The sequence below is a fragment of the Sceloporus occidentalis genome, unplaced genomic scaffold, assembly GCF_023333645.1.
Source record: "Sceloporus occidentalis isolate IW3139 unplaced genomic scaffold, rSceOcc1.0.p SCAF_4, whole genome shotgun sequence".
NCBI lineage: Eukaryota > Metazoa > Chordata > Lepidosauria > Squamata > Phrynosomatidae > Sceloporus > Sceloporus occidentalis.
This window is the reverse complement of record NW_028316984.1, coordinates 190,305,316-190,377,002: the sequence shown is the minus strand read 5'-3', so window position 1 is coordinate 190,377,002 and position 71,687 is coordinate 190,305,316. Positions and strand designations below refer to the sequence as shown.

Genomic DNA, 71,687 nt, shown 5'->3' with positions numbered 1-71,687 from the left:
AGAATGTGTCCAGTAAGGCAGTTCCCCTCCATTCTTAAGGCAAAGGTGGGCTTGGAGCACAGTTGAGAGCCCAGTATTTACTGGTTCAATTTCATAACACAAAAGAGAGTAATGCTTTCAGCCTGAGGTGGTTGTTTGCCTTCAAGTCGTTTCTGACTTACAGCAACCCTAAGGCGAACCTGGGATGGGAGCCAGCATGGCAAAGTGGTTTGAGCGTTGGACTGGGCATAAGCCACTGCAAGTGATGGAGGTCTGTTTCAATTCCCAGCTCAGCCACAAAACCTGCTGGGTGACCTTGAGCAAGTCACATGCTCTCAGCCTCAAGGAAAGGCAATGGCAAACCTCCTCAAGTAGACCACAAATTGAACAGTGCAATGCGGCAGCTAAAAAGGTCAATGCAATTTTAGGCTGCATCAATAAAAGTATAGTGTCTAGGTCAAGGGAAGCAATAGTGCCACTGTATTCTGCTTTGGTCAGGCCTCACCTGGAATATTGTGTCCATTTCTGGGCACCACAATTCAAAAAAGATGTTGAGAAACTGGAGCGTGTCCAAAAGAGGGTGACTAAAATGGTGAAGGGTCTGGAAACCATGCCATATGAGGAGAGACTTAGGGAGCTGGGGATGTTTAGCCTGGAGAACAGAAGGTTAAGAGATGATATGATAGCCCTGTTTAAATATTTGAAGGGATGTCATATTGAGGAGGAGGCAAGCTTGTTTCCTGCTGCTCCAGAGAACAGGACCCAGAACAATGGAAAAGAGATTCCATTTGAACATTAGGAGGAACTTCCTGACAATAAGGGCTGTTCCATGGTGGAAAACACTCCCTCAGAGTGTGCTGGAGTCTCCTTCCTGGAGGTCATTAAATAGAGGCTGGATGGCCATCTGTCGGGGATGCTTTGATTGAGAGTTCCTGCATGGCAGGGGGTTGGGCTGGGTGGCCCTTATGGTCTCTTCCAACTCTATGATTCTGTGATTTTATGATTCTAATCTTACCAAGAACCCCCCATGATTGGTTCACCTTTGTTTCGCCATAAGTAAAAAATGACTTGAAAGACACACAACAGCACCAAAAGGCAAACCTATCCTGGGTTTTTCTTGACAAGATTTGTTCAGAGGAGGTTTGCCATGGCCTTCCCCTGAGGCTGAGGAAATGTGACTTGTGGGTTTCATGGTCGAGCTGGGAATCAAACCCTGGTCTCCAGAGCCATAGTCCAACACTGAAGGCACTACACTATACACCACCCTGAGGGCTAAACCCATTTTAGAGAAGTTTTTGAGGGACACAGTCCAGTGGTCAGGGGGCAGAATATGAGATCAAAAAACCCAGGATGTTTTTAAACTTAAACCAGTGGTGGGTGCCTCTCCAGATAGTGTTAAATCTCAGGAGCCTTAGGCAGCATAGCCAATAGTGAGAAATGCTGTGAATTGTAGTTCAACAAGAATCACAGGATGGAAAATAATGTTTACCTCTCATTAAAACTTTTACTAAGTTGAAGGCTTAGGAGAAGCAATTTCAACATTTGGAATGGGAAAATGCCAGTACAATAGCTGAGAAAACACTAACAGAGCAAGATAGGACTATCCCCCATATCTCACAACCATAATCCTTTGATAGCACTTTAACTGCTCTAACTTCTGGGAATATCAGAACTTGTACTTTCACAAAGCACTAGAACTCTCTGGCAGAAAATTCTAAATACTTTGTGAAACTATATGTTCCAGGATTCCATAAAATGGAGCCACAGGTGTTAAAGTGTTATCAAAATGCTATAATTGTGTTGTGTGAAAAGACCATATATATATGGTGGACCCTTTTCTTTCCTGGTTTGTAAATTGCGGGGTAGGGAGAGGTGGGATTTGTTTGTTTGTTTGTGGTATTTCTGTATCTTCTCCCAGCCCACAAATAAGCCCACAATGAACAAGTAAAAACAAGTAAAACATTATAAAGATAAAAAGCATTTTAAAAACATTAACATACTCTTTAAAATGTTAAAAAGCAGTCTAAGAGTTGTCATCAAATATTATTTTAAAACAGTTAAATGAGAACAGTTTCAGTTGCTGAATGCTACCCCAGGGGAATCTGTAGGGGATGGAGCCAGCTTATCTTCCTTGGGCAGGGAGTTCCACAGTTGACATGCTGCCACAGAGAAAACCTTGTTATATATACATTCCAACCTAACTTCTTGAGGTGTTTGCAACTGGGCCTCCTCTGAAGATCTCAAATTTCAGGCAGGCTCATACAGGAGGAGGTGGTGTTTCAGATATCCTGGCCCCAAGCCATTAAGGGATCTGTCTGTCAAAACCAGCATCTTGAATTGGTCCCAGATTAAATGGTCAGTGTAGGTGCACCATTGATGATAGTATTGAAAGAGGACTGTCTGACCTTTATGTCCTTCAGAGTCCGATTTTGTTCCCCATACTATTTAACATTTACATTAATCTGCTGGGGTAGATCTGGAGTTTTGGGAGTCGGTACCACCTCATACTCTTGACAACTTTATTTCTCTTTTCTGTCTAAATCAATTTAAACCTGAAGAAGTTATTTAGGCTCCATTCTCACTAGCCCATTTGCTCTGGATAGAACTGGGAAGATCTGGTTGCCCCCGTACCAAATCTCCCCAGGTAGAAGTTCTGACTACCCTTTACCTTGATCAATGCAATTTGCCCCTCTGAAGTTCACATTTGCAGTACCACTTTAAAATGGAGCCTTCTTTGTTGTCAATCAAATTCACTTCTGCTTTCGTCAAAGATCCTACAGCCATTGGCCAACTGAATGAGTACTTTCCCGCCTCCTTTTAAAAAAAAACTGATGGCAGTATGCGCATATTCTGTCAACTTGTCAAATTTAAAAACCTCCAGGTGTGTGTGTGTGTGTTGTGTGTATTTGGGTCATTACAGATTATGGCAACCCTAAAACGACCCCATCCTGGGGTTTTCCTGGCAAGATTGGATCTGAGGAGATTTGCCATTACCATCCCCTGAGGCTGAGAGAGTGTGACTCCCCCAGAGTCATGGTTTTCCACAGCCTTTCCTCTGAATGCCAGCTTCTAGCTTCCCCTTTGCTTCCAGCCCAGCATTTCCTCCTCTTTGGAACCTCTTCCCTACCCTTCCCTTTAAGCCCAGTGCCACCTCCGAAGCCCTTATCTCCCCCTCATGCCATCCTCTTCCCTTCCAGCCAAAAGCATGCGCATAATCTGTCACAATAATAATAATAATAATAATAATACCTCACCTCAGAATGCCATCTCTACATCCTCTTTCTTTGCTTTCCCTCCGATTGCCACCCCAGAATGCCTTACATACACATATACACATGTAGCAAAAGCATTCACACATTGTATCAGTTTGCCAAATTTAAAAGGAAACACAAGCATTCGCATATTCTGTCACACACACAAATTTTTTTTTTTTAAATGCCACTAGCAAAGTGACATGCCGTGCCGGCAGCAAGCAAATGAAAGGGAAATGTAGCACAAGCAGACATATTCTACCAATATGTATCAACCTGTAGAACACGCATTCGCATAATCTGTCAAAAATAAAATTACAGAGAGAGAGAGAGAGCGCTGCCTGTGAGAGGGAGGCATGTTCTGCCCTCTGCCCTCCCTCTGACCTAAAACCCTCCCGGGGCCAAGTTCACATTTGCCGGCAGCAGGGAAGAAACAGGTTTTCCTAAAAGTCATGAAAAATAATCCACTTTCAGAAAAAATGCTCCAAGGGGGATTTGCCCTGGATCAAGTGTTTAAACTGGTGCCAGTGGGAACTTCCGACTTTTAATCCAGGTTACAATTCAGTACAAAAGGTAATCTGAATGGCCTCTTAGTTCTAAATCTGATGTCAATAATGAAGAACAGTTATGAGGGCAAACACATCCAGACAAGTCACAAGCATTCCTGATGAGGCAGAGGCAGGGAATATGGGCTCTGCCTATGCTGGATGGGATTACTCTTCCCCTGAAAACTCAGGTTGGCATACTGAGTGTACCTAGAGCCTCCATGCCAGGTTTAATCAGGACCCGGAGTACATTTGTGCAGTGAAAGCTAATGCACTAAACTGATTTGGACACATGGCTTTGTTACATCCCATTTCGTGCTAAAATTTGTGCTTCATAGGGTTGCCCTTGAGGGGTGTTCAGAACGTCAAGCAGGTAATTAGATGCTGTGATCAGATGATTTAAAATGCTAATTATAAAGCTCTATTGAACTTGACTCCAGTATTCACACTATGTCTATATGAAGGATTATATCACCCCATGTGCCTTGAGTCCCTGTATCAGGAGAAAATCAAGACATAAATAAATAGAATAAATTAAAATAAATATGAGCCTGCCCTGGTTTTAAGATCTTCAGCCCCTTCTATCAGCCTTGTCTTCTTCATTGGCAAATTGGATGAGGACATGCGACAGAGCCTTCTTAGTGTCTGTTCCTAAGAGGCTATGCTAACTCCATGCCTCTTAAATTCTTCCTCTCACAGGGAAAGATCTTTTTGTTATGGCAGGTTTTTAGCAACTATCTAGCTGAAAAGGAAAGGAGTTTTCATGGAGAGTTATTTTCTTTCTTTGATAGGCTTTTAAATAATTTTCGTTTTAAATTTGGTTGCTGTTTTAATATGATAAGCAGTTTAATTGTAATTTAATATTATAATGTGTTTGTTTTTCAGTCATTATACTGTGAACCACCTTGGGTCCCAGAATTGGGAGAAAGATAGCATACTAATAGTAATGGGAGTAGTTGTAAGAGTAATAGAGGAGGAAGAGTGGCAACTGTTCTAGTAATAATAATAGTAATAGTTGTAGATTATCATCATCATGATTATTAGATTACGAAACTACAAGGGACCCTTCGCATTCACTGAAGTTAGGGGCACAGGACCCTGTGAAAGTGGGGAAAACACGAATAAAAAAATAATGTTTCTATCAGAGAAAACATCTATCTAGGAATCTCTATGTCTTCTAGTGCAACTCTATGGTCAACATCTGCCAGAAGTTGACTCTAGAATCACATTGGAGGACCTACAACTGCCTGGATATGTGTTTTTTGCCCTAGTAATCTCTAGGTCCTCCAGCACAACTCGATGGTCAAATTTGGTAGAGTTGCATTGGAGGACCTAGGGATTCATAGCGAGAACATATTAATCATATCTACAAGTAATCAAATCCACAAAAATCAAAGCCCCAAATGTGGAGGGTTGACTGTAGTAGTAGTAATAGTTGTGATAATAAAATGTAGTAGTAGTTGTTGTAGTTGTAGTAGTAGCAGTACTAGTAGTAATGGAGCATGGCCATTTGAGAATTACCCTTTCTTAATATATGTAATGGTGTCCTTTTTTTCTTTTCTTAGACCCATAGAGAGCTCAAATGAAGGAAATGTTCACTGGATGATCCTGCACATGGTGGCAACATGTGCAATTCCACCGATATGCCATATGAAGAGAGCCGGCAACTCCTGGTTGTTGTGTACAGCATCATCTTTGCTGTGGGACTCCCAACCAACTTCTTAACAGCAATCCTCACCTTCATGCAGATAGGCAGGAAAAACGTCACTGCCATCTACCTCTTTGGCCTGTCACTGTGTGAGCTGATGTACTTGAGCACCCTCCCGCTCTGGATCACTTACGTGCAAAACAACCACCATTGGACAATGGGGATGCTATCATGCCAGGTAACTGGCTACATATTCTTCTGCAACATCTACATCAGCATCCTTCTCTTGTGCTGCATTTCCATTGATCGTTATGTGGCGGTCGTATATGCCTTGGAAAGCAGAGGGAAATGGTGTCGGTGCCAAACAACTGCCACCGTGATCACAGTTGTTCTCTTCAGCGTGGTTGCAGCAATCTATTGCCCTGTGTTTTTTGTGGAGAACATTCAAGAGAGGAACAGCACCACTTGCTTTGAAACATCCCTTAATACCCATTTGGCGTATTACAACACCACCCGGTTCTTTGTGGGCTTTGTTGTCCCTTTTCTGCTCCTGATTTTCATGAACTACAAAATCTTTCAAAGCATTAAAACCAGCTGTAGCCTCAGCCCAGTCCAGAAAGCTAAAGTGAAGCACCTGGCCATTGCTGTCATCTCCATTTTCGTCATCTGCTTTGCTCCCTACCATTGTGTTCTACTTGTACGAGCTGTCATCTTTTTTCTCTACCCAAATGAGAATTGTCATTTTGAAAAAGGCATCTACACCACATCAGTGGTGTTCCTGTGCTTTTCCACTGCCAATGCTGTGGCTGACCCCTTCATCTACGTGCTGGTCAGTGAAAATGCCAGAAGAGAAATATGCCGAACTTTCCAGTTTTGTGGAATTCAGTTCTCAAATAGTTCCAAGACAGAGAGTAGCAGGATCCATGATTCTCCTTCCCAAAGATCTCCGCTAGAGGAGACACGTTCAGTCGGAATGCAAGAGGAGAGGTAGCACCTCTCTCTTCTATGGAAACTCCATTGCAGTAAAAAAGAATTAGATGGTGGATTCAAGTTTTTCCTTGTGGCCTTAAGGCTGAGCAAAAGCCTGCCTGCATTGGGAATCAGTGTTGCACTGCATGTGCTGAATAACTTTCAGTAAATCCCGGTTGTTATTTATAATGGGATGATGTCATGATATTGTGATTTGCAGCTGGTTCTGTGCATTGTGGAGAACATAATGATATACTAGGAAGGGGACACACAGGATCAAAAGGTCCAAACTGTTGGGTCAGCCAACACAGTTCATGGGTGATAGATGATGTGATATGATTTGATTTGATTTGATTTAGGGAGCAAGACTAATATATAACAGTTCAAGAGAATTCTAAAAGCAAAAAGAAAATAAACACTGTTACTTTTCTGGTATTATTTCTTGTATCATGGTAACTCTTGTCCAAATGTTCATTCCGTCTTAAATAAATGATCCACTACTTCATGGTACCCCCTCCGGTATTCACAACACATGGCACTGAAAGCATGTCACATAGCTATATCTCTGTGAATGAGATTACTCACAAAGCCAGTTACGCTGCAATAGCTTTATCCTCAGTCTGCTTCATTTTGCTTCTTTTCATATTGCAGTTTCGTTTCTGTTGGTGCAAGGAAAGAATTCACTAATTCATTCATCCCTCCCTGTTGGCTATGCTGTCTAGGAATGGTGGGATTTGCAGTTTACTATCTGGAGGGCCACAGTGTGCCCATCCCTCCTTTAGGAGCTGGATTATTATCAGATGGGCATCCATCCTATTGTTGGCCTTCCCACACCTGGTGACCTCAAGACATCACATCAACCCTATATAACATGGTCACTGGTAGCAGGAGTTAGAGGTCTCAACCCATATGGAGGGCATCATGTTTGGAAAGGCTACTTAAGTATACCAGATAATGTACACTATTTAGAATCATAGGCCCAGTACACATGGGCCAACAGTGGCATGGCGCCACCGATACTAGGGTTTGGGAGCACGCAGCAACCGCACACTCCTGAACCCTAGTATGTACGGACGCCAGCATCATGGCAGCCTCCCATCCATATGATCACGATCCCACCGCCACTATACAGCAACCAGATGTTGCAAGTAGGAAGTGGTATCATAGTGGTGCCACTTCCTGCTTCCGTTGTCTCAAAAAAGAAGCCGCTATAGGCGGCTCTTTTTTTTTGTGGTGCATCTGTGCTGCAACATGGGGAAGCTGCAGCACAGACATGGGGCAAAGATGGGCAGCACAGAGCTGTCCATCTGTACTGTCCCATAGAATCATAGAGCTGAAAGAGACTTCAAGGGCCATCCAGTCCAACCCTCCGCTATGCAGGAATACACAATCAAAGCACCCCCAACAGATGGCCATCCAGCATCTGTTTAAACACCTCCAAAAAAGAAAACTCCACCATACTCTAAGACAGCAACATATTCCACTGTTGAACCACTGTGTCTGAGGGGCTATCCGGACCAGCCTAAAAGGCTGGCCTGGGGGCAGAGTCAGGGCGCAGCATCTTGATGACACACTCCTGACTCCACCCTCCAAGGCACCCTGACGCGGCTCCAGACAGCACACGGCATTATGATGCACCTCTGGCGCAGTGCCAAAGTGGTGCCATACAGCCACGTTGCAGCAGCTATGGCACCCCTTGGAGGATGCAAAAAGGAGCTGCTTTTTGTGGCTCTTTTCTGCGCCCTCCAGAGGCCAGATCGGGGTCGTGGTGTTAGGTTGCCGCAGCCCTGATCCGGCTTAAGAAGAGGTGGTGGCATGCTGCCCCTTCAGGGCTGTATGTGAGCCCCTTAGTCTCTGAAGATACAGAAAATAAGCTTTCTCTATCTGCAGTATGATATTTAAATAGAGCTATAATATCACCTCTTAACAGCCTTCTCTTCTCCACGATAAACATACCCAAGTCCCTAAGTTGCCTCTCACTAGTATAGCATTTGAACACGGTTCCATCATAAAGTTTTCTCCCAATTTTGCTCCAAAGAGTTCAGATATGGCATACACACACCCTTGTTTTGATTTGTTTTAAACCTCACAACAATCCTGTGTTAGGCCAAGAAAAGTTTAGCGAAGAACATTGAAAGGCAGCAGTGACAGTCTCATCTTGAGTATGATCCCCGGAGTATTGCATTTTTCCATTGCTGGGTTGTTCCAGTTCCAGATGTCTCCATTACTGTCAGAGGTGTTGTTGGCAGCCTTTTGGAAAACGAGTCTTCAATTGCCTTGCTACTATTTCTGGACTGAGCAGTAAACTTGTTTCCAGATACCATGCCAAGATCAAATTTGCTAATCCAAGCAGCTGTTTCTATTGCAGTGCCTAGTTCTGACCACCAGAGAGTAGCAAAAGCTTGTTTATTTCAACAACAATACATTGGGAGGAAAGAAAACCAATTAACTGTCTTATTCACCTTATTAATGAAGAAAAAAACAAGCATGGCAGTATGTAATCTCATTGTTATATGTAATTTAATTATTGGATGCAACACATGAAAACTGGTGGCTCTTTTATTATCCTGCAAAGCAATTTGATTTTTAACCCCAGAATGGGAATAGCATTCACATCACATCATATATATATATATATATATATATGCCTATTGCTTAGATGCTCTGAATGATGACAATGATCAGCCTTCATACAAACACAAAAATGGACAAACTGTCCATATTACATTTTTAAAACAGATTGTAAATAGAACTTCCAGAACAGTAGGAGTCCATGAAAATTAGATAGGGTAGGCTCAGGTGCATCCAGGTATTAGGAAGAGTTAGGCTGTATGTCTACAATGTTTATGTGTAAGACAGAAAGAATGATACACTGTTAAGCTTGGAGGGCAGGTTATTGGCCATTTTTTATCTCACAGCTTTAAATAGCCTGGTGCATGGGCATTATAATATCACCCCATTTTATATGCGGCCGTGATGGTTGGCAGGATGCAGCCAAGACAGTTAAAAAGTAAAACCATAATGCTATAAATGTGTAGGTTAAAAGAGTCCCATGTCTTGTCCTATTTTCACTGTAATAGCCTTCTTGCAATGACAGTCTACAGTGGGCTTTCCATATCAGCGGTGGTTTGGTTTTGTCCCCCACACACAGATGCCCAAAAATGTGAACACTTGCATCCCATATTATTCAATGGTAGCAACATGAACATGCACATTTCAGCACATTCACATTCATGTCACTGTCATTGAATAATATGGGGAGTGGCTATCCATGGGTGGTCATATTAGAAGATCCAAAGCCCAATGATACTGAGGGCCCACTATATTTGGGGATGGCCTGGTCTTAAATGTGCAATTAAGAGCTATTCACTGTTCAGGAAATCCACTCCTGTAAATAGGTTTTTCCCTACTTGGTTTGAAAGGGAACTCATCATCCAGTGATGTATTCAAGTCCAAGTTTCAAGTCAAGTCTCAAGTCTCTACCTTCAAGTCTCAAGTCGAGTCTCAAGATAGTTTCAGGTCAAGTCTCAAGTTAAGTCTCGAGTCTGGGAGCCAACTTTTAACAGGAGAAAAAGGAGATGGAGCGCATTTCTCAGAGGAGAACTGCAAAAGTGTTTGGCAAGGGGCTTATTTATTTATCTATTTATTTATTATGGTATTTATACCCTGCCCAGCTTGAAGTGTGGCTTGAGGTATACTGTCCCTGCTGCACATCAGAGGAGCTTTCTAGGATCAGAGAAGCCTTCTAGAAGGATCTTTCTGTCTCAAGCCTATTGCCTAATGCATTTACTGTTCTCCTCTGAAAAGCATGCCCCGAGCTTTGGGGGCAGATCCTGCCTGTTGCTCAAAGTGAATTATGACAGCCAGACAGTCACTAAAAATATACAAGTCACAAGTCGAGTCATAGCGTCATTCACTGCCGAGTTAAGTCCAAGTCAAGTCACTGAAGTCCAAGTCAATCGACTCAAATCTTCATCACTGTCATCCTCCCAGCTGATCAGAAAATCATGGAATTACAGCTCTGCAGGCCCTAGCACAATGGCACTAGTGGTCTTTGGACTATGGTCCTCCAGATGTTTTGGACTTTACCTCCGAGCACCCATTTACTCTGACAATGTGGGCTAGGGCTTCTGGGAGATCTTTAAGCAGAGACTGGATGGCCATCTGTTGGGGATGCTTTGATTGCGATTTCCTGCATGGCAGGGGGTTGGACTGGATGGCCCTTGCGGTCTCTTCCAACTCTATGATTCTATGATTCTATGAGATGAAGTCCCAGACATCTGGAGGACCAAAGACTAAGGCCCACCGCACTATACTGCTATTTAGAAAGCTTCCTAAACTGAACCTTGGATATTAGCATGTGTTTTCAACATAAAAGGACATTTCTACCAATGTGCCAGGTTGCCATGTTTCATGAAACATGTTTAGCTAAAAAGGAAGCAAGGGGATATCAGACCAGATTCTTGCCACTTGGGGATAGGAAGAGAGTGATATCACTTCACTGCACATGTACACATCTAACTATAGTAACTCAGATTCTGGAGTTCCCCTCACTTCACTTCAGTCAGAGATGGTGTCACTTGGTGCCTTAGATAAATCAAGGAGATCCATTCCAGCCTGGCCTGCTTATGTAACCAGGTAACAAGCAATATCTGCTGGAATTCCTTCTTCTATACAGCTAAAGATCCAGGAGGCCTCTCCAGTTTATACTCAGCAACCCAACCACAGGGCAGCAGCTAACAATATGTTTTCAACTAACTAAAAGCATCTATTTTACTTGCAGGTTGAGTCTCCCTTATCCGAAATGCTTGGGACCAGAAGTGTTTCAAATTTCATGATTTTTGTTTTGTTTTGTTTTTTGATTATGTAATATTTGCATACATGAGATATCTTGGTGATGGGACATAAACCTAAATATGAAATTAAAAATATGAAATTAATTAATATTTTGTATACACCTTATATAATAATAATAATAATAATAATAATAATAATAATAGGATTTATTTATATGCTGCCCGATCACTGGGAATCCAGGCAGCTTACAACAGAGGAGATAATAGACAGTTCCCTGCCCTCAGGGTTACATTCTAAAAAGACACGACACAAAAGGAGAAGGGAATGGTGAGGAGGGGAGGGGATCAGGTCCAGCATTCTTCTCTCCCTCTGAGGCCCGGACCAAGGCAGATGGACCGGAGGGAGGGCTCTTTTTCTTAATCTCAAGCTCAACTCAGGTTTGCATCCTTCCAAGGTCGCTAAAATGAGTACCCAGATTGTTGGGGGCAATAAGCTTACACTTTGTAAACCAGTTAGGTGCACTGATAAGCAGTATAGAAATGTACTTGCTATTGCTATTGCTATATATAAAAAAAAACCCATAAATTAATTTCATGTTTAGACTTGGGTCCCATCACCAAGGTATCTCAAATATGCAAATATTACAAAATCCAAAAAATAAAAAATAAAATCTGAAACTGAAGCATTTCTGGTCCCAAGCATTTCGGATAAGGGAGACTCAATCTGCAAGTAAAATAGATGCTTTTAGTCAGTTGAAAACAAACTTCTGCATACTGTAAGCTGTTGCCTTGTGGGACCCTTGTTCGTATACACCTTACAGAGAACCAGTATGGTGTAGTGATTTGAGCTATGACTCTGAACACCAGGATTCAAATCCCAGCTTCACCATGGAACCCTATTGGGTGACCTTAGGCAAGTCACACACAGAGAGTGTCTCAGAGGATGGCAGTGACAACCCCGCTCTGAAGAAACATGCCAAGAAAATCTCGAGAAAGGTTCTCCTTAGGGTCATCATAAGTTGGAAACAACTTGAAGGCACACAACAATAATACACCTTATACATACAGTGCACCCATGCCATACGAGAGCATGACATACGTGGCTTTCAGCTTACGCTGAAGCCACGCTGTGGAAAAAACAATGGCGCACGCACCTCTGGTGCACACACACCGCACTGCATACACATACCCCATTGTTTTCAATGGGAAGGGCCCACTGTATAGCCTGAAGGTAATTTTATACATAATATTTTTAATAATTTTGAGCATGAAACAAAGTTTGTGTACACTGAACCATCAGAAGGCAAAGGTGTCACTGTCTCTCAGCCCCCTGTGGACAACTTTGGATTTTGGAGTATTTGGGACAAAACTGGTAAGCAAAGACTGAAGTCTTATTTGTAATTACAACAGCAATGAACTACTTCTGCTGCCTTGACCTATAATTATAACTGATTGCTTTTTGAAAGTAACATGCACGCTTCAGAGTCACTTTTCAGCAACTCGGAATGAGTCATAATCTGGCAGCCTTGCTACCCAGCTATGGAGTCTCCATTCTGTGTGCTGGCCGAAAACAAGAACTGCAGACATATTGTGCTGGTTTAAACCTCTTGATCCGAGAAGGCAGGTGACCAAAATTAGCCAATCGTACACCATTTCCTGCTACATAGTTCCAAGGTTCATTGTATTCCTTATAAGGAGAGCTTATAAATTGTCTTTTTGTGTGCCTGCTAGCTGTCCTGCTTTGCACATTCTTGCAGTCTGTTGCCTGCATTTGTCCTTCCCTCCCTCCCTCCGATGTGTGTCATCTCTTTCTTCCTCTTGTGGTAAAGTAGAAAAACATTCCAAATCCACAAAACAGTAATACCTTTCTTGGACCAACCAAAATGCACAGAAAACATGATGCAAGATTTTGAGGCTCCACTGGCTTCTTCAATAGGTAAAGGTGTTAAAAAATCATACAGGTGAAATAAGAGAAAGAGAGACAGAGACAGAGAGACTTAGTGGTATTAGTGTTGGTTCATTCCTTGACTGGTCTGTAAACATCTTTACTTTTTCTGCCTCAACTGACCCAATCCAGCTTTTTAAAAGCATATCATATCCACTTATATGTAACAAATGATGGCTCTGAAACAAATGGGAAAAGTTATTTTGCGGATTATGACACCCAGGATCCTTAACCAGAGAATTCTGGAGGCTGTCTTCAAAAAAGTAAAATTCCATACTCTAAGATCATAGGTGGATAGATTTCCAGCTTCTAGGGTTTGTTTTTAAAAATCAAAGCAAAATTCCTGAAAGATGCCGATCCAACCTCTGTTTAAAGAGCTCCAAAGAAAGGAAGTGTTACTCAAAATGCCAGGATCCCAGAGAGCACCCACAACCAATATTTAATTGGGAGGGGGGGGGGATTAGCTCAAGTGAAGCTGAAGAGAGAGCTTTGGGTAATGAAAAGCTGGGATCAAGCCTGTATATACCAGCTCCAAGAAACAGAACTCCAGAATGCAAGGTCCATGTAGTTTTATTTATAACAGCAAAAGGGAAATCCACTTTCACGCAAACACGCATATGCACATGAGTTAGTAATATAAAAGGTGGCTGCAGATAGTTATTTTTAGGATTGCAAAGTGTGAAAATTAATTGATTCCAGAAGCAAAAGTCTGTTTGGGAGGTTCTGTGAAAAGAAAGTGGCTCAGCATGTTACCTGTGCATTTGAGTTGGCCAGCAGCTGTTGAGGAGTCAGGTGAGATACATGTGAGGTCTAAGTACCAAGTAATCAACACAAGTGAAGCAGAAATTTCCAATTTATTTATTACAGTCTTGCAAGAAGAGGTGTTTCAGGTGAGTAGGCACACCTGTCTCACGTTTTACACAATATTTATAAGCCATTTTCTGTTGCAATTTTCTTTATTTTAGGCCCAATACAGACGGCCAAAAACGCCATCCTGGGGCCGATTTTAGGGCTCCATAGGGCTGGGCATCCATATGTGCCCAGCCCTTCTAGTGGAGTCCATGTGCCATCTTGCCAGCGCCCCTCCCACACAGTGTCAATGCGCTCGAGTGCCATTATGGCACTCCTAAAAAGAAGCCGCTCTAGGTAGCTTCTTTTTAGGGCACATGTTGGTGCCGCGCTGTGGGCTCGGCACACCACCAATGAGGGGCAAAAATGGGTGATGTACAAATGTTTAGAAACTCCCATTACACACTGAAACACCTAGAGATTCCTAGAGAAAACCCTCCACTAGGCATTTGTAGCTCCCCCAGTGCAATTCTATGGTCAGTGTCTGGCAGATGTTGACCACAGAGTTGTACTGGAGGACCTAGAGATTCCTAAAGAGGTGTTCTCAGGTAAAAACATAGTGTTTTTGTTATTTGCAGTTTTTCCACATTCACAGGGGTCTTGTGCCCCTAACCCCAGCGAATGTGGAGGGACAAGAGTACTACATTGGAGAAATATTCATGGTATGATCGTGGTAAAATACAACCCCCCCTCTACATCTCCCTAAATTTTTCTATGAGTTCTGTCCCTGAAGGATAATTGTTAGCTCAGGATGTTCATGTAATAAAACTTTTGTTCTCATCTTACTTTTTCATTTAGACAGAATATTATATAACCTTGTCCCGTTATTGCCATCTCAATGTCCTGTTTTTGTCTCAAAGAAACTTTGGCCCGTTACAGACAGGCTCTTGAGGCACCCCATCACGTGCTAGGGGTTGGCCGGGGACCTAGCGTCCACACCGGCCTCACCCCAGCACGTGACGGGGGCGTAATAATGGCAGCACCCTATACACACAGGCGCTGCCATTATTACGTGTCGGAAGCATAGCGTCCGCACGCCGCGCTGCGGGAAGAAGCACCATTTTGGGGCTTCTTTTTTGCTCCGCGCGGGAGCCGCGCGGTTTAGCTGCTACAGCTCCCTCGCAGAGCAACCAGCAGCGCCGGCAGATCACCGCTTTTAGGCGGTCTACAATGCGCCATAGTCAGCCTACCATACCCACAAAGATTTGGATGTGAATTGACATTCTCACACATTTATATAGGTGTGCCTCTGGATTCTCCACTCCATGCATCTGAGAAAGTAGGCTCAGGTCTATAAAAGCACATGCTACCAATTTATTTCAATGAGTCTCAGAAGTGCTACAAGATCCCTTTGCACACTGATTTTCCAGACTAACACAGGTATGTCTTAGAACAATACCAAATGTGTGCCTCTTAGCTGCAATTCCTTCTGCCTGAAAACTCACCAGGAACCAGCAGCTGATGTCTTGTGACCCAGCACCAGTCCATGGACCACCTCTTTGGGTAGCACTGGGATATTGTACTCCATCTGTGCATCTAAGGAAGTGGATTTTCCCATGTACCCTTGATAGCAATAGCACTTACATTTCTATACTGCTTCATAGAGTACTCAGCATGTCTAAGCGGCTTACAGTGTATAAGCCAATTGCCCCCTACAAGCTGGATGCTCATTTTACCAACCTACAAAAGGATGGAAGACTGAGTCAACCTTAGAGCCCTGGGATCAAACTCACAACCTTGTGGCTGCAGTACTGGCATTTAACCACTGTGCCACCATTGTATGCTGGAGGTTGATGGGAATTGCAGTGAGGACTTGGAAATATTACAACAGCTCCCCAAATCACCCAGACAGCTAAAACAAATCTCTTTGGTTGCATCCACACTGCAGAAATAATCCAGTTTGACACCACTTTAACTTCCATGGCTCAGTGCTACAGAATTCTGGAAATTGTAGTTAAAGTGGTGTCAAATGGATTACTTCTGCAGTGTGGATGCCACCCAAGAGACTGGTTTTAGTTAAGACAAAGGCTGCATCTGCACAGCAGAAATAATCCAGTTTGACACCATTTTAACTGCCATGGCGCAATCCTATGGAATTCTTGGAATTGTAGTTTCCATGAGCCATGGCAGTTAAAGTGATGTCAAAGGCCCAAAACATACTGCTGAAATAACCCAGTCTGAGATTGCTTTAACTGCCCTGGCTCAGTGCTAGAGCATCCTGGGAGCTGTAGTTATGCGAGACATTTAACCTTCTCTGCCAGAGAGCGCTGGTGCCACAATAAAGTACAATTCCCAGGATCCCCTAGCACTGAGTCAGGGCAGTTAAAGCGGTCTCAAACTGGATTATTTCTGCAGAGTGTTTTGGACACAACTGCATTATTCATGCAGTGCAGATGAAGCCAGAATACTGAGCCATGAGAGCTAAAGTGGTTTCAAGATGGATTATTTCTGCAGTGCGGATGCAGAAATGTCTTTGTCTTAACAGGTTCTCTTTTTCTCCTTTCTCTTCATTTTTTCTATCCTTCCAATCCCTAGCTCTCAGACATCTTTGGCCATTTCCCCCTTGCCTTCTCTTTCCAACCTCATCTTCCCTTCCCCCCTTCTTTCCTTCCTTCCTTCCCTCATTTCCCTAAGAAAGCTGCAAGTCAGGAGCTGCTATCCCTGCTGCCTCCTGCTGTCTTTTGCTCCTCTCTTTCTTGTCCCCTGGAGCAAACCTGCCTCAGTCTTTTCCCCCTTCCCCCCATCAGAAAAGGCAGGCAGGCAGCCAACTCTGGGAAAAGCCTCAGGCTTTTTTAGCAAAGCTCAGCAAAAGGAGCAGCCAAAAGTATTGGCAAAGGTGCAAAAACAGGCCAGACAAGCTGGAAAGGAAAGGGGGGAAATAAAATCAAATGCAGCTACTTAAGGCCTTGGAGGTCCAGTGTGGCACATAGGTTTGTGTCATGTGTGTTGGATAGGACACTGGTAATCCGGTTTAACACGGATTTGACTGCCTTGGCTCAATGCTATGGCATTCTGGGAATTTAAGTTTGTGGTGGCCTCAGAATGCCATAGCACTGAGCCAGGGCAGTCAAAGCCGTGTCAAACCGGATTATTTCTGCAGTGTGGATGCAGCCTTTGATTTTGCTGTCGTTGCATGTTTCCAAGTCGTTTCCAACCTTAAGGCAAACCTATCATGGGTTTTTCTTGGCATGTTTCATCAGAGAGGGGAAATTGCCATTGCCATCCTCTGAGGCTGAGAGAGTGTGACTTGCCCAAAGTTGCCCAGTGGGTTTCATGGCCAAGCCAGGATTTCAACCCTGCTCTCCAGAGTCATCAACCAATGCTCAAACCACTTTGTTGTCGTGTGCCTTCAAGTAGTTTTGGACTTACAGGAATACTAAGACAAACCTATCTCAGGATTTTCTTGGCAAGTTTCTTTAGAGGATTTGCCATTGCCATCCTCTGAGGCTGAGAGAGTGGGACTAACCCAAGGGCACCCAGTAGGTTTCCATGGCCAAGCCAAGCCCCTACACCACTCCTAATCCCCACTTGGCCACAGAAAACCTGCTGGGTGACCCAAAGCAAGTCACACTCTCTCAGCCTCAGAGGAAGCCAAGGGCAAACTCCCTCTAAACAAATTGTGCCAAGAAAACCCCCATGATAGGTTTGCCTTAGGGTCAACATAAGCAAGAAATGACTTGAAGGCACATAACAACAACACCAAGCAAGGCAGCAGGAGGGATATTTGGCTAATAATTGGTATAACTGCCTTACTGAAAATACTGCATGCCTTCCCACTGTCCTGGTTTCGCAGGAGCAGTTTTGATTCATTTCTTGTGTTCCCACTTTCTCAGCTGCTTTTAAAATGTCCCAGTTTCTCTCTCCTCCTTCCACTTTCCTTCTTGGTCGTCAGTTAATTTCAGTTGTTGCAAACTGAGTTCAAAATGCAGAAATAATTTGCACTGTGGTCCAAAACACACTGTAGAAATAACCCAGTTCGAGACAGCTTCAGTTGCCATGGCTCAGTGCTAGGGAATCCTGGGAATTGTAGTTTTTTGTGGCACCAGAGCTCTCGGACAGAGAGGGCTCAATGTCTCCCAAAACTACAGCTCCAAGGATTCTCTAGCATTGAGCCAGGGCAGTTAAAGCAATCTCAGATTGGATTATTTCTGCAGTGTAGTTTGGAGCCGTGGGAGAGGTAAATCTTGTCCTTCCCTATAGTCTCAGGCAAAAGCAAACCGCTGCATCCTCTCTTAACTTGCATTTTGTTCCTCATTATTAACTGTTGCCATCTTGACCGCCCTCTGATGTTGCTTGGCCACACATGTCTTAATTTTTCATCTGCGGCTTATTTGCCTCACTGTCCAAGCTTCATAAAATGCTTGCAAGTCTGGACTTGTCCATGCAGTATATCCTTTTGTCTTCTTAATTCTGTCCTATAGGCAGAGTTTGGGACAGTTCTTTTCTTTTCTTTTTTAGACTACAAGACCCAGTTGCCATACTGGCTAGCGATTCTTATAAAATCCTTATAGTCCAATAAATAAACTTGTCAAAGCCCTGACAATTTTAAATGAATTTTAAATGTGGATTGTTTTAATATGCATATATCTTACTTGTTTGTTTAAATTGATGTGTATTTTAACCAATATGTTTTTAACTAATGTTGTTTGTTACTTGTTGTTGTTCCCTACCTTGATCCATAAGGAGAGACGGGTAAGAAATAAATATCATTGTTATTGTTATTGTTGTTATTATTAGTATATATGGAGTGTGGAAGATCCTGTACTGTACTGAGTACGGACTTGATTGTCCTTGAGGTCTCTTCCAATTCTATGCAGAAAGGTGGAGTATAAGAATAAAGTTTATTATTATCACACAAAGGAGATCAGGAGTTTATCCTGTGAATGTCCTGGAAAAAACGTGTAATTACATGTAACAATTTCACATGACGTCACACAAAACCCACCATTAAAGTGGTCATAAGGAAGCATTAATGCGTATCTTTTTACGTTTGGGATTTCAGTGACAATGTATTTCTGGTATCACTTTATTTGCCCAATTGCGTGTCGTTCATGCAGTTACTCGCCATTTCCGCTTCATTTGGGGGGATCCTTTAAATATGCTTAAATCTCTCTTTACTGTCAAAATCACCCCCAGTGTGATAAGCTCCTATGATTCTATGCAGCTTCCAACATTCTTTGCCATTGGCTCTGCTGACTAGGGATGATGGGAGCTGCAGTACAATAACATTGGGAGACCTGATCATTTCCTAATGCATTTGGCCCTCCATATTTGTGGCTTTGACTTTTGCAGATTTGATTATTTGCGGTTTTGGTTAATATGTCTAGGGATCTCGAAGTCCTCCAGCGCAATTCTGCTGGAGGCTGACCATAGAGCTGTGCTGGAGAACATAGAGGTTCCTAGAGAAGACACTTCTCTAGGCATTTGTAGGTCCTCCAGCACAATTCTGTGATCTCTGAAGATCAGGGTGTGATGCCCCCCTCGGACATGGAAACTCACTGGGTGACAACTGGAAGGCACACAACCAAATTCATGCTTTTTGACCATGCTTAAATTGGAAGACATTTTGGAATTCCTCCTGGACAGAAGGTGGACTATATATATATATATATATATATATATATACCATCCTTCTCCCAAAATTGGGACCCAAGGCGGTTTACAATATTAAAAAAAATTACAATTAAAACATACAAAAATAATACATTAAAATAGAATTAAATTACTACAATATAAAAACACAGTACATTGAAACAAAATTAAATTATCACAATATTAAAAACAGTGCATTGAAACAGTATTAAATTACTACAATATAAAAATAGTACATTAAAAATAATTAAATTACAATGATATAAAAATAGTACATTAAAACAGAAATAATTTATTATGATATAAAAACAGTACATTAAAACAAATTAATTTACTATGATATTAAAAATAGTACCTTAAAACAGAATTAAACTACCACAATATAAAAAATAGTACATTAGAACAGAAATAAATTCCTACAATATTAAAAATAGTACACTGAAACAAAATTAAATTACTATATTAAAAATAGTACACTAAATCAGAATTAAATTGCTACAGTATTAAAAAGTGTACATTAAATCAGAATTAAATTGCTACAATATAAAAATAATAGTACCTTAAAACAGAATTAAATTACTACAATTACTACAGTGTAGGACATGTCCTGGGAAAGGAGGACGCCTGGTCACCCTGAAGGCGCGCAACAATATCAACACCCACAAAAACCATTTGTGAGATTGGAGCCCAGCTTCTTCGGTTGAAGAGGAAGTGAGCCTCACTACAGACATGACAGTGTAGTGCAGTGGTTTGAGCACTGGACTAAGACACTGGGGAGACCAGGGTTCGAATCCCCACACAGCCATGGAAACCCACTTGGTCAAGTCACACTCTCTCAGCCTCAGAGGGGCCAAAGGGAACCCCATGACAGGGTCGCCATAACCCACAGAAAACCAACCCCATCCTTTAAACGGCATTTTGTTTTTAAATTTTATTTTATTATTGTTGTGTTAAAAGTGTTACGTTGTTTGTTTACGGAAGGAGGGGACAATGGGGTTATTTTTACATCGTATGAATTTTATTATTGTTGTAAACCGCCTCAATCCTATTGGAGAGGAGGGATAAAAATACAATTGTATTATTGTTGTTGTTAATGATAATACATTATAATATCACTATCATACTATCAATGTAACATAATATATAATATCTATAATAATATTATTATATATTATTATATATATTATTATATATTATAATATATATTATAATATTATAGATTACATTTTATATTATATAATATATAATATAAAATATAATATTACTATTTTATAACATTATAATATATTATTATTATTATCATTATTATTATTATTATTATTATTACACTGAACAACGGTCGCTCCCAGAGGATTCTGGGTAACCGCCTCTCGGGAGCCAAGCTTTGGCAGGCGTTTAAAACTCGGCTTTCTCCCCGCGCCAGCCACTTACACAGCGGAGGGGGCGGGGCTAACAACCACGGCAACCGCTAGCACCAATGGGAAGCCGTGTAGCGAAATAACGAGTGGTAGGTGGGACTAGTCGCCGCAGCAACTGTCCAACGAATGGAACGTTTGCTCTCATTTGCCCGTGGCAGCCAGTAGGAAGCGGAGGCCGCTCAGGCGCCTTCCATGTCGTCCAATGACAAAGCGGGTAAGAAAGAGAGAGAGAGGGGAGGGAGGGAGGGAGGGAGGGAGGAGGGAAGCCGTTTCTTTGTGGTGGAAGTGACAATAAGATGGCGGGGGTGAGGGAAAGGGGCGGGGCTTTTGCGGCCGTTGGCCCCGCCCCTTTCCTCTCAGGCGCGGAGGCGGTTGAGGCGGGAGCACGGGCTCAGTCTGAAGAGGAAGGCGCTGCTGGACGGCGGGTAAGAGAGGGAAGTCTGCGCGGAGGAGACGACGGGAGCCCCGAGGGGACATTGTTATTCCAAACTCAGAGCGGGAGGGTTGTTTGGCGACGCGAAGGTCGCGGAGGAGCGAGCGGGGGAAGCGGGGCCCGCGCAGGGTCAGTGGGCCGAGGATCCAAAATGGCGGCGGCGGCGGCGGCGGCTGCTGCTTCTGCCGAAGTGGAAGCGGGTGAATCAGCAGCATCAGGCCCCAGGGAAAGCTTGCTCCTTGGGGAGGAAGAAGGGGCTCCTCGGCCTCCTCAGGGCGGAAGAATGCGAGGCTTCCCCCTTATTCGAGGGAAATGAGTGTTTGGATTTAACACACAAATAAGTTTATGTTCATAGATGGATAGATGTGTGTGTGTGTGTGTGTTTGTGTGTGTGTGTGTGGCGAGTAGAAATATAATTAAGAGGCTAGACTTTAGATAGGCCCCATAATATGAATTTAAAATACACACCTGAGGGAAGCGACTGTTTGGATTTAACACACAAATAAGTGTATATCTAGATCTATGTGTACATGTGTGTGTGTGATAGATATGAAGTGAAAGGAAATAGAGTTAAGTGTTTAGACTGTAAATAGGCCCCATAATATAAAAGACAGGGATGGTTCTTTGAAATGCAGGCCACACAGACACACGCATCCCCTGAAAAGGGTTTTTGGGCTTCAGGCCCCAGAGAGAAGGATGGCTAGCTTTTAAACCCTTCACAGCCCTTGCAAAACATCTTTTAAATAATGTGCCAAGAATACAGACTGAAGGGTTCTTGTTTTTAGTCGAGGAAAAAAGAATAGCTAGCGCTAAAGTTGTAACAGTTTTGGGCATCCAGTCTTCAAAGCAGCAGGCCTTCTTTTCAGCTGGCAGACAAGGCCAAGGAGATGGAGAAGGAGAAGGAGGAGGAGACTTTGGGGCAGAGATCACAGGCCATAGCTAATTGCAATACAGTACATTTCACTTCTTCTGAAAGGTAAACTAAGTGGTTTTCTTTTCTGAGCGTTCCTAATGAGGGTTGGTACATTTCTTCATAGGCCTTTTCCCCAGTCTATGGCTTGACCTCTTCCGTGCTTCTTTTCAGTCCTTGTCCTTGTCCTTGCCAGCTGCCCTCAGGCCGACCCTGCGGATGGTGAGGCCTCTCCAAGACACCCCCCCCCCCGGCTTTGCCCAGGTCCTGCAGATTCAGGCCTCCCTTCGTAGAGGCCATACATATCTGGCATGTGGCCTTCCTCTTTCCTTCTACCCTCCAGCGTTCCTGGCGTTGTTGTCTATGCTTCGTTGTTGTCAGCTTGTGGATGCAGCATCTCCAAGACACCTTGCTTTGCTCCACTGTCCAGTTCTCAAATCCATACATGGTAATAGGGAAAACAGTGGCTTGTATGATTCTTCTGTGCTCAGTTGTATATCTTTACATTTTAGGATCTTTTCTAATTCTGGCTGTCTTCTTTTCAGTCTCCTAGTTGTTGTTGACTGCCTTCAAGTTGATCCCAACTCATGACAACTCTATGGAAGAGGCATCTCCAGGACACTCTGTCCTTCACTGCTCTGCTCAGGCCCTGCAGGCTCATGTCCACGGCCTCTTATTGAATTCAGCAATCTGGCATGTCCTCTCTTTCGACTGCCCTTGAGTCGTGCCTTCTCATGATGTGGCCAGAATACGACACTCTTAAACTCTGTGCATATTTTTGTTTTTGCCAGCCACCCTTGAGAGGATCCTGATGCACAGTGACCCTGTGGATGAAACATCTCTGCAAACCCCTATCCTCAGCCATCTCCTCAGGGCCTACAGGCTCAGGCCCACCGTGATCTCACTAATCAGTTCTATCCATCAGGCATGCAGTCTTCCTCTCTTTCTACTGCCCTCCCATCTCTCCTAACATTATTGTCTTTTCCAGTGATTCATGCCTTCTCATGATGTGGCCAAACTACAACAGGCTCAGTTTGATCATCTTGGCTTCCAAAGAAGTTTCAAGCTTTGGCTTCCAAAGAGGCTTCTTGATCTTCTTAACACTTTTCTCTAGCACCACATTTCAAATGAATTGATTTTCCTCTGTTCCACTCTCCTCACTGCCCAGCTCTTGCATCCATTCATGGTGATGGGGAATATAATGGCTTGGACAATTGTGACTTTAATGCTCAGTTGTGTATCTTTACTCTTTAGGATCTTTTCTAATTATTTCATGGCTGCCCTTCACATTCCTAGTTGTCTTCTGATTTCTTGACTGCAGATTCTGTTATTCCACCACCATATTCCTTATCCCAGTCACCAACCAAGAAAAAAAAGCAATTTCTCTTTCTCCAGTGCTCCATCATCTCTGCTGAAATCTCTTGATGGTTTCCAGCTCAGTACCTCAAATTCACATAGAATATATTATCTCATTCTCTCTCACACACGGGCCCGTTCCGCACAAGGACCTAGCTTCCATACCGGCCTCACCCCTAGCATGTGACGGGGGTGTAAAAATGGCGGTGCCCTATACACACGGGCGTGGCCATTTTTGCATGCTGGCCGCTTAGCGTCCGCATGTCCCCCTTGCCTTGCGATGTTACGAGTGCGCCATTTGCATACTTGTGCGTCGCAAGCGCGGCGTGAAAAGAAGCCACTTTTTGCGGCTTCTTTTCCACCGCCAGGAAGCCTACATTCTTTCCCCTCTGTTACCCCTGCTGTTTTTTCATCCTTATGTGTGCCTTCTAACTCTTCTACAATCCATCTTTAAGGACTTTTTTCCTCCTACCTTTTGCAGTATCACTGCTAGTGCAAAATGTTCAAGTGTTTGCCATAATTAGTCTTGTATTTTGTCTAAAATACTTTTTCTTCTGTGAATTTTGCATCCATTTGTAACTCATAAATTCTCCATATTTGCCTTGTCCCGTGTGTCATTTCTATAGTGCCCCTGGGCTCTTCACTGTTGCCTGGTATTAGGATCTCACTGTGTTGTCCACTTTGCAGGAATAATTTGCAGTACAATCCTAACCCATTCTTGTAAATTCAGGGTGATGTATTCTCTACTAAGTAGAAGATTAGAGCCTTATTTTATTGCAGTTATCTGAGGGAACAGTCTTCAGTTACTTACCTTCACAGTACTTCACTTAATAATGATCTGTATAGTTCATTTTACTTTGAGAACAATGTTCCAATAGCCCAGGGCTGAAAGGACCGCATCCATCCTGTTTTTCTAGAACTGGGAATGGTTGGGTGGCCTGTTCAAGTTTTGAAAACAGACTGTTCAGGCTTTAAAAAGGTCCTGACCCCAAGACAGCTCTAAAGTAAAAAATAACCTCTAGGGGTATTAATTCTATTTTGGAGGGTTTTTTTCCCGAGTGTTGGGGGACTTTAGGCCTTCCTGCCACTGCAGTAGCTCTATAAAGCAAAATAATTATGCAAATATAGGACTGAATCCGAAAGCCACTGAGTTGGGAATAAGTGGGGGACTTTTCAGGCCAGTTAAGTATGGGGCTCACACTAATGGGAGGAACCCAATTGAGAGGGCAGATCAGTCCATCCTGAGTCTAGTATCCTGTTTTATAAAATGACCAGTTTGATTATTGTAGTCCACAAGAACAACGTGAAGACAATCCCTCCCTTGCTGTTATCACCCCTGGCCAGTGGCTTTCAGGGAAATACTGTCTGCATTCATGAGCTTACTACCCTCCAGTACTATAACTCCTGTTATCCCCACCCAGGTTAAATGGGAAGATGTCTGTTGTAATCCAACTCTTTTAGAGGATGCCCAGTTGGGAAAGTGCACTAAGCTGTGATTTAACATTTTGATTTTCCCTGTGTTTTGTATGCTCACTATCCCTGTCTTCTCTGGAACAGCTACAAAGACTGTGTCTGCACTGCAAAAGTAATCCAGTTTGACACCGCTTTAACTGCTATGGCTCAGAGCTATGGAATTCTGGGATTTGTAGTTTTGTGAGATATTCAGCCTTCTCCGTCAGAGAGCTCTGGTGCCACAACAAATTAAAATTCCCAGAATACGATAGGATGGTGCCACAATTATTAAAGCAGTGTCAAACTGCATTATTCCTGCAGTGCAGATGCAGCCTTAGCGAACAGAAAATTTTGCTTCTGATTTATTTTATTAAGATGAACATACTTTAACACATCAGAATAAGTGGGGTTAATTTTAGCTGTGGTTAATAAACAGACACCAACTTCAGAAATCATGGTTTGAACTTGGACTTACTACCAACCACAGCTAAGATTGACTGGACTTTGTTTCAGTTTGGAGATCTCAGCAACCTGCAGTTGATCAAAAGTAGAAGCAAAAACTTCTAGAATCTTCTAGGAGAGAAAATTGCCTGAGCCAGGGAGCAGGGAGGCTAGGCTTATTCTGAACACGTTTTGACTTAGTGTTATGTCCAAACAAACTCATAGTACAGTATCTGAGTGTGGTTATTTATAAAGCCCTATCTAATCCCTTTCTAAAGTAATCTTACAACAGTGTGTATTGTTAGGTTTTGTAGTGGAGAATTCCATATGTTATATGCTGTGTGAAAGTACTTTCTTTTTTCTGTTGCACATCGGTTGAACTGGGGTGAGAAACAGTAAGTTGTTTCCGCTTTCACCACTCTGTAATTTTTAAGCCTAAATTTGCCCACCCTTTTGGCTTTTTCTGAACAAGAAGGCCAGACACTCTTCAACCCCTCTAAACATTGTTCCTGTTTTTGGTCTTTGAAGAAGTTTCAACAAGGATTTCCCCAATAATTCTTTTTGTTTCTGTTTGCTGTGTTATAAAATCACCCAGGACTAGAACAAATTCTTGGCATCCAATTGTTCTGGCAGTCTTATGCAGAGATTTTGCTCAACACCTTGCAGACTCCTAAAAATCTTCACTTCTCTTCAGTCCTGGTCAGCCCTTCCCACATTATCCATTTAATTGTGTTGCCTTTATTTCCTGCGTAATCTAGCAGTTTCTTAGTCTCCTGTGTCGTTCTTCAGTTCTGCAACCAGATCTCAGTCACATAGGCCAGGATTGCCTTTATCGTTTTGTGTACAAACATTTCCCCCAATTTTTATTGCATCTACATGATTAGAGCCTCCATATTATCAGTTTTTACAATTACAGCCCATAAAGTCTTACGTTCTCTTGCTCATTGCACTGATTTTAAAAGCCAAGTTTCCATCACTTTCTCAAGTGTAGGGTGATTTAGCCCTTTCTTATAGGATCTTGTTTTCTGAGCCCCTTAAAACCATCTTGCACTTTCTCAGTATGCAGTATATCATACTGAGGTAAGTTGTCCCAAATATCTTTCATGTCTGTACTTGCATCTGATGATAAAATCGCCACAACCATTTTAATTAAATCTTTCTTGTCAGCTTTTCTGTCGGGTGCTTGATGTATAACAGCTGTAAAATATCAGTGAGTTACAGAAATTCAAACAAGTAAAGGGACAAGTGGCCTTAAGAAAGCCATTTAGCTTGTCCCCATCTCCAGAAAGCACATCTGCAATATGGGCATAGTATTGACCCACCTTGTAGAGTGGCAGAAGGTAGAGAGATCTTGTAGCGCCTTTGAGACTAACTGAAAGAAGAAGGTTGGCAGCATGAGCTTTCATATACTTCAGTCTACTTCCTAAGATGCATTTAGTGGACTGGAAGCCAGGGACAGACATATATATGCCATTGGTATGTGAGAATGTCAATTCAAATTCAAAACCCTTTGTGCATGGAAATGAAGTGGCAAGTTCAGTTTTAACATACCAATGGCAGGTCTTTTCCTGGCTTCCACTCCACTAAATGTATCCAAGGAAGTAGACTGAAGTCTACAAAAGCTCATTCTGCCAACTTCTTCCTTTCAGTTAGTTTCAGAAATGCTGCAAGATCTCTCTACATACTGATTCCACAGACCAACACAGGTATATCTTTGAATTCTACCGCTAGGGATAGTGGCAGCAGGATTACAGCAATATAATAGGTTGAATCCAGGAACCTTGCTGATGGAAACTACTTCCATCTCATTACTAGATGAGCTTGCACTATACTTCTCCAAAGAGCCCCCCAAATCCTGGCATGGCATTTCCATGGAGGGCAGCCACTGGGAGGAAGGGGCTGGGATGTTCCCTTCTACTAGCCACCTGGAGAAATCTGGATCCAACACAATTTGTTCAAAGTGGTTCTCAGTGCCTTGTGTTGTAGCTATTGCTAAAGCAGATGGGTAAATCTGAAGAACTTTTTCCATTCACTGCATAGTTTTTCCTAGGCCTTAATGTTACCTGAATTTATTTTGCAAATAGAGAATATAAGAGAAGAGAAAAAAGGTTGATGTTGTTTTTTTTTGTTTGTTTGTTTGTTTTGGGAAATGTGTCCAACACACGTGCAAGGAATATTAAAGTATTGAAAACTCATTTATTTCTTGCCTGCCGTTTTCAGGTAGGTGGTGCTGGAATACCTGCTGTATGGAATCTTGTTCTGTAATATGGGGGACGAGGAAGGACTGCATCAGACACAATTATTGGTAAGTGACTTGTAACTTATGCTTCAGTTTATTCATGACAATCAAATACAGGTTATAGTCATCAGCCTTTTAGCTAAGATCAAGTGTAGTATTAACTTATGAGATAAAGAGTGTTTGGCAAGGATCACTGAAGTTAGGCACTGCTTAGAACAGTGATGGACAAAGTGTGGCCCTGCAGCCTGCATGCAGTCTTAGAGGACTGTTTGTTTGTTTGTTTGTTTGTTTCAAAATATGTAAAGGAGTGTTTTGGGTTTTTAGGGCATTGACAAGAAAAAGGGTGCTACCAATAGAGTACGGTAGTGAAATGGTAAAATTCACTGATATGGTAAGATTAGGACAAACTTTATTAAATAGCTAAGGGCTGCAAAATTGAGAATCGTAAAAACTTTAAAATGCATGGTGGCTTTATAGGAATTTGGAGCTGTAAATTCAAAAGTGATCTCAGATTTGCTCCACCATGAACATTTTCACAACTTTCTTTGACAGTTTGATGTTGTAATATGTGACTGAAACGATCCTGCAAAGAACTGAAAGGGGTTAAAATCTTAATTGACATTCAAAACAATGTAATTTGCTGATATGAAACACAAAAACCCGTTCAAAAGCCCTAAACGAAATTGCACTGAAAAAAGTTTAAATTGCAATAGATGTTGGATACAGAACTCTTTTGCCTCCAGATCATGGTTCTGACTTCTTTTCTTGGACCTCAGGCTTGTCAATCCCTGTTCATTTGCTGATTTGCGTACACCATGGTTTGCATGATTCAGTAACATTAAACTGTCATTTGACCAACCTAGGAAACCAGAGATAGGACTGAGTATGTGAGCCTAATGTGTGGGCATGAATAGCCAGACCGTGTTTTGAAGGGTTGAAGGCATTAGAATGATCCCATGCCACCAACTTGTTTGTTGCTTGCACTCACGTGAGTACTGGAATGAATACTCTAGGCTCTTAAATGGCCTTTTGTTCCCCAGGTGCACGTGAATATGTGTGTATATGTGGACATATACGTAAACCATGATAGTGATTGTGATAATAGTTTTGTGATGGTCCCATGTTAGGCATATTCTTATGATGGGTCATTGCCTAGACTTAAAGCAGCTGGTACAAGTTACAACTTAGCCTGAGAGAAGGCCATCATACTCTTAGATCCTTGATGTATTTCACTGTTTCTTCCCCCAGTACATGGCCTTTTGACTCCTATGTTCCTCAGTGGATCCTCATTTGTGATTTTGCAACAAATAGAATGTTGTGGGGCAAAACTTCAAAGGTTTGACCTTCTCTGCAGTCGTGCCCACCTTGTATCAATATGGACTTTAAATTAAAATGCTTATGAACTAAAAGTGATGAAGATAGATCTTGGCAAAAATTGTGTGACATTTTGAGGACTTTTATCTCACAACTTGTGGTGTAAATATGTGATCCGACATATAACCAAGCCAAATGTATCTTTGAACATAGGAAGAAAATATTTTATGCTGATACTAATAAGGTGATACAACAAAGCCTGCATTGCTTAGATACCAGCACTCATTTTTCATCACAGTATGGTAGGAACAAATAACAATTTTAAGTGTCAACTTTCATTTCCAGCATAGCCTTCAATCCATGTCCTCATACCTTAATTGTTTTCTCTTGTGAGAACTGAGGCACGGCGAAGGGTTCTCGGCGGTCTTCATCTCCCCATTGTTAACAGACATCTCAACTGGGGCTGAAGTTCAATCCATGCAAGACTGAGGTATTGAGGTAGTGACGCTGTTCGTGTAGGAATTGGATGGCTTTTCCATTCCAAAAAGACTCCTGCTTCCCTTAAAAATGGTTTGAATACTAAAGATGCATCTAGACTCAGCTCTGCATATAGTGACTGAAATGACAGTTGGCTGGAACAGCTTTTTGCCATGTTAATGCCAACAGCAGCCTTGCACAGGAAAGAATTATCTAGCTATTGATGTACTCCTTTGGACACAACTGAAGGTGGTGATTCTTGCCCATGATACTTTGAGCCATTTAAAGTGCATTTTGATCCTTCTTTCTGAGAGCAGGGAGGAGAAAGCATGATATGTGATCCTGTTGTGATGGCCATTGTACTTTGAATTTAGGCAGCATGTTATAAGAAGTAGAGTGTTCTCAGACATGGCACGTATTCTCTGAAATGTTCTCCATAAGGAAGCTCTTGGGCTTGTGGTTTTAGACATTGTTAAAGATCTGTGTCATTGCAGGTTACAGGTATTGTGATCTGGCCGGTTAATTGTTTCCAGGGATCCACAAATTGCATTTGCCCAAAGTAGCCAAAAACTGCCCTATTGTTCAGCATGAATATAGTAGAAATCTCTCTGGACATATCAACCTCCCACCGCTGAAAAAAAATTGTTCCGTATTTTAAGTCCTTCCTTGCAGCAGCTCCCCTTCACAATAGTAAACTGCTTATTAATCATTCATTGGAAGACAAAAAATGGAAAGTTTTTTTAAAAAAATAATTTTGAAATCTCCCATTTAGTCTTCTAATTTATAAAATAAGCCTTGTTGGTTTTATTCTTTTAAAAAATGGTCTACAGTTGGAATGAAATACCACAGGAACTTAGAGGCATTTGGAAGGAATAGAGTCCCAGGGTGTGGGATTTTCAACGGTTATGCTTTGAATTCTAGGAAGAGCTTAGCCCTGGAGGAAGGGACCAAAAGAGACTGCATGAGCAAAACAGCTTTGTTTGTAAGAGGGAAGAGGAATGAAAGTGAAAATGGCACTGACACCTTCAACCTGCCAGTCAGATAGATCAGCAGTATTCTCAGAAAGGAAGAGGGGAAAAATCTTAGATTTTTGTGGGTTTTTCCGTGCTATGTGGCCATGCTCTAGAAGAGTTTCTTCTTGATGTTTCGCTAACATCTCTGGCTGGCATCTCTGAAGATGCCCGCCACAGAAGCTGGTGAAACGTCAGGAAAAAACTCTTCTAGAACATGGCCACATAGCACGGAAAACCGACAAAAATCTATGGATGCCAGCCATGAAAGCCTTTGACTTCACAAGGGAAGAAACCCCTACACATGTTACAGATCAGAAACTGTTGCCCAAAAATCTTTTCCAAAGTTTTTCTGGCAGCTGAATTTTGCTGCTGTGATTCATCCTCCCTTGACTGAGCATTCTTGCTTATCAAGATCAAAGACTTTCTCAGTTTTGGCTTGTTGGGAAAATGGGTTTGTTAGAATATGATTATTTTTATAAGCTAAGGAGAACAAAAAACAAACGACACAGAGATGATCTGGACTGGTGCCATGATGTCTGAAGGTACATTGTAGTTAAATTATTCAGAACAGTGATTTACTGGTCCCAGGGCAATTGCCATGGAACAGAGTGGATGTGCAGAAGCTTTCCCATTAAGGTAGTAGTTATTACTTATTGATCAAATCCTAGGTGTGCTCAAACGTAACATTTGAAAGAGGGCTAATAATCTTGTTTGTAAAAGATGCATTTACAAAATTACTCTTTGCAAAGATTATTTGTTTATATTTCTGGGGCTTATAATATTTCTTATTTGTGGCTCTGAATTCCATTTCTAGGGCAAGTGTTCAAAAGAATCACTTCATGTAATTGTGTGATCAAAGAGCTTTTATTTATAAAGTGCAGATTCCTGAGAAGACAGTTAATTTGTGATCTAACAGTATCTTACTCTGTTTTCAACAGGACACAATGTTTGTACGTGGACTGAAAAGGAAGTGCATTGATGGAGAGGAAGATATTGAAGGAACGTTAGCTGGCTTTAAAGCTATTCCTTCATATAACCTTCAGCGTCAGTCACTGCTAGACATGTCTTTGGTTAAACTTCAGCTTTGCCACATGCTTGTTGAACCGAATCTATATCGCTCAGTGCTTATAGCCAATACGGTACGGCAGATCCAAGAGGAAATGACCCAGGATGGAACTTGGCAGATGATAAATGCACAGAATTCAGGGCCATCCTCTCTGGACCGTTTAGTTTCTACAGATATTCTTTGTCGTTCCTCGAAGGAACAAGCTGAAGAAAAGTTTGTTCAAAGTTATAGTGGCTTCTCAAAAGACTTTGAGGATGCAGAAACACAAGAGAGTGCAGAAATTTTAAGACCGCCACTACAAGCTCCCAGAAACCTACAGGCTAATGTGTGGGAAATGGAGAGCCCTCCAGAAAATAGAGGAAACTTCCATAAATCTTTAGATCAAATCTTTGAAACCTTAGAGACAAAAACTCCTGACTCTGTTGAAGATCTTTTTTCAGAAGTTGACAGTTCATATTATAATCTTGACACGGTATTAACAGGAATGATGGGCAGTACAAAAATGGGACATTGTGATGTACTTGAAACGTTTCCTCAAGCAACAGCTAACTCTAACTCTAACTGTAAATCTGATCTGAATGAGCTTGATCATTTTGTGGAGATTCTGGTTGAATCTTGAGACAAAGGGTGAAGGAGACATCCTTTGAAGAAGCCAGTTCTTGAGTAGTGAAAATTCCAAATAGTTTGTTCACTCAAAGCTGCAAATAATCTTCCAAAAAAACCCCCATCTGAAACCCACTTCTTTTGCAAAATTTTGTTAATGTATAAAATTAATATGCAATTACGTTATTTTCAGTAGCAACAATTCAGATGTATATTCTAGGCAAACCTACAAGCTGCCATGAACCCAGTAGGTATTCCAGTTTTGGGGTTGTTTTTTTTTTCTTTTTTCTTTTCTTTAACACCACTATCTGCCTCAGTGCCATGTCCCAAATTGCTTTGGAAAGTCCCTGGTGTTTCAACAGAGGCATGATATATTAAAGGATGCATGGGTACATAGGTTTATTCATTTTGCCCATACATCTTCCCCTTGGCTCCCAACAATTAAAAATACATTGATTTCCTAATCCTTTCTAACATTAAGGGATCTATCCTGGTTGTAGCAGGATTCTTCCCTTGGTAATTAAATTTCTACCTGCAGGCTACAAATACTAAATGGACTCCAGTACTTAATGTACAAACAGTGACTATAAAGTTCTCATCCTAGATCATAATAATAAATACTGTCTAGGCTGAGAATTTTTCAGCAACCTTTGGCATTTGCTTCAGTGAATCTTTGAAGTAATTGTTTTGAGGACCAAAGGCTTGGATATTCCTCTGTCCTTAATTCCAAGCAAACACTTAACTGACCTAACATTCTCTACATTTATTACTACACATGCTGTTGAAGAGCCATAAAGCAATGGTTCCCATTATCCTAGCTAGCTTTTTCTGTCACTTGTTTTCAGTTTTTTAAAATAGTTATAGTTTTTTAAAAGAAGTGTTTATCAGTGTTCAAAATCTTTTGGCTATTTTCTGAAGATATATTTTTGCTACAAATCTTCTGCCAGCTGCTTATTTAGTATCCTGAAATATTTGCAATTGTATTTTTTAATTACTTTGAAAAGGGGACTTTTTTTTTTACACCATGGGCCTCTATTAAAGTAGCTCAGTAAAAGTGTGTGAATACGTAACATTGAGGTAGGAGCAGTTGTCAGCCTTCAATCTGGGAGTACTGTGTTAAGTCAGGTTACTCTTACTAATGTGAACATTGGAAGAGGAGCTATTGATCCATTTTCACTTCAGTTCAAGCCATGTTTTTGCTATCTTCCAAGCATAAATTGCATGGGTTTTATTTATAAATATTTATATGTACATGTGAATGATTTGGCTGAAGTCTGCCATCCTACTTAATGTTGTGTTTGAGGGGACAAGACCCCTACTTTGCACTAATTACTACTAGACTGTTACAGAGGCCTTTCACAAGTGTTCTCCAAAATTGAGTTGCTCCACTCATGCCAAGGGGTGAGTGTGTGTGTGGCTGAGTTGTTACTAACAACAGGTTGTAGTCAAGAAAATGAGGCACTTGCTTAAATGTGTGTAAATTATCTGAACTCATAAGCGGTTTCTGGCAAGAAGGTGCATTATATGCAGTAACATGCATAAAATTGCCGCTGTTTTGCCTTGGTGAGTGTGATAAACATAACTGCATGGTGGGAAAAAGTGAGGAGTGAGAACACAGTCCTTTTTTTCACTTCCCTGGTAGTGGTTATTTCTGCCCTTTGGTGAGCAATTTCAGCTGCTTTCCATCAGTTTGCATTGGGCACATTGGAAATGCTGCTTCTAAAAATTATTTCTGGTTTCTTATAACATTAGTAAAAATACAAAATTTCAGAACATTAGACTCCTTACCTTCCAGCAGAAGGTCCAAGATGCTGCAAAGATTTCTGCACTAGGAATTACCATAGTCCTTGGAAGCCAGTTATGGAGTGTACCATGCACAACCAGAACAACTCAAAGCCTGAAGATCCTTGTTTTATGCATGTATAGTTGAGTGTCTTTGTGTTAGTTTAGGGTACCAACCTGGAGCCACTTTGCATAACTAGCCCCTCCTGTGGTAAATGGAGCTGCTTATGGGGAAGTGGTTTTCATGATTATAGCTGTAATTTACGTGTTTTTGAAGCAGCTGATTTGAAAATGACATTGTATGTTTTCCAGTCTTGGCAGGTAGATGCTGATTTCTGTAATTTGGTTTTGTGCCAGACCATGCAGTTTGTAAAGGGACCTTTCTAATGCATTTGAAAGTGATTAATGTCTTTTTATATTAAAGTTGAATATGAAATGGCTACTTTATTTTTTATTTATGGTATTTATACCCTGCCCTTCAGACCTAAAGGCTATCAGAGCGGCTTACAATTATTTTTATTATTTTTAATTAGCAATTAATTAATTGCTCTTAATAGATTATTTAGATTCAGATAAACTTTGCTATTGCAGCCAGCATAGTGTAGTGGTTTGAGCATTGGGCTATACTTCTGGAGACCAGGGTTCGAATCCCAGCTCAGCCATGTAAACCCACTGGGTGACCTTGGACAAGTCATACTTTCAACCTCAGAGGATGGCAATGGCAAATCCCCTCTCAAGAAACTTGCCCACAAAAAAAACCATGATAGCTTCGCCTTAGGGTTGCCATAAGTTGGAAACAACTTGAAAGCACACAACACCAACAAACTGTATGCTGACTGCTAGTTTATATTGAACAGAAGTCATGAATTGTCTTCTGTAAGTACTAATTCAGCAAAGAATAATCCTGATATTAATTGGTGTTTATTACACATAATTAACATTCAATTCAGTGAAGTAATATTTCTTACCAATTTAAATTACTAGTCCTCAAAGTTCTTGGTCCTCAAATTGCTGTTAAATCAGAGTTTCTAAATTTCTTGGCATTTACAGTTAAAATGCAATAAACAGTTACTAAGCATGGATTTGAGTAAGATGGTTAAGAGCATTCTAAGTGGCTTTTCAAGTGAAAGCAACACATGAGTGCTCTGAAAACCAGCCATTCCAGGCTCCCTGTCACCTAACAAAGGGATCATGCTGGCCACAGAAGGGTTTTTGTGTGTTTGCTTGTATGCACATTTTGCAGTATGGAACCTACTCTGTTATGGGGGGTGGGGGTTGAAGATGGAAGGCATTATTCAAAATTAATACCAGTATTTTGTTAAAATCCAGCAAAGTGTTGCAACAATAATTCTGTTGTGCAACAGAAGAGTGGCACAAAAGTAAATCAAACAGAGCCATGTTCTGTCTGAAGCAGTTTGAACATGACTGACTACAGTGGGCCCTTGTTATCCACTGGGGTTTGGTTCCAGCACCCCCTGTGGATAACAAAATCCATGGATGCTCAAGCCGCATTAAAGACAATGGCATATTAAAATGGTGTCCCTTATATAAAATGGAAAAATCAAGGTTTGCTACTTGGAATTTATATCTTTTTGGAATATTTTCAAGCCGTGGATGCTTGAATCCATGGATAAAAAATCCATGGATAAGGAGGACCCTCTCTCTCTGTGTGTGTGTGTGTGTCTGTATATATATATATACGCACACACACACACACACACACACACACTTTGGTTTTCGCAGAGGATCCATTCTAGACACACCCTGCAAAAATGGAAACTCGCATATATTCAAACCCCATTGGCTGGAATGGCTGCGCACATTCAAGACCGCGGACTTGAAGTCTGCAAAAATGTGTGTGTGTATGTATATGCATGCTTCTTGCAGCATTAATTGCTCTCTGTCTGTTCTTTGTGACCTCAGTAGTGAGACCAGGTTGTGACAAGGGGCAAGATGACATTGTGAGAAACCAGACCAATAAGATGCCCAGAAGGAACTGCAATTTGGCCAGTAGCATGGCACATTGGTTTGAGCATTGAGCTTCAATTTAACACCAGGGTTCAATTCCCAGCTCAGCCATGAAATCCACTGGTGACCTTGGGCAAGTCATACTCCCTCAGCCTCGGGTGAATGCAATAGCAAACCTCTGAACAAATCTTGCCAAAAAACAACTATGATTTGCCTTAAGGTTGACATAAGTTGGAAACGTTTTGAAAGCACCCAGCAGCATTGGCACTATTCAGTAACTGATGCCAATGTGTCAGGTTTGATGCTACTTCTTTTTACTGGCTCGTTTTTAGAGAGCAAGAGATTTAAAAAAAAACTGCTTGGATATAGTACAACTGCTCTTCTGAGTGTGGCATGAGATTTTATCAGAGCCGCATGGTGTAGCTGTTTGAGAGACTACAACTCTGAAGACCAGGGTTCAATGCCCATCTTGGCCATGGAACCCACTGGGTGACCTTGGACAAGTGACATACTCTCAGCCTCAGGGGAAGGCAATGGCAAACCATCTCTGCACAAATTTTATGAAGAAACCCCCACGATAGATTCACCACAGGGTTGCCATGAGTCAGAAACGGCTTGAAGGCACATAACAATGCTGTCTGATATAGGAGGACTTGGAGAGCCAGCATGGGGTAGCAATTTAAGCGCTTTAAGGTGCCCACCACCACCTTTTGAGTGCCTCTCATGCTAGTTTTCAATGTTTCTCCATTTCAGATTCTCCCTTTTCTCAAGCTGCTTCTATAACAAAGTTCAAAACCTGTATTTGCAAACTTAGATGGGATGGGGATGTTTTCCGGAATGATTTGAAGCAGAGAAATGGTGAACAGGGAAAGGTTAAAGTCCTTTTCCCCAAGCTATTGCCTACTGCAAATTGCTCTGTGCCTAATGCTACTTCATAAAATGGGAGCAATCCTTTGGGCATTTATTACCTAAATCTCCACTTATCACAAGCTTGGCCCTCAGCACTAGTCAGCAGAAGTGAATGATAAACCTTTCCCTGGATTGTACCATTTGGAACTACAATGGGAATTATACACCCCGGCCATATTCTCACCCACCCAGACTTGGGTTAGATTTTTACAGAGGGGTGCTGTCTTTTCTTGTGCACAAAGAGGGATTGGGTTCCATCACATCCGCACAGCCTAACTTGGTACATCCCATGAAAAATATACTTCTACTCATTCGATAAAACCGTGCCTTAATGCTCCATGGGGTGTATGTGTGTTTAATACAAAAGGTTAATCTTGAGCTGTTCCTTGCAAGTACGTAAAACCAGAAAGACTATTGCTTAGCAGTGATTTACTCTGACTCATAGAACTGTTTAATTATTGACTTAAATTGCTCTCCATAGATTATTTCAGAAGTGTGCGTACAATTTTGGCCGAGCAGGAACATTTCTGGCAAGATGCTTTGATTGTGCAAGCGTTTTAGTCAACTGCAATACAGAAAGCCATCCTGACATAGTGGTTTGAATGTTGGACAACAACTCTGGAGACCCACTGAGTGACTTTGGACAAGTCACATGCTCTCAGCCTCAGAGGAAGGCAATGTGATTTTATATATAGACATTTTAATTGCTTTAATTTTAGAACAATATTAAAGGGTTTATCTGTGAGCCGCCTTGGGCCCCTCCAGGGAGAAAGGTGGGATATAGATGAAATAAATCAATAATGAATGGCAAACCTCTTCTGAACAAATCTTGCCAAGAAACCCCAAGAGAGGGTCACCATAAGTCAGAAATGGCTTGAAGCAGCAACAAAAACAGCCAGGCAGAAAGCCACAGTGAAATTGCTTAAAGGACGGGAAGGGCAATGAATTTGTAGACTCTGCAACATTTGCCAAATATGATGGGGTGTAGTTTTTTGTGGATTTTTGGGGGCTATGTGACTGGATTCTGGAAGAATTTATTCTGGACATTTCGCCTGCATCTGTGGCTGTCATCTTCAGAGAATGGTGGCATGGAGGTGAGTGGGGTATATATACTGTGTGATCCTTGGTTGAGAGGAAGCGATTTACATGTTTTCCTCTCAACCAAGGATCACACAGTATATATACCCCACATACCTCCATGCCAACATTGTCTGAAGAAGCCAGCCACAGATGCAGGCGAAGCATCAGGAATAAATTCTTCCACAATATGACCACATAGCCCAAGAAATCGACAAAAAACTATGGATGCTGGACGTGAAAACCTTCAACTTCACATGATGTAGTGTTGTTGTTTTTTGCACAGCAGGGTTTGAAGGTGGTATATAATTTTAAACTTTGTAAAAATGGTTTTCCCTTGGACAGAGAAAATATCATGATGCTCCAATGAACAAAAACGGGACATTTGGATGATGCTCAGTGGCATAGTATTAGTTGTGGAAATGTGGGCCCTCATCATGACACTCTCCATAGCAATATTTCCAAGGAATAACCAAATAGGCGGGCTTTTGTCCAACAAATCATTGCTAGCAGTTCCTATCTTCACCCAGTACTGGCTATTTGGCTTTTACTTGCTCACCCCTGATCGTGCCTTCTCTAAAATATTTCTCAATAGTGCCCAGCACAATTGTTGAGAAAATCCATCCCCACCTCTATCTAATGGGGAGACTGCACAACAGGGAAGACTAGAAGGCTGTGTGGCAAATGACAGAGTTGTCCCAGCTAGCCATAAAGTCTTGACTTTAATCTAGTGAACCTGATTCCATTGCCAATACTCTTGCTTTTCTAGCAAAGACCAGTGCTTGAGACTGCACCACAGATGCACTGACACACTTTGTTGTTGTGTGCCTTCAAGTCATTTCTGGCTTATGGCAACCCTAAGGTGACCCTATTGTGGGGTTCTCTTGGCAAGATTTGTTCATAGGAGGTTTCCCATTGCTTTCCCCTGAGGCTGAGAGCATGTGACTTGTCCAAATTCACACAGTGGGTTTCATGCCGAGCTGGAAATCCAACTCTTGTGTCCAGACTTGTAGTCTAACACTCAAACAGATACACCAGAAGTCTCTATTCTGAGGAGAGCCAGTGTGGCGTAATTGTTTGAGCATTGGACTGTGACTCTGGAGACCAGGGTCTGATTCTCTGCTAAGCCATGGAAACCCACTGGGTGACCGTGGATGAATCAGATACTCCCAGCCCCAGAAAACCCTGTGATAAATTGGAAATAATTTGAAGGCACACCACAATTCTTACTATTGTGTAAAGCAGGATGAATCTAAGCACATTGTGACCTATTGGTACCTTTCTGGATGGTTTGTGGGCAAGGCTTCAGACTCCCACATTGTTTCAACAACCTGGTTTCTCCAGGTTTTAGAGTGCAAACCTTTGTATCTGTCATCGGAAAGAAGTTGCAGCGTGTTTTAAGGAACTTGGCTAATTTGGGACAGTAGGCTAAATTAATCTGAAACAAACCTTCCTCGGCCATTACTAAAGTGGGTAGCCTAAACATGAGAGGAGAGAGCCCAGCTCCTCCATCACTACTCTCTGTTTGCTCTGTGCTTTATTTGCACAGAAGGCAACTTTTTGAAGGAAAAAAAGCTGTCTGTATAAGCAAAGCATGATTCACATGATTCAGAGCACCAAGCTAAATTGTTTCTTGTAAACAGATGAAACTATCCTCTTCAGAAAGTTATCCTCTGTGCCTGTGGGGTGTGGAAAAGTGTAAGGAGGAAGTGTGCGAACAATACGTTCCCTCTCTTTGCCTGTTTATGCCACTCCTGTAATACTTGACTAGGGCTAAATAAAGCTTGGAGGGACTCCAACCCAGAAATGAACCCTGTGTATAAAAGATCCAGCTCTACTGCTGGATTCCTAGACTGACCATGTCCTTAAAGTTACCTTGCTTCCTGATGATTGGGTTGAGATTCTACTGAGATGCAGCAGAAACCATCATTAGTGTCCTTAAACTGGCAGGCTACTACAGAGTGACTAGCAGTGTGATGAACAGACCCAGCAGATAGCTGAGGATTTCCCAGCAAACATCACAGGCCTCAATTTAATTAGTCATATGGATTTCACCTCAATAAATTCTTATGCTTAGATCTAGGAGTATTTGTTGTTTTTAACTGTCCTTCAGTAGAGTCCACTCAGTAGACACCCTGTGAATGAGACATCTCCAAGACCCTCTGTCCTCCACTGTTCTGCTCAGGTCCTGCAAACTCAGACCCATGGCCTCCTTGATTGAGTCTATCCACCTGGCATGCAGTCTTCCTCTCTTTCTGCTTTCTAGTACCTTTTCCTAGCATTACTATCTACCTTTCTAAGTTTCCTAGCATTGTTGTTTCTGGTAATGAGTCGTACCTTCTCAGGATGTGGTCAAAGTACAACAGCCTCAATTTGTCCACTCTTCTCCAGCACCACATCTCAAATGAGTTGATTTTCTTATATCGACTTTTTTCACTGTCCAACTCTTGAATCTGTACATGGTGACTGGGAATATGATGGCTTGAACAATCCTGACTTTAGTGCTCAGATGAGAGAAGGCTGGCCCAGTACCATCAGGGGCTAGCCTGAAGAAAGAGGCTCCTCCCTCCCTAACTGTCATCTTTCGGCCTCTGAGGGAGAGAGTAGGCTGGCCCAGTTCCATCAGGGGCTGGCCTGAAGAAAGAGGCTCCTCCCTCCCTAACTGTCATCTTTCGGCCTCTGAGGGAGAGAGAAGGCTGGCCCAGTACCATCAGGGGCTAGCCTGAAGAAAGAGGCTCCTCCCTCCCTAACTGTCATCTTTCGGCCTCTGAGGGAGAGAGTAGGCTGGCCCAGTTCCATCAGGGGCTGGCCTGAAGAAAGAGGCTCCTCCCTCCCTAACTGTCATCTTTCGGCCTCTGAGGGAGAGAGAAGGCTGGCCCAGTTCCATCAGGGGCTAGCCTGAAGAAAGAGGCTCCTCCCTCCCTAACTGTCATCTTTCGGCCTCTGAGGGAGAGAGTAGGCTGGCCCAGTTCCATCGGGCTAGCCTGAAGAAAGAGGCTCCTCCCTCCCTAACTGTCATCTTTCGGCCTCTGAGGGAGAGAGAAGGCTGGCCCAGTACCATCAGGGGCTAGCCTGAAGATAGAGGCTCCTCCCTCCCTAACTGTCATCTCTCGGCCTCTGAGGGAGAGAGAAGGCTGGCCCAGTTCCATCAGGGGCTAGCCTGAAGATAGAGGCTCCTCCCTCCCTAACTGTCATCGTCCGGCCTCTGAGGGGGAGAGAAGGCTGGCCCAGTACCATTGGGCTAGCCTGAAGAAGAAGAGCCCTCCCTCCGGTCCATCTGCCTTGGTCCAGGCCTCAGAGGGAGAGAAGAATGCTGGACCTGATTCCCTCCCTCCCTCACCATTCCCTTCTCCTTTTGTGTCGTGTCTTTTAGATTGTAAGCCTGTGGGCAGGGAACTGTCTGTTATCCCCTCTATTGTAAACCACTCGGATTCCCAGTGGTTGGGCGGTATATAAATAAAACCTATTATTATTATTATTATTATTATTATTATTATTATATCTTTACTCTTTAGGATCTTGCCTAGCTCTTTCATAACTGCCCTACCGATTCCTATGTAGAGCATTTTGTAGCATTTTTGAGACTAACTGGAAGACATTGGCAGGATGAGCTTTTCTAGACTTAAGTCTACTTCTCAGATGCATGCTGCTCATGCTGCCAACGTCTTTCAGTTAGTCTCAGAAGTGCCACAAGATCTCTGTATATACTGATTCTGCAGACTAACTTCATGACTGCAGTTTCAAATATATTGTCCTCCCATTCACATTCTCCAACACCAGGAGTCTTGCTCTGTGACGTCTGGCAAAAAGAAATGCAGCAGGGGACGAACAGCTACAGGGCTTTCTTGGTGGTGGCAACACATTTTTAGGATGCCCTTCCATGGGAAAACTGCCTGGCCCCATCATTAACTTCAACTGAAAATAAAGCTGCTAGGAAGGATTTTGGATAAGTTTTCAGCTATTTTGTTGTTGTTGTCACTTTTGTTCTTGCTGATTAGCCACATCACAGCAGCAGAAAGACCTTGTTATAGGCTGCTATTTTGTTGACTATTGATTTCAATATTCTTCATTGTTTTAACTTGTTATTGCTTTTCAAGGATGCTCAGGACTGCTACTTCCAAACTAGAGAAGATCCAGTGAACTGTTGAGTGTTGAGTCAACACTTTTGTAAATCCCAGTTATACAATGGACCTACTGACAGAATTCAGGCACTTAACAAAAAAATTGTCTCAAATTTCCCGTTTCGATCATTTGACGATAATGTCATTGGCCTTTAAAGCAAGTGCCAAGGCAGAACTGCAGAATGTAAAAGCAAAAGATTAACCAATGTGCTAAGAGAGGAGCTCCTGGTGGTTATCTTTTGGCAGCTCTTTTGGCATGAACATACTAGGAAATAGTAGCAAGCGGTTTGAGTTGTGGGGGACATTTTTCTGTTGTGTCAAGTCCCAGAGTTGTGTTGTGGGGGTATCTTTCTGTTGTGTCAAGTGGCCAGAGGCAAGAATCTCAGAAAGTGGATATATCCTATATAGTTTGGAAAGAATGGTAATCACACACAACACCTGCCTTATACATGCACTGCCCACCTGATCTCATAACAAAGGTTTTGCTTATATGACAGGCACACACAGGAATCTGCAAACTTCAGTTATGTCCCATTTGGATGACTGTAAGACACTCTGAGAGCCAGCATGGCGTAGTGGTTTGAGTGCTGGACTTTGACTCTGGAGTCCAGAATTTGATTCCCAGATGGACATGAAACCCAATGGGTGACCTTGGGCAAGTCGCATGCTCTCAGCCTCAGGAGAAGGCAACGGCAAACCTCCTCTGAACAAATCTTGCCAAGAAATCCCCATGAAACCCAATATATAGCCATGTTAGTAGAATCAGTATGTAGAGAGGTCTTGTAGCACCTTTGAGACTAAGTGAAAGCAAGAAGTTGGCACCATGAGCTTTCATAGACTTAAGTCTACTTCCTCAGATGGATTTGGAGTTGGCAGCATGAACTTTCGTAGACGTAGATCAGATGACCAAATACATCCAAGGAAGTAGACTTAGGTCTACGAAAGCTCATGCTGCCAACTTCTTTCTTTGAGTTAGTCTCAGAGGTGCTACAAGATCTCTCTACATACTGTTTCTCCATACTAGAATCATAGAATCATAGAAGACTAACATGGCTATATCTTTGAACTCAAATTTGTATGTTGAATAAGAGGGCTCGTCTACACTGGCCAGAATACTCCAGGCTGCTTCCAAAGAAGTATTCTTCTACAGGATCTCTCTGCCCATGAAACCAAGAATCTTGCCAAGAAAATTGCATCTTGTGAAGAAAACCCTTATGGCCTTAGGGTTGCCATAAGTCTGAAACCCCTTGAAGGAACACAACACACACAGCTGGGGCTTCCTTTGGCAACTGTTCAGACATTGATGTGGCTAGAGTGCTGACTGGGAAAAGCTACAGAGAATATGTAACTTCCTTGTTGAAACTGCTCCAGTAGCTAATGGTCCATTTTCAGGCATATATGGTTTGGGTCAAGACCATCTGAAAGGCTGAGCGTACTGGAGTTTTGGGATCTCCAGAGAGTTTTGGGATTTTTAGGGAGAGCTTTCGCTGAGTCCCACCATTGTTGCAGGCCTATCTGATAAAGATGTGTGAGAGGGACTTCTTGGTGGCTGGCATTGGGCGATGAAACAGTTGTGTAGAAGTGTCTTTCAATGCATGTGTGTGTGTGTGTGTGTGTGTGTGTACACATGCTGAAGTTTTATGTTGGAGATGTTTCATCCACAGCGTCAACTCAAAGGCAGTTAACAACAACATCAACAACATAAAACTAAAAAACTGTTTGTTAAAGTGCCTCTAAAACCTGCCCTTTAAAATATTACTTTGAGGGGTAACCCTAAGTCCGGACAACTTCTGTACATGAAATGGAGGAGCTGTCATTGGAGTTTATCACACTGGGACTGATTTCAGCATTAAGGAGAGATTAAAGTGCATTTAAAACATCTCGCAAATCAAGCGGAAATGGCAAGCAATTGCGGGAAGGATTATCACACACAATCGCGCAAATAAAATGATGTCGGAAATGCATTGTCGCTGAAATCATGAAAGTAAAAAGATGTGTGTTAATGCTTCTTCATGACCACTTTCCTCTGAAGGTGAAACGTCAGGAATAAAAATTTCCAGAACGCGAAACACACACAGCCCGAAAAACCCACAAAAAACTATGGATGCCGGCCGTGAAAACCTTTGACTCCATTTCACCTGCTTTGTTTCTTCTTGTTGTGTGTAGAAGATCCCTGCCAGGAAAAAAAATGGTGTCAGTACTAGTTGTTTTTTTAATAATTGAATTTACATTGTACTACAGAGGAACTGAACTGAAGTGTGAAGGGAAACTGCCAGTGGAAACACGTTTGTCTCTACTTCCGCCCACTCAGATGTAGTTAATTATTCTGATTGGTCTCCAATAGTTGTGGAAACCAGGCAGCAGGTGAAGCAATCCAGGTTGGGCTAAAGCCTGTGTGTGTTTGTGTGTGTGTGTTTGAAAACTGTAAAGAGAAGTATGTTATGAATGCCCCTTTTGTTGAGAGCGAAATGGATACTTGGAGGGGAGGCCTAATAAATACTTCAGTGTGAAATGTGCAAAGAAGCGGACTGCAAAGTGAAAAACTACACAAGCCTAAACCTAGGGATTGCAAACGTGGCCGTTCAGATGAGGTTGGACTGTATTTCCCAGCAGCCCTGTGAGGAATACTAGGAGTTTTAGTCAAACACCATCTAAATGGCGTGATGATGATGCCCACCTCTCCCTAAAACTATAGTCTGAAACACACTGCAGAAACAATCCAGTTTGAGGCTGCTTTAACTGCCCTGGCTTAATGTTAAGGAATTCAGGGAACTGTAGTTTTGGGGAGACATCGAGCCTTCTCTGTCAGAGAGCCCTGGTGCCACAACAAACTACAATTCCCAGGACTCCCCAGCACTGAACCCAGGCAGTTAAAACGGTCTCAGATTGGGTTATTCCTGCGGTGTGTTTTGGACCCAGGTGTTACTTCTCAGATTCATTGCTTCCCAAAAAGTATGAACACCGCCATTCTCCTTGATTGAGTGGCTCTGCCTTGTGTTTGTGTCAAAGAAGGTGGAAGATGGAAGTGCAAAAGCAGGCTTGATGCTGAACACAAGACAAAAATAACGATAGTGTAAATAATAGTGTTGGACTACAACTCTGGAGAGAAGGAGAAGGGTTTTTTGTGGGTTTTTTGGGCTATGTGGCCATGTTCTAGAAGATTTTCTTCCTGACGTTTCGCCAGCATCTGTGGCTGGCATCAAACCCACAAAAAAGCATGGATGCTGGCCATGAAGGGCTTCGACTTCACAGAAGGAGAAGGGTTCAATTTGGAGGTCGGTCATGGAAACCCATTGGGTGACCCTTGGGCAAGTCAAACCTCTCAGCCTCAGGGGAAGCCATGGCAAACCTTGCCAAGAAAACCCCATAAAAGGGTTGCCATAAGTCAGAAAAGACTTGAAGGCACACAACAACGAACAAGGAGAAGGTTTTTGTTGTCAGGTTTCTTCAGAGGGGGTTTGCCATTGCCCTCCTCTGGGGCTGAGAGAGTGTGACTGGCTCACAAGGTCACCCAATGGGTTTCTATGCCCATTCTGGGATTCGAACCCAAGTCTCCAGAGTCTGATGCTGGAATCACTTTACGTCGGTGGTTCTCAACCTTTGGCCCTCCATTTGTTTTGGACCTCAGGTCCCAGAAGCCTCAGCCAACGTGGCCAATAGTCAGGAATTGTGGGAACTGAAGTCCAAAACATCTGGAGGGGGGCCCAAAGGTTGAGAACCACTGCTTTATGCTATTTAAAAGGGAACTACGTCGCTTTAAAAGGCGGCCCCTGCCTCCTGTTGCCTTTTGGATTGTTCTAATGGATTTTTTTTAAATTTGGATAAAATAATAATAATAATGCACCGAGGCGCAAAAAAGCCGTAACAAAATTGGTTAAATTATAAACATCTCTTTACTTTCTAACGCAAGGCCCTGCTGCATTGTGGGGTTTGTAGTTTAGGGAGGGGGCATTTAGCATATTCAGCCTAAAGAGCTCTTCAGCCTCGCTGAACTACAACCGCCACAATGCAACGGGAGGCAGGGACCGCGTTTAAAAGCTCTGTTCTAAGAGTGTAGACGCGAAAGAGGCAGGAGCGGGGGAGCTCCTCATTGGACACCGACACAACCAGGGCTCCGCCCCTTTTTTCTTTTTTTTTGTGGCTCGCGCGCGTTGTGGCCGTTGCCGTTCTTTCTGATTGGCCAGCAGGACGAAGGTGGGGAGCCAATCAGAAATTGGTTGCTGGGTGGCAGAGGTGTGGGGGCGGGGCCAGGCAATGAGGGAAAGGGCGCTTTGGTTGGCAGCGGTTGAGAAGGCGGGGAAGATTAAGAAAGAGAGGCGGGGGTAGGAGAGGGAGGGAGGGAGGGAGGCAAGCGCACGCGCAGAAGTGGGAAGGAGAAGGAGAAGAGAAAGAGGGCGGAGCAACGCCTTGTTGACGGCGCGCGTGCGCACTGGGTCGCGCTTCCTCCTCCCAGTATCTTAGAGGGAGGGAGGGAGAGTCATGCGCACGCGCAGAAGTGGGAAGGGAGGCGGAGTAGAAGAGGAAAGGGGGCGGAGCAACGTCTCTCCGTCTCTCAGAGGCAACGGCTGCGCGGTGCGAAGTGGGAAGGAGGAAGAGTAAGAGGGGGCGGAGCAAAATAGGAAAGGGGCGGAGCAAAGACTCGTTGCCGTTGGCGCGCGTGCGCAGTGGGTCGCGCTTCCTCTTCCTCAGAGGACAGCCGCCTCAGTCTCTCAGAAGGAGTCTGGACGGCGGAGGTGGAAGCCAGAAGCTGGAGCGCAGCCCGAGGAAGGCAGAGCGGACGGGGGCAAAGGATAGAAGGAAGGAGGGAACCGACGGAGCTGAGGAGAGGGAAGAAGCGCTTCGGAAGAGGTAAGCGGGGAAAGGGGGGATGGCGGGAGAAGGAGAAGCGGGGCTTCAGTTCCTGGGTTCCAGCGGGGGGCTGCTGCAGGGCGACTCTGGGGCCCCGGGGACGGCATACGTTCCATTAACAAATGGCGAAATGAAGCGGGTGAGAGGAGCCCTGTTACTGCTATTGCTATTATTATGTATAAAGCGCAGAAGCACAAAATTGGGAAGCCCAAGGAACCCCTCAAACCTTCTGCAGCTGATAGAGACGAAAGGAGCGGAGAGATGGGCAGATCCCTCCCTTCCTCCCTTCTTTCAAACCGAGAGACTTAAAGAGAAAACGACGGACAAGGAGCGGTCTCCCGGCCTCAGATGATGCGGCGCTATTCAGGCAACGCACGATTGGGCTCCAGCAGAAATGAAGAAGAGGATGTGCAGAAGCCTTGGGCTCCCTTTCCCTGACGCTTAATAGAAGAAGGACGTCATTGCTGTAAACCTAGAATGTCTGCGGTGTATCTTTCTGCCCCTCTGTATGTATCAATGCCTGAATATCATGGCTATAGGCAACACATACTGCTCACCTCTCTTCCTCTCAATGTGCGTCAATCTACAAACAGTTATTTGGCTCCTTTGTTTATTTAAGGGTGTTTTATTGGGAAGCTGTGTTGGGAGGGAAAGGGACTCATTGCGCGTTTTGTCATCTTGTATTGTTTTTATCGTATTGTCTATAAACACACAATGTATACAACGCATCTTTCTGTCTCTATATGCACTGAGGTCTGTTAACGTTACCTTTGCAGCATAAGGCGCTAAAGGTTAAGGAAACGATGGAGGTTTTGTAAATCAATACGACGAACGAGACGAAGTTCATTGTGAAATGTCTGACATAATAAAACAATAAGCTGTTTAGTTGTGTTTGTGGGGTATGGAGTGTGTTTTCCTGGAATGTATGTCTCAATGTTGTGAGCTGCCCCGGTTGCATTGCGCAGAGGAGCGGCATATAAATAAATCTTTATTATTATTATTATTATTATTATTACTATTATTAAAATTATTTTAAAAAACTAAGCATTGTAAATTTACACAGCGCTGTGCGTAACAATCAGGGAAAACAGATTAAAAATAAACCTGCCTGTGGGTGTATGTCCTAAAAAATGATTAAACCTGATAGACATTAATACATCTGGACACGCAGGCAATAAAACAGAGCTGACGACCAATTAAAAGTAACATTGGGCAGCGATGGTGTGATGTCTGGGAACGCTCCCCTGAGCAGCATGGTCTCTGATTCAGTTTTGAAGCTGGTTAAAAGAGGTGATGAACTGCGCTCCTGGGTTAAAGGTCAGTTGATGCTCACTTCTCTGGGGCTTTTTTAATGGTGTCCTTTTAAATGGTGAGAAGGTTGGAGTCCCATTTTGGGGGGAGAAGCCGCATATAAATATAACTATTATAAATATGTAATGTATACAGTCTATTTTTCTGTCTCTCTCTGTGTGAATATACAGTCATCCCTCCATATTTGAGGCTTTGATTATTCACAGATTTCATTAATATGTTCTCTCTAGGACTGTCTAGGTCCTCCAGTGCAACTCTGTGGCCAACTTCAACTAAAAGTTGCACTGAAAGACCATTTGTAGCTGCTCCAGTGCCATTCTATGGTCAGTGTATGTTGGACATTGACCACAGAGTTGGACTGGAGATTCCTAGAGAGGTGTCCTCTCAGGTAAAAACAGTGTTTTTGCTATTTGCGGTTTTTCCATAATCACGGGGGTCTTCTTCCCCTAACCCTGGCGAATATGGAGGGACAACTGTATAAATATAATTAATATAAATAATATTTACAGCATGGCTTTCGTTCCCTCTATGTGTATTAATATATAAGCTATAATGTATAGAGTACATCTTTCTGTCTCTCTGCATGTATTAATATATATATTTACATATTTATAATAATTATACTTATATCCCACTTCCCTCCTCTCCTCCCCCCTTAAAAATTGGGACTCAAACTTTCTTACCTTTCCAAAGGACACAATTTTAAGTAAGTATAATATAATTATTATATTATAATATATTATATATAATTTATTTATCTTTCTGTATGTGTGTGCATTATATATATTATATTTGTATTCTGCTTCCCTCTCCCCCCAAAAAAAAATTGGGACTAAACCTTCGCATTTAAAAGGACACAATTTTAAATATAATTATTATAAATGTATAATTTATATATCTTTCTCTCTATCCGTATATGTGTGTGTGTTGTGTGTGTATATACATATTTGTATTATATATAATACTTATATTTATATCTTGCTTCCCACTTCTCCCCAAAACATTGGGACTTAAACATTCTTACAATTTAAAAGGACACTGTTTTAAATAATTATAATATAATTATTATAAATATATAATTTATATATCTTCTCTCTCTCTCTCTCTGTATATACATTTATAAATATATAAATACATAGAGACAGAAAGATATAAAAATTACACACTTATAATAATTATATATATTTCTAATAAAGTTGTTGCATGACGTGCCCCTTCAAATCTTTTTCTGACTTATGGTGGCCCTAAGACAAACCTATCATAGAGTTTTCTTGGCAAGATTTGTCCAGAGGTGATTTGCCATGGCCATCCTCTGAGGCTGAGACAGTGTGACATACTCAAGTCATCCAGTGGGTTTCATGGTTGAGAACAAGGAATTGAACCCTGGTCTTCATAGTCCAACACTCAAACCACTCCACCCCACTGGCTCTCTACCTGTCTATTATATATACACTTATTATTATTATTATTATTATTATTATTATTTTCTTATATCCTGCCTTTCTCCCAATACAGCAGCACACACTCTTTCTCTATAAATTTCTATGGAGTAGTGAGCTGAGTGTTGGACTGTGTCTCTGGAGACCAGGGATCAATTCCCAGCTTGGCCCTGAAGCCCCCTGGATGACCTTGGGCAGGTCACAGTCTCTCAGCCTCAGGATGGCAAAGGCAAACCCCTTCTGAACAAATCTTACCAAGAAAACCATATGATAGGTTCTCCTTAGAGCCGCAAGAAGTTGGAAACTACTTGAAGGTACACAACAACAAACTATAATTTCCATTATATAATATATAATAATATCTCCTGTTACTTTTATAAATATGGAGCTCCTCGAGTAAGGAGGATGTGGGTCAATGTACATGAGGCTGAGAGGCTTGTTGCTGAGAGATATATGTGTTCTAGACACACACACATAATATTTATTTCTTACCTGCCTCTCCCCATGGATTGAGGCAGGACTCAACAACAAATCGTCAATGCATACCATTATTTAAAAACACATTAATGAAAACATGCAGCAGTTTAAAAGGACAAAATAAGGTCTACACCTTCTAAAACAATCCAACCCAGTGTATTGGGCTGAGAGATCAACACGTATATCTTCTCTTCAACCCCTTCCTGAGAGAGTGTAACTTGAAGGCACACACACACAACCAGGATAAAAGATTCTGGGGGAAGAAGTGAAACAGCAGGAGCTGAGATGTTTGCTGAACAAGAATCAGGGCATTGCTTAACATGCAAGGAGGTTGCCTGAGGTCCTATGTTTGGAGGAGATTGCTGAATAAAGTGCTAGATAACAGTTAAAGACTTCTAAGGAACTCCCCAAAATAAAAACACTGGACATGGTTAATGTTGGAACAGACTTTAGAATGGAGGACAACTAAGGATAGGAATGCATCAGGTGGTTTGAGGAGGAGATGGTTGTTGTTGAGAAGTTGGCCAGTTTGATATAGAAATGATTAAGTATCTGAGCAAAAATAGAGTAAGCAAGTGAGTGAAAACATGGGTGGAGCACCTGTACCCTCTCCTGTTCTTGTTAACTGCATTATAGTGACCCTATGAATGAGAGACCTCCAAGTCACAGCCCTGCTCAGGTCTTGCAGACTCGGCTGTAGCCTCCTTGATTGAGTAGATTACCGCACTATACTCTTATAGTGCTGCTATTTCACTTTTACTGCTCTGGCTGCCTCCTATTGCATTTTGGGATTTGAAGTTTAAGGAGGGGCATTTAGACTTCTCAGCCAGAGAGCTCTTAGGCCTCACTGAACTACAAACCTCAGAATGCAACAGGAGGTAGCCAGAGCAGTAAAAGTGCAGTAATCGGGGTAGTCTCTCCACCTGTAATGCGGTCTTCTTCTTTTCTTGCTGTCTTCTACTTTACTAAGCATTATTGTCTTTTTTTAGTAAGGGACGGAACAGATTGCCTCTTTGTGCTGTCTTCCGGGCAGTTTGGGAACACGGGTTTTACACGCTGCTTGCTCCCAAGCTACCCTGCCGTTTACACAGGGGTGGCTTCATGAAGTGGTGTTACAGCATTTACATACTGCTGGAGTGTGATGAAGCCGGCTTCCAGCTGCAATGCAGGTGGAAAAAACAGCTTTTTGACGCTTCTTTTTCAGACGGCTTCAAGTCAGATTGTGGCCGCAACATGCAGTTGCCATGGCCCCAATCTGGCTTTGGTTTATTCTGCCACTCTGTCATGTTTTCACATGATATGACCAGAATACAACAGCCTGAGTTCAGTCATCTTGGCTTCTAGGCGGAGTTCAGTCTCGATTTGTTCTAAGGCTCATTTATTTGTCTTTTTAGCAGCCCGCAGTATCCACAGAAGTGTTCTCCAGCATTACATTCTCAAATGAGTTTATTTTCTTCCTGTCTGCTTTTTTTCACTGTCCAGCCATCAGAACCATACATAGAAATGGGAAATACAATTACCTGGATAATCAGTGGTAGTATTCCATGACGTATCTTTACACTTCAGGATCTTGTTTAGTTCCTTAATAGCTGCCCTTCCAAGTCCTAGTCTTTTTCTGATTACTTGACTGCAGCCTACATTCTGGCTAATGACTGAGCAAAGGAATGGAAAACATTGAACTATTTCGGTGTCTTCATCTTGATGATGAAGTGGCTCTCAGAGTTGCTGAATTACATTTCCTATCATCCCCTGATTTTGGCCATTTTCATGGAATAGGACTAAACATTTGAGGGCCATGGGTTCCTTAGCCTTGGATTATGAGTTCCTGAGTGGGTCTTAAAAGGGGGGGGGGGGGTAATAGAAGGTATGGGGCAGTTTATCAGAGGTGAACATGGGGGAGGTGGTGTGAAAGGTTGTGAGTGGGAAAGGGAGGCCTTTAGAGGATCTAGACTAGACATATAGCTGGTCTTAGAAGGAAGTAAGCCTGGAGGTGTTAAATGTGAGAGTGGGGTGAAGTGGCTCAAACGTTACTGTAGTGCCCAGTTTCTGATCCCCATTCATCCTTATTAGGTGATTTTTGGCCAGTTGTTCTCTTGTTGTGTGGATGCGTATTTTTGTAAGTGTAAAGAACCATGTAGGCCTCCCAGAGCTTCCTTCCAGGAAGGAAAGCAGAATACAAGTGGAATGAATGCCTGTACACTCATCCCTCCACATTCGCTGGGGATAGGAGCAGAAGACCCCCGTGAATGTGGAAAAACGCAAATAACAAAAACACCATGTTTTTACCCGAGATAACACCTCTCTAGAAATCTCTAGGTCCTCCAGTGCAACTCTGTGGTCAGCATCTGCCAGACATTGACCATAGAATTGCATTGGAGGAGCTACAAATACCTAGTGGAGTGTTCTCTCCAGGTATCACTAGGTTCTTTGGTGCGACTTTTGATTAAAGTTGACCACAGAGTTGCGCCAGAGGCCCTAGATATTCCTAGAGAAAACATTAATAAAACCTATGAATAATCAAAGCTGCAAAAGTCAAAGCTGCAGATGTGGAGGGACAAGTGTATGTCATAAGAATTTGGGAGTGGGGACTTTACATGATTTTGAGGTTGAGATGAAGGGAAGTTAAAGGAAGAGTGAAGGTGGGACTGTTTGGATTAATTCCTTGGAAAGATTGTGAAGGGAAGTTCACTCTGAAAGTGGCAGGAGTTGGGAGGAAGCTGGCTAAGTATATGGGAGGGAAGAGTGGGGAAAGCAACGAATCTGGCTTCAGAGATTAGATAGGGCTGTCTACCAAGGATACTTGACTTGAATTCTGGGCAGTTTAATGGATGAAGGAGGGGAGTGTTAGACATTAGCCAGGAACAGATCTAACCGGGAAGGGTCTGAAGGGATGAAGTGCTTGTCATGGTGACTAATTTTCACATTTGTCACAGTGACCAGGATGTCACTGTAGGCTCTTTTAATTTTGTCAGGTTTATTGGAAATTTAACCAAATAATAATAATAAGAAAGGAGAGCCTGGACTAACCACGTCAACATGCATGTGTCATGGGAAAGGGGGTGGATTTTGGCGTGGTTGGTATAAGAGTTTTAGTGGCTGGCTTGTTGGAAATGTTGACATACTGCTCTAGGCCCCTGATTCAGCGGGATCCTTAAAGAGTGATTTAGTCCCAAAGTGTGCCATTCGTTTTAGACTCATAAATAGTGAGTTGGTCCTGAACTGTGCCCCCAGAGCAATTTTTAGTGTTCTTTTCCCTAGACTAGGCTTTGGGTCCAGGGCTACATAAAGGTCAGAGCTAAGTAGTTCCCTCCCTTGCATTAGTAATTTCATATGAAGTAGATCAACTAAGATTTTTTTTGTTCTTGTTGAGTACCTTCAGGTCATTTCCAACTTACGACAACCCCAAGATGAAACTACTGTATCATGTTTTCTTTGTGAAATTTGTTCAGAGGGGGTTTGCCTTTGCCTTCTTCTGAGGCTGAAAGAGTGTTACTTGTCCAAGGCCACCTTGGTTCAGAGAAGGGGCCTGAGATAGCTGAGTGAAAGTTAAAACTTACTGAGACACTTATGGTAATACACAGCTGGAAAAATTCTTAAATGTATGGCCATTTTGGGAGCTGGGAATCACTAAATATTTTTTGAAGTTATGTAAATAGGGTCACAACGGCACTGGGGGACGGGGCATTCTTTCCTTATGAAAGACACCCAGGAGATATTGAGTAGAATTGGATCTTCTGAAGGACATGTAGAAGTTGGGTATGGACACAAAGGTAAAATTGTTTATTCACTCTTGTTAATGCCTGTGTTTGAGGTGAACATGTGGGGATTTTGCTGCAGAAGAGAAAATACTGGAAATTGCAGTTAAGTCAGGAGCAAGATATGGACAGAAGGATCAAGTTTGGGTGGGGCTTGTTGAAAGAAAACTTGTTGTATAAAAGGGCTGAGAGGACTGAGTGCAAATAGAAATTGGATAGTTGTGGAGGGGGCAGGCTAGAAAAACGACTTGAAGCCAGCCGATTCAGCTTGAGGTTAGAAGAATGGGCATGTATTGAAATATTTTTATTTATTTATACCTTTCTCTACAGATGGAAAGGCTCTCAGAACGGCTTGCATAGCAGTAAAAATAACAAGACATCTCCTACCCAAGGATTACAATCCTTAGAACACACACAGACATACACACAGAGAGAAAGGGAAAGGAAAGCAAGAATGTCTAGGCACAAGTTCTTCATGTTGTGGAGTTTAACCACCTGGCAGAATAGCTGCTAAATGACAGATGGGGAGAAGTAAAGCCTGGTGGGTCTGGGCATTTTTTCCCTCTCCGCTTCATATGTTATGCTTTGGAATGGAGTCTCTTTGGGGAAGGGCTTCTCAGTCAGGGGCAGGCCTGACCTTGAAAAGGTTTATTTAATATATTTCACTCTTGATATCCAGTGGAAGCAAGAGTTTGAGGGAATATAAGATTGTGTATTGGCAGGGGGTTGGACTGGATGACCTTTTTGATCTCTTCAAACTCCACAATTCTGTGATTCCTAAGAAAGAGTAGGCTATCTTAGGCATATATAAGACTAGGTATGCATTTGATTGGGGAAAAGGCATCCAATGACTGCTTATGATAAGGTGGTTTGTTTGGAAGACGAGGACGGAAATGATGGCTGATGAGAATGGAATTCATGAGTGGCTCAAGTAGGACATGAGAAGTGGTTCCCTATGGGATCTCAGTAATTACTAAAAACTGTTTATAGTCGTGCCTCCATTTTTGCGGGGAATCTGTTCAGGATCCCCCCCCCCATGAAAATGGAAGTCCGCCGATATTCAAGGCCTATTGGCTTGAATAGCGGCACACGCAAGCCCTATTTTAAGTCCCTCCATTTGCCCCTCATGAGTAAGCAAGGGATGTGGATTCAAAGCCCTCACAAATGGAGGGATGGCTGTATATTTATTTTCTTAATGTGCGGTGGCGGAGTTGGGTATAGGTAGGTGCTGGGGTAAAACCAAATCAGTGTACTGCAGAGTGTAACATATGAAGAGAAACTGCCTGTAAACATGTTTGAATGCATATTGATTCCATTGAGGGAAACATAAAAAGTTACAGTGAATTTGCGGTTTATTTGGGTACATGAGAAGTCTATACTCTCGGAAATATAAGGGAAGTTGGGTATCACCTTGGCAAAACAAACAGCTTCATTTATATACCGCTTCATACTGAACTAACAGCGTCTAAGTGGTTTACAACTGTAAGCTAATTGCCCACAACAATCTGGGTACTCATTTTAGTGACCTCGGAAGGATGCAAGCTTGAGTCAAGATTGAGTCCTTTTGCTGGTATTGAACTTGCAACCTTATGGTTTTGAATGAGTGGCTGCAGTACAGGCATTTAACCACTGTGCCACCAGGGCTCCTACCATCACCAGGGATTGGGATGGGGCTATTTTGTTATAAATCAGGGCTGTGTGGGGAGAGAGAATGAGAGTAACTTTTCACTGTCCAGATAGCAAAAATATGATTGCAAACTCTCATCTTGATATTGTGGGAAGTACAGACAGTCATTTCCAGGAAATTCTATCTAGTTTCTTTTTATGTGAGCTATATGGAGACTGGCTCCCTTGTGCCATATTCTTATAGGAAATGAAATGCAAAAGGGAGGTGAATCTTTCACTTCACTCTACTTTATTTCAGAATTTATGAACACTTAGCAGCAGTAATGCTCCCTTTAAAATAATACGCTAATTGCAGCTAACACTAAAGTGCTTTATGTCTGTGCTGTCTGTCTCTTTCTGAATTTTCTGTAAAGTGCTAGGCTTTGATCTGATCTTAATCATTTATATCTTTCTCTAACTTGCTAGTGGTAGATGTGATCAGTAATTTCTGTTCACAAGAGTCCTGACATTTATAGGTCTAGTATTTGTTTTATTTATAAATGTTATGCCCAATAAAGTAACACTTAAAATACACAATTAAGGACAGCTCAGAAAAGCAAAGTAAACAGGAATAAATCCAGACAACTTTGCCTGTGCAGCTCTCATAGTAATCTTTTGTAGCATTTTTGGTTCCGCTGTATAATATGGCTCTTCATGCTGTTTTCAGAAGCGGGGGGAGTGTCCATGTATAAGGAAGCAACTGCTACTGTTTGCTTTAAACTTGAGAAGTCTAGTATTCTGTAGATAAAATTAACTTGAGCCTTGGATTAAAAATCCTGAACTGAGATTTTTCTGCAAATAGAGGTGTGAATCTGCCAGCAGATGATACAGATTGAGTCTCCCTTATCCAAAATGTTTGTGATCAGAAGTGTTTTGAAGTTTGGATTATTTGGATTTTGGAATACCTGTATTTGTATATAGGTACATAATAAAGTTTCTTGGAGATGGGTCCAAAGTCTAAACACATGATTCATTTATGTTTCATGTACACCTTATACCAGGGGTAGGCAACCTTTTTGAGCCGGGGGCCGGGTTGCTGTCCCTCAGAAAACGGGGGGGCCGAAGCCAAAAAATAAATAATTAAATAATTTTTAAAATTTTTAAATAAATAAATAAACCGGGACAAATGTAGGACAACATTTTCAAATGGAAGACACTTTTTTAAAAAAAAGCAGAGGACACGCAAAAAAATTGCTGATTTTTAAAAAAATGTTAATATAAATGTATGTTTCTGAGGCGTCTACAGACAATTGCCCCCCCCTTGCCCCTGCGCGCGAGAGGCCAAAGGCCCCGGCAGCAATCGGCGGCAGGACCGGGCTGGGGCCGGTCCCAAGGCCTCGCCGGGCCGCATCCGGCCCGTGGGCCGCAGGTTGCCTACCCCCGCCTTATACTCATAGCCTGAAGGTAATTTTATACAATATTTTTAATAAATTTTTGCATGAAATGAAGTTTCTGGACACTGAACCATCAGAAAACAAAGGTGTCAATATCTTAGCCACTCATGAAAACAGTTTTGGTTTTTTAAATATTTCGGATTTTGGAATTTTGGATAAGGAGGAGTAGGGTTATGGTAAGAAATGGGCAGCACGCCTTTATTAACTATTTGCAAAGCTCTACAAAAAGTCCATAGAGGGTAGATTATATTCAGAATGTTAAACTGATTGTGCATTACTGTTTTGACCATCTTTATAAAACAACAGCATAGTGACCAGACGTTTAATTATTTCTTGCAGTTGCTTCATTTTACTGAAAAGAATTACTTTGGCTGTTACCAGAGCTGTGCTTAACCACCTTTTTTTGGATAAGCTGCCCTTACATTGGATCTGGGATATTCTGCCCTTTTCATTTTTAAAGGTAAGGTTTTCATTATCATTAAGATGTATTTTCTTAGAGTCATTTAGTGACTTCAGAGGGGTTCCATTCTTCCACAGTGAAGGTTTGCTCAGAAGTTGCAACAGACAGAAGTAGAAATTTAACCTGCTGTTCTTTCCCTAGCAATAACTTATCTTCTCCTTCTATGGCCTTAGAACAATTCTTTTATCTCTCGTTTAATTCTTGCAAACAATGTGATGAGTCAAGAGAATGTAGGAAAAGCTATCTTAAAAACTCTGGCAGTATGTGAAAATATCTCCAACATGACTATAAGGCATAAGAAACAAGGTTTAATTCTTGGTTTCCCCTATTTCTAGCATAATAATACTGTCCTTCTTATATGTCCACTATTCAGATTGCCAGATCTTAAGACATAAAGTAGGCGCAAAATCTAATGTGGGAATTAACTTTGAAGTGAAGACTTCAAATCAACAAAACAGTGTGTTACATATAGAGTAGTAAAATTTCTGGAAAAATTGAAGCAATAGGAAAAAGATTTTTTTACAAAAATGGAAATGTTCAGGTTTTGTTTTTAAAAATGTGATATTAGCACCTTCTACAGATTGAAAGTCACTTTGATAATTAATGATACTAGTAAAACAAACAAAAAATGTTTTGTATCCTCATATTCTCCATACTGTCAAGCAGACATAAAACGCACATCCTGATAAAAAGAGTGGGGGAAAGGAAATCAGGACTGGGAATTGCTGTGATCTGCTACTGTATGTAGTCATACATAAAAGTCTTCCTGCTATATAATTTTTAGAAATAATTTGTGAGAAGTAAATATATAAACACTTTGTCTGAAACACTTCATCTTTCTACAAGAAAATATTCCATAATCCCTTTTAAAAAATTAATCATTTTTTTCCCTGAAAAGGGAACTTTGAAAAAAATATAAGGAAACATTTCCCCTTTTTTACCTGGCCTTTGTGTCTATTTAGTCAGTAAGCATCAGAAGGAAAGTTCAATGCAAAAAGAGAATCTAGTTCTGAAAAGGCTATAATTGAGAACTCATTGTACCACAGTTCAGAGCATTGTAGGATCCATTTTCAGAAGAAAAAAAATCTGTTTCCTTCAGGGAAACCTGAACAAAGGTCCTTTTGTTCTAAAATACACAAGGTTGCAATAAATTTTCATTGTTCACACTACTGAGAAGTAGCTTCACATTTTTCATTCTTTTGACATGCACCTAAGCAACTTTGTGTTTCATGTGTATTGTTGCCTGAAGGTTTGTCTGTCCTTGGGCATTTTTCAGACAAAAGCAAAGAAACTGGCTGCCAACTGACTAATGAACATTTCATTGGTTCAAGGCACAGTCCTATAGTATTCCCTAAGTTGTCATAGGATTTGGTGGGAGCTCTGTATACTGTATACTGACATAGCCAAGTTTGTGTCATTGCTGTGATAGATACACTTGTAGAACTAGTTATGCTAAGGAAATGCTCAGATAGTTTACGTGCTCTGCTGGCCAAGATGCAATGGCAGAATGTCTAAAATGATGCAGTGTTGTGGATGGTACTTAAGCTCACACCTATACTATATTTGTTCTGATCCGATAATTCCCCCTCTCTATTAGTGACATAGACTTATTCCAGATGTGATATGAGGAATATTCCTCTTACCTAGTTGGAGAAGAAAATTTCAAAAATCTTTGGTTTCTGTTGGTAACCACTCAGGAACATCACCACAATAGAACATAGGCTATAGTAAAGCTCACAGCATACTGACACGGTTATATACAGTAATTCTGGACAGAGAGGCTGCAGTGCAGACAAAGCAGCATGAGGTTTTCTCTAACTTCATATTGTACACTCTTAGAGGTCACAGAGGAGAAAGGGTATAAGCCATCCTTTCTCCAGAGCAGACAGAGAAACCTGACCACATTTTCTAACATGTCTTTGCTTAGAATTCTTACAGGTACATTGCCTTTGGACTGCAGAGCTAAACACCCAACAGCAACCCACAGTCGAGCTGCGTACATCAAGACAAAAGCCCTGACACAGGTAAGCAAGGGAAGCAACAGCCATGCTACTTCAACCAACTTTGCCCACCCCTTTGCTAACAGTTTGCTCAAATACTGGGAAACAGTGTTCTGCATAGAAAGGGGAAATATTCACCACATATATGGGTAAACATTTTTGTCACCAAAGACCAAGCACCAGCCATTGGCACTATTGGTCAAATGCTCATGCATATTTTTGCCCTACAGGGTCACGGTCCAGATGAATGGAGCAGAACAATCTGTCGTCAAAAGGAGACCCAGTTCTACTATGACTGCCAAGGAGAGAAGGGTGTGTATATTCCCCCATGAAAGTGAAGCTCATGCTGAGACATGAGCACTGGTAGACAGACCATTTGGTGGCAATACCCACTCTTCTCTCTTTTTCACAAATACCTGCCGTGCATACAAGTACACAGATTGTGTGCTTCAACTGCTGACTCTTGCTTATTACTTTTTCTATGTCCCTGTTCTCCACAGATTGCTTTTCCATATGTGCAGGATCAACCCATTCTCTGAATGGGAATCACATGGAAGACCCAGCCCAAGACCAGCAGCTATGACCCATATACTTCCATTTGTTCTTTGATTGGCTTGTGAATTCCTTTCATGAGTAGCCAACTTACCTATAACAGGGCTCTGCCTACTTTCCTAGCATGGGATTATAGCTTAGATGTGAGGCTGGAATCCAATATATGTAAAACATGAGCTGTTCCTCAGTGACAGGGCTTTGAAGTTGTGTCAGGAAGAAAGAGAAATGTCCTGTAATAGATATCTCTGCTCATTGCTGCTGTGACATAGTGGTTGGGGAACTATTCTGTGGAGTATGTGCTGTACATTTGAGGAACTTTCTCTTGAATTTGTGTGCTAGTTTTTGCTCAAAGTGACAACATGAGGTTATTTTATATAATCAAGTAAATAACATTTCAGTATAATTCAATAACCTTTATAAAACCAGATTTAAATACTCATACAAATAGGGTTAATATTGGAGAGCTGTAAATACACAGAGCAGTACAATCTTAATTCCTTTACTTTTGCCTCTGGCCTTGACTGTGTTCAGTGCGGCATGCAAAAGGTGAATTGAGAGACTTCATCCTATGAGGATTTGAGTTCCCTTCTCAAAACTCCATGTGCTGTAATGTTTCAAACTACAACAGCTGTTTAGGACTATAACTTTCCCACTCCTATACCATTCTCTCTTGGGCTTTTTCGGAATTGATGTTTAAAATATTTGGAATGCCAAACGGTTCCCAACTGTGCCTTATGGACTGAGGCACTGGGAGGTTGTGTTCTCAGTGTGTGCCTAGCAGCCCATTATTACATTTTCTAGTTCTTGTTTTGATCCTTGGCAAAAAATGTCTTTCTTTCCCTGTATGTATTTTGATCCCTTATCCCAGGAGGACCATGTGTACTTTCTGCAGGGCCTCCTACTCAAGCAGTTATGTAAGTGCTGTTTTTCTGTGAACTATTCATTTCTTTGTGTTTTGAGTTGCAAAACAGTGGTTGTGAGTAACATAAGGTAGTGATGGGAATCATGCAGATCATAGAATCTCAGAGTGCAACAATCCTCCATAAGATGATTTAAAAAAAAAAAAAAGCAAAATCACAACCATAGAAGGTAAAATAATCCCCTAAACTAAGATGCTAACTAAACTAGACCTTGTTTTAGAGTAATACATCTTTAAACAAAACAAAACAAAACTCAGAATTATTATTAAAACTGGAAGCCACTTCTGGTTTTTAAAACCTGGTCCTTTGATAGCTTATTTTGAACTGTTAATTTTGTTGCAACAGTCACAGTCATCACCATTCTCTTCACTTGTGTTGGCCTTGAAGGGGGAAATGCCCTCCTTGTTACTATAGATATGAAGGCCTGGGCAAAAATGGTGACCTCCCCTTCATGGAATGTTTTATGAGGAGTAAAATGTTTAACAAAAGGTGTTCATATATTTATCCCCTACCTGCGTGGAGATATTATTTCTAAAAATTATGTAGCAGGTAGACATTTTTGGAAGACTACAACAGTGCTGGTCAAAGTAGTGCTCCATAGACCAGTTTCAGTGTGTGAGCTGGCAGCTACCAGTCTATGGTAGCTCTCCAGGAAGGAAGGAAATAGTTGTAGCCAGTGGGCACAAGTACAGCCCTTGGTACATCAGGGGACATGGCCAGTTCCCCAACATCAGATATCCTGAGGTACACTGATATACAGTATCAGATTGTTGTAATTCCTGATTTTCTTTTCTTGGTCCTTTTTATGGAAATGACTGTTTTATGTGTCACACTGTGGAAGACTAGAGGAGGCAAAATAATTTTCTTTGTTCAGTTTCTTCTGACCTTACTGTTGCTTGATTCTTATGAAGTGGCAAAACTAAAAAGCTTTGTGTTTCCTTACAAAAAGACAGTTTTTAAAAAGTAGATTTAGGCCCGATTTAAATGGGCCTTTGCGCCGCCCCCGTCACGTGCTAGGGGTTGGCTGAGGACGTAGCGTCCATACCGGCCTCACCCCAGCACGTGACGGGGGTGTAAAAACGGCAGCATCCTGTACACATGGGCACCGCCATTTTGACGCGACGGACGCATAGCGTCCGCACGTCCCGGCGCTTTTGTGACGCCACAAGTGCGCCATTGACGCCTTGTGATGTCACAAAGGCACCACAAGAAGAACCCGCTTTTTGCGGGTTCTTTTTGTTCCACAACGGAGCCACACTGTTTGTCCGCTGCGGTTCCCTCGTGGAGCAAAGCAGGGTGGCAGGAGACCGCCCTTTTTGGGCGATCTGTATCCCACCTTAGTTTGTAATTTTTTTCTGTATGAACTATACTTTCAGTATCCCAAGCATGATAATTTTATGCCACACCAAATTACACATAACAGATTTTATGTTCCTAAAGTAATAAAATGATTGTCAATGATATTCAATCTGTAAGGGGTGATAACACTGAACTTTTTTTTCAGCCTTTTTGAAAATTTCCATTCCTAAACCCACTCACCCCCCAATTCAAAAATAATTGTTTCTTTTTCCATAGCTGCAAAAAATTTAGCAATTTTACATCTCTGCTTGTTATCTCCAGAGTTTTGGGAATTCCCTGTCAGGGCTTGCCCACTACTGACAACTAGATTCAAATTCATTCCTGTGAATTGTCAATATTAGGGATATTGCTGGCTGTGCCACTGGAGTACATTGAGTGTTGGCCCTATGGTATCCCTGTATAAAAGGTGTGTTGTAGGGATGTGTTCTTAGCTATTTATTGGCTCTCTTTCTTATCAGTTCTCATGTGGATAACATTGCAGATGCAGGCTCTGGGTAGTAGCTTTGATAGTGTTTTCAGGAAGATGGGGGAGGGTGATATGCCTGCTGTTTTTATCCTGGGATATCTTTCCATTTGAGCTAGCTATTGAATACAGTGACTATTCCACTGATGAATATCTGCTCCTGATTTGCATATCTGGTGTAGAGGAATGATCTGTGAAATTGCAAACTTTACACCCCTGAGAGTTAGATCTTTTGAGTTCAGTATGCTTTACTTCTCGGTAGATATACAAAATCATTTTTCTTTGAACATATATAATTGATACAGTATATTAAATCTATTAAAAATTTCTATTTTCAGAAGTCCAATATGCGCTTTTGAGATATGGAAGGTATCTTTCAAATTCTAATGTTTTTTTTTTTGTCAGATAGCTGTTGCTTTTGACCAGTACAATCTTTAAAATCTTTTCCTCCAGCCGCAAAAAGGTGTCAGTATATGAATTAACCTGTGGATTTAACCAATGCACCCAGGTAGTGCAGTGATTAAATGCCTGTACTTCAGCCACAAGGTGGCAAGTTCGATCCCAAGGGCTTCAAGGTCCACTCAGCCTTCCATCCTTCCATAGATCACTAAAATGAGTACCGAGCTTGTGGCGGGCAATTGGCTCACACATTGTAAACCGCCTAAGGACTGCTTACCGTAGTTCACTGATAAGCAGTATAGAAATGTACTTGGTATTGCTATAAAAGAAAGGATGACTGTATTGAATAATCTGAGATTTTGGCGTTTTCTTCTCGCTTGGTGTCCAGTGTTAAATTAGGCATCTCATTATCTACAGATATTTTACCCAACACGGTATTACAATTGTAAGTCTAACAAGAATCCATACATAGTTCAGTTTCCAGGGCTCTGAATTCCACTGATAGTGAATCAAGCAAAGGGGGCTTTTCTGATGAGCTGCAAGGAATTATTTCTAAAATAATAGAAGTGTATTGGTAAATCTATGCCTGGATTATAAGCACTTTAAACTGCAGGTGACAGATCAAGCAATGACATTTTTATACAGAAGCCCAAGCATTCCTGAATCCATTCTGAGATACTGACTTGGTACAAGGATTTTGTGAATGGGAAAGGGAGATCAGTAGTAACATTCTATCATGTTAATTCCCATGTGATAGTTGATAGAAAGAGAATCAACTCATTTGAGATTGGTGCTGGAGAAGAGTGCTGAGGGATACTGTGGACAGCCAAAAAAGACAAACGAATGGGTCCTAGACAGATCGAGCCCGAACTCTCCCTGGAAGCCAGGATGACTACATTGAGGCAGTTATATTTTGGCCACATCATGAGAAGGCACAACTCACTAGAAATAACAATGTTAGGAGAGGTGAAGGGCAATAGAAAAAGAGGAAGACCACATACCAGATGAATACACTTAATCAAGGAAGCCATGGCCCTGAGCCTGCAGAACCTGAGCAAGAGTGGTTGAGGACACAGCGTTTGGAGGTGGCTCAGTTTGCAGGGTCATCATGAGTCGAAGTCCACTTGAGGGCAGTTAACAAGAAGTTCCCATCTCTTATTTGAAAGTCAGATATCCACAGTAGTTAACACCGTAATATTGAGTATATCTACACTGAATATGTAATGTTTTATATTGCAAGGTCTGCCTTTGGCATGCGTTTAGGTAACTTTGAAAATGGCTCAGCTTTCTTCTTTAGCAAATGGGACTAATACTTGTCATGCTTGTGATGAAGGAGAAGCAGTGTCACTCTGTGCACACTGGTTTATGAACCATTTCTCTAAAGGTGTTCCTTCATTGTACCACTTGAGGGCAACAGTACTGATGGAATTCTTATCAAGCAAAGAATGCACACCAACAAAGCTATCTGCTCAGTAAATATGCACCTCATAAAAATGTACAATTCCAACTATAGTGAGCTAACATGTTCTCTTGGGGCAGGGGTAGGCAACCTGCGGCCCGCGGGCCGGATGCGGCCCGGCGAGGCCTTGGGACCGGCCCCAGCCCAGTCCTGCCGCCGATTGCCGCCGGGGCCTTTGGGGAGCAATTGTCTATAGAAGCCTCAGAAACATGCATTTATATTAACATTTTTAAAAAAATCAGTAAATTTTTTTTGCGTGTCCTCCATTTTTTAAAAAAAAGTGTCTTCCATTTGAAAATTTTGTCCTACATTTGTCCTGGTTTATTTATATATTTAATGTTTTTTTTAAAAAAATATTTAATTATTTATTTTTTGGCTTCGGCCCCCCAGTTGTCTGAGGGACAGCAACCCGGCCCCCGGCTCAAAAAGATTGCCTACCCCTGTCTTGGGGAGTGTCTTAGATTTGGTTTGTTTGTTTGTTTGTTTGTTTGTTGCATTCTCATAGTGCTCGGAAAAAAATGAGCATGCTCGTTTCCAGAAGTGAACCATTTCTTTCCTTTCTTCTCTCAAGGTCTTTCTGTTAGACTGTAATGCTGTCTATGTTTTCCTCCAGGAAGCCCAGGATGGCAGTATAGTCCCCTGGTGGTTTCTCATCCAGGACCTGGTCTGATTCAGATCTGTTTTAAGTTTCACAGCCTTTACTGTGTTCCTTTAGATCATTAGTGGCCAGCTGCCAGGGGCTGTGGAGCTATATTGTCTCCTTTTGGGAGTTTGGAGGGCTGCACAACCTGTTTTGCTTCGTATGCCTCCAAAATGCCCAAGAATTATCCCAAAGTTTTGTGGGAGATGCCACTGGCATGGTTGTTCAATTGATATATCTAGTGTTGTCTTTTAAGGAAAATGGAGTGAAGATGGCAATTAGGGCGCTTCTGCGCCAAGGCCACCTGAGGCTTCTTCTGTACATGGGGGTTTGTTAATTCTTTGTTAATGGATGACTAAGGAGCCCTGCTGTGAATGTAAAATAGTTTCCTCTTGAACTTTAGGTTTGATAAACAAATGTTGAGGACAGTGGAGTAATGGGAGATCTTATTTTGATGAGCTTGGGCCTGCTTAATTAGCCCTCAATGAATTTGTCATTCTTGGTTTCTCTCAGTTTCTCTCCTTTCCAATCGTAGGTTTATTTCATCACATCATATCAGTTTGTGGGTTTTTTTAAATTTAAAAGATTGTATGAAATTATGCATTTTCTATGCGTGTGTGTAATTGAGAGAGAGAGTTGTTTTTAATGGAGAATTGCATCACAAAATACAGGACTTCAGGAGAATACTGGAGGGATATGAGGGTGAAACAAGAGCAGTGGGAGACCTTTGATTAACAGGTTTGTGCTGCTGGCTCAATGTTGTAGAAGCCTGGGATTTGTAGTTTGTTGGGGCACCAGAGCTCTCTGACAGATGGCTAAATGGCTCACAGAACTACAGTTCCCAGGATTCCATAGCATTGAGCCATGGCAGTTGAAGTGGGGTCAAACTAGATTGTTTCTACTGTGCAGATGCAGCCCACGTCAACAAAAGCTTATGCTACAACTTCTTTTGCATAGTAAGTCTTGAAGAGGCTTTTAAGATCCGTTTGAGTGCTGATATTCCAGACTAACATGGCTATGTCTGAATTAATTCAGTCATGTGAGACTCGTGGCTATCACCTTAAGGATGAGGCATATCCTCTCAGTCTCTGTATGTCTCCACCTATATGGGTTCAATGTACAGTCAGGCATTTATGCCAGTGTGTACTATAGCAAGATCTTCTTGCTGTGTCTGGCTTCCTTATTGTGCTTGGTGCTTAAATGGGGACATTGTGCTTTCTGGATGGTCAGGAATCTGTGTCATCATGTTTTTGTATGTTCGGGGGGGGGCATAATGTAAGGCGTCTGTTATCTCTAGAAAGGCAAAGTAGTGACTTGATAAATCAGTGTTACATGTGAGTTTCCTCAGTCCTTTTTGGAGCTTGACAGTGATGAGGGTTTTAGCCAACACAGATGAGCACAACACTACTTGCCTTCTCAGCTGGACAAAATAATCCCAATTCTGTGTACTGTACTAAGGAAATGCAGGGAAATCTGCATCCCCACTTTTTCTGCCAGCTGTTGAGACAGGTATGGATGTAGCCACCTATACGTGCGTTTTTAGAGATGGTTGTGTGTGGAATAAATACTGCACAGCTCATCCATAGAAAAATCTTCAGATTTTCTTCTGCTTAGAAGCTTTTCCTGGCTTGGTCTGTAGTTTGGAACATGCAACTTCTGCCAGCAGCTGCTCAGCTGATGGCAGCAGTTCAGAGATGACGGGAGGCTGGGAGGTCCTCTGTAAGGTCTCCATACTGAAGATTTGCCCTAAATCAGGCTCTTGGATTCAAATTGATGCCTCCTCAAGGCTATCCAGCTTGGCCTTTAAGGTCCCCATGACTGTTTTGTTTTCCAACTTTTATGACTGGAGAATGCAGTCATGTAGGCAATGGTATACAGGCTACATGCAGATACTTGGTTTGTGTTAAGTGCATGTTTATACAGCCCTAGTGTCATTAGAAAGAAGGAGAGTGTGAGGGTTGATCACTGTTTTTATGATTGGGGGGACGGTTGGGGTTTGGGGGGTTTTAAATTGTAATTTTTAATTGTTTGATGTTTTATTTATACTGTTGGAATCCTCATTGATTCCTTTGTGAAAAAGCAGAATACAAATTATTATTATTATTATTATCATTATTATTGTAGTGGGCAAAATGTGGCTCTGGAAGTGTATGCTGCTCTGCAAGATGGTTCTTGTGATTCCTGACCCATCCAGCCTGTCCAGACCAAATGAAAAGGTGCATTGCTTCTCCTGAGATCCTCCAAAAGTAGTAATTCACCTTTTATTTAATTAGCTGGAATTCCCTGTAGTTTTTAATATGTGAAGTTGTTTTTCAGAACTAAAAATCCATTTCAATTCTGGTGGTTTTCCCTCCCCCCCCCCCAATTGGAAGATATTTTAGTGGTCCAGGCATGTTCTGGGAGGTGTTAGGGGCAGAAAGTGGCCCTTAGACCTGTTTTGAGCTGTCATGAGATACTTGGTTGGGTTGTTACAACAGACTAACCATACCTCTCCTCTGAAATTGATAATTCATTCTGTGTATTTTTTTATTTATTTGTTATTTATTTCAAGAATTTGTATGTTGCCTTTCTCCCACAATGGGATTAAAGGTGGATACCAGATAGGATCAACCATGTGTGTAATCCTCATGTACTGTGATGTCTCTGATTTACAGATTTATCCCACAAAACTGCTTTCCACAAAGGACCCCCTTAATTAATTCTGCAGTGTCTTGTGTGGAAAATCATTTAAATGAAGAAAATCTTGATGAAACTGCCTTAATTTGGTGTGACATGAGTATCGTGGGGACCATGTTTTTTATTATTGGTTTCCTAAAGGGCCATCTGTGTGTTATGTTTGCCAATACTATCTCTTCATCAGCTGCTTGGTTTGGTCCCCAACATTTTTCCATGGTTAATTAGAGAAGAGTTTGAGGATCTCCTACATGTATTGTTTTTTTTCCCTTGATCATTTAAAAGAAATGTACAACATGATCCTCAAGAGAACTGGGCAGTATATGGATTCTGTGGAAGCTATTCTTGAAGGGGAAACTCTTGAGGAACTTGGCTACAGGAACATGCATGCTTTGTGGACCGTGGACTGCACAGTCTCATTAAACACAAATAAGGTACCAATCCCTGGCTCATTGGGGGGGGATTTCCAGTTCCCCATATCAGATAGCCTGAGAAGCACAAGTCTAGTTAATAATAATAATACTAATTATTATTGTTATTATTATTATTATTTACTTACTTGTATGCTAGCTCTCCCTGTATTGGATCAGATAGTACATCTGAAGGGCATCAGGTTAGGAGACAGCTACTGCGTTTCAGTTCTTTTCCTGGTTTTTTAATTTGGAAAGCTTTGACAGGACCATTCCTTTGTCTCCTATTCAGCTTCCCTCCTTGGAGAGATTCCTTTAGCTCTTTCCCAAATACGTCATGATTGGAAAATTTGAACAGATAAACTGTTGCAGTGACAGATGTTTTTATGCTGCTTCTATGCATGTGAAAGCTGTTAGATTTCAAGCAGAGTTGTGTAATGAGAGTGGTGGCAAGTCCTTCATCATTGCTGTTAGAGCTTCCTTCTGCGTCTGCCAGGAGTCAGTCTATGTTCTGAGGTTTGCAGGGAGGGGAAGGGAGAGAGACAGTGTGGCCAAAAATATTTCATGAGCCCAGCTCCTGTTCAAGTCAAAGAAGCTTTTATTTCAAATGGCAGAAAGTGAATATTGACATTTCCACAAAAGAAAGAAAGAAAAAAGAGAAAAAAGTGAGCGTTTCATACCTTTTTTTCCAGGAGAATCACAAGGTATCCTTGATCTCTGAAAGGACACTGAAATCACAAAATACGGTGAAAGAATAATTAATAAATAAAATTCTGTAGCCTTGTGCATTATTTCTTATTTGCACAATATACATGTTACAGTTTTGTCTAGCTGGTTACAGAAAAAAAAACAACTGCATGTCTTTTTCTGTTGACCACTGGAAATCACAGGTTCAGGCTGCTGAGATTTCATTAGGCTTTGACTATCTGCTTCCAAGTATCTCCTAGTAATTTTACATGTTACAAGATGGTTGGGTTTAAAATTAAAATGAGAGTTGCCAGGAAATCAGATTTAAAAGCTATTCTGTGGTTTTATTGAATCTGTGGCATATGAAAAGACCTAACAGCCCTTTCAATTCAATAGACATATTTCTTTTGGATTGCCTTCTACCTTTTTTTCCTCAGTGTAAAATAATTTCTTGCAGATTGGAGTCCTTCCTGTCACCAAATATATTGATAAGTGAAAACCTCATCTTACGGTGCCTAAACTGATTTAAGTCCAAGCCAGAATCATTGCCACCTTCATTAGGAAGGAAGGCTGGATAGAAATATAGTAAATTAGAGAAATACTCCTTTATACTGTATGGTGGAATGTGTCATGCAAAACATTTTGTCACAGATTCATTAATTTTTGTCATTTTAGGTTCATGTTGGGGAGAGGTCTGAAACGCAAGCTGAGTGATTATGAAGAGAACATGGCTGGTGTGTCAAGTGCCTTTGATTCTAGTCGCAATCTGCCATATCCACTCAAAAGGCAGCTGGTGCTCAATGTGTGCCTCGCCAAACTACAAACATACAAGATGCTGGTGGAACCTAACCTGCACCGCTCTGTCCTTATAGCTAACACAGTCCGGCAAATCCAGGAAGAGATGAGGCAAGAAACTAGTCAGCAGCTTATTAATATGTGTGGTGGCCTGAGTACCAGTCCTTCCAGTTACCTGAATTTGGATTTGTTGGGCATGCCTTCTCACTTTTTTCCAGGAATGAATCAGCAAGACTCAAATGGTTATGAACCACGGCCTCTGGAAGGCCCAGTTGAAAATAGCTTGCTCATGGTTTCTGATAATGACATGTCATCAGCCATTTCCTCTATTCTGAAAGATTTGGACTTCATGGAGGATGTGAGTCCACCTACTTACCTTGCTGGGTCTGGAGATGATCAGTTCAAGGCTTTTGAAACTTCATGTCTGAGGTTAGAAGATGACAGACAAGACTTGAAAGGTGTAGAATGTGCATTTGGATCCTTTGAAATTTCAAATTCAACGAGTTACTTGAAAGACTTGGCTATTGATGACATCTTTGAAGATATTGATACTTCAATGTATGATTCAGACTTTGACAGCCCGGCACTGGCTCCTCCAAGAGTGTCGCCTGTGTCAAGCACGGAAGAGATCTTGAAAACCTTCCCCTGTTGGAATTCTTCCTCAACAAGCAACATCCCAATATGTAGAAGTGATCTTAGTGATTTGGACCATATCATGGAGATTCTTGTAGGATCATGACACTTCTTAAAAACCCAAAGGTACCCTGTTCCATGCTGCCACACAATGCTGGTCTGAAGATGAAACCAGAAAACAGGAGGAGACAAAATGCAGAGTGTTGCACCAAATAGCAGCTAGAGGTGTTATCCTTGAGCAGTTCTCCAAAACTCATATAAACCAAAAAAAAGTGGCATGCTGTCTTATAAAATGTAGTATTTATTAAATCAGTTGTGCAATCTTTCTTTTTTTAAATCCTTCTGGGATATAGTGAGGAATGCCCTTCACAAAATCCTCTTTATACCCCAAACTCTTACTTTTTAAAATGTGCAATTTTTAATCTGTCTGAAGAAATTTGAGTAACAAAAATTTTCATAAGAGGGGTAAACATCTTCTGAATTCTAAAGATTCTATTTTTAATATTTAACTAAATTCTTCATTGTCATTCAGTGGAGTTGCATACCCAAGATTAGCATCCCCTTTAAATACAGATATATATTAAAAATATTTAAAGGATTACAGATCTCTTTTGTTGAAGGAGCCATGAAATACTTGGCAGCAAACCCCCTCACGTTTTGTAAAATATTTGAAGCTATTTATTTTTGTAAATTTTATAGTCTTTTTACATTTTACTATCTGGGTTTAGAGATGAATTTCTAGTTGGATGTGGCTGGCACTACCTCTATAAGCAGAAATGCTTTAACTCTTTCCAGTGCTTTGTCTAACACTGCAGATCTTTTTGTTTTCTTGGACGGTGTTTCTGGTGGTATAAACACAAAATTTGCCAGCAATATGGCTTATTTGTGAAATTTTATGATATTTAATTGTATACATTTACAAATGTAATTTATATGTATATTGTCCAATTTTAAAACTGTCAGTATTATGTGCATCAATTTTGGGTGGTATGGGTTTTTAAAAATATAGTATTTACTGTACAGTTACAACTATTTTAACTCTGAAGAGCATTGTATCTTTGCAACACAGTTTTAAATTTTATGTGCAATATATCACTTCAGTGGAATATTTTTGCACATCCTGTAAAGAAATGCATTGAATCAAAATGACAAGAAAAAATGCCAGGTAAGAGTATTTGACATGGCCATGTACTAG

The 71,687-nt window shown here is 41.8% G+C and overlaps 3 protein-coding genes across 15 annotated transcripts in view; all 3 read left to right on the top strand.

Moving 5' to 3' along the window:
• Positions 1–6,803, top strand: part of GPR132 (G protein-coupled receptor 132) — a 20,325-nt gene extending 13,522 nt beyond the window's left edge. For both annotated transcript variants that reach the window (XM_089523622.1, XM_089523624.1), the window contains exon 2: positions 5,341–6,803. In XM_089523622.1, coding sequence (XP_089379748.1) covers positions 5,401–6,414 — 1,014 coding nt within the window. In that variant the 5' untranslated portion in view covers positions 5,341–5,400 and the 3' untranslated portion in view covers positions 6,415–6,803. The remainder of the gene's footprint in view (positions 1–5,340) is intronic.
• A 14,302-nt stretch (positions 6,804–21,105) lies between these two features.
• On the top strand, positions 21,106–34,520 carry CDCA4 (cell division cycle associated 4). 8 transcript variants are annotated; one of them, XM_089522701.1, is made up of 4 exons: positions 21,358–21,417; positions 22,881–23,260; positions 27,805–27,889; positions 31,566–34,520. In XM_089522701.1, the coding sequence occupies exons 3-4, from the start codon at positions 27,851–27,853 to the stop codon at positions 32,310–32,312; spliced, it is 786 nt and encodes a 261-aa protein (XP_089378827.1). In that variant the 5' UTR covers positions 21,358–21,417; positions 22,881–23,260; positions 27,805–27,850; the 3' UTR covers positions 32,313–34,520. The 8 variants fall into 8 exon arrangements, with proteins under 8 accessions (XP_089378828.1, XP_089378826.1, XP_089378827.1 ...); XM_089522699.1 differs by having other exon boundaries at positions 22,881–26,664; XM_089522704.1 differs by lacking the exons at positions 21,358–21,417; positions 22,881–23,260 and adding exons at positions 28,687–28,811; positions 29,483–29,627 and having other exon boundaries at positions 26,687–27,889.
• A 12,026-nt stretch (positions 34,521–46,546) lies between these two features.
• On the top strand, positions 46,547–71,448 carry LOC149315180 (SERTA domain-containing protein 2-like). 5 transcript variants are annotated; one of them, XM_089522693.1, is made up of 7 exons: positions 46,547–47,001; positions 57,382–57,502; positions 59,430–59,526; positions 59,733–59,814; positions 67,419–67,510; positions 68,253–68,401; positions 69,740–71,448. In XM_089522693.1, the coding sequence occupies exon 7, from the start codon at positions 69,744–69,746 to the stop codon at positions 70,596–70,598; it is 855 nt and encodes a 284-aa protein (XP_089378819.1). In that variant the 5' UTR covers positions 46,547–47,001; positions 57,382–57,502; positions 59,430–59,526; positions 59,733–59,814; positions 67,419–67,510; positions 68,253–68,401; positions 69,740–69,743; the 3' UTR covers positions 70,599–71,448. The 5 variants fall into 5 exon arrangements, with proteins under 5 accessions (XP_089378819.1, XP_089378821.1, XP_089378820.1 ...); XM_089522695.1 differs by having other exon boundaries at positions 67,419–67,543; XM_089522694.1 differs by lacking the exon at positions 67,419–67,510.
• The last annotated feature ends 239 nt before the right edge of the window (positions 71,449–71,687 follow it).

What these genes read in the sequence shown, in the direction of transcription:
- LOC149315180 (XM_089522696.1), top strand. Translation starts at nt 69,744, where the DNA reads ATGTTGGGGAGAGGTCTGAAACGCAAGCTGAGTGATTATGAAGAGAAC.
- CDCA4 (XM_089522702.1), top strand. Translation starts at nt 27,851, where the DNA reads ATGGGGGACGAGGAAGGACTGCATCAGACACAATTATTG. An exon ending in TGCATCAGACACAATTATTG is followed by an intron (nt 27,890 to 31,565) that starts GTAAGTGACTTG and finishes TGTTTTCAACAG; the next exon opens with GACACAATGTTTGTACGTGG.